The sequence below is a fragment of the Phyllostomus hastatus genome, unplaced genomic scaffold (genome assembly GCF_019186645.2).
Source record: "Phyllostomus hastatus isolate PE091 unplaced genomic scaffold, TTU_PhHast_1.1 phas_scaffold_21, whole genome shotgun sequence".
Taxonomy (NCBI): Eukaryota; Metazoa; Chordata; class Mammalia; order Chiroptera; family Phyllostomidae; genus Phyllostomus; species Phyllostomus hastatus.
The window spans coordinates 46043652-46115740 of NW_025334017.1; positions in this window are offsets into that span (position 1 = coordinate 46043652).

Here is a 72089-nt window from a genome sequence, read left to right on the forward strand (position 1 = left end):
ATTCAACGTTTATAAATGAAACACTACTGTATGGCTGCACAGCCCTGGTCTGTGGCGTCGTGAAGGTGGCGAAGCTGTATTTCTTCCCTTGAAGAGATGGCAGCCTCAGGGTGGACACAGACTCTCGGAGAGAACCCGTCAGGGTACGGTGTGGTGAGCGTTATGAAAGCAGAAGTTTCTGGGTGCTATGGGAACCTCAGGGAAGGGCCACCCGAAGGTGTGCTGGAGGGTGGTCTCACTCAGTGTCAGTCACCAGGAGGGCCAGTCCCTGGACAGGGAGCATGGGGAGCAACGGGGAGGTCAGGAGATCACGAGCAAGGACGTGAAGGAAGCGGCAGCATGGGATGCTCGAGGGGGACACAAAGGGGTCTGACGTTGCTGGAGTTAAACTCCAGGTGCAGAGAGGCAGCAAAACCAATGCTCAAAACTGAGGCAGGAAGCCCTGGCTGGCGTAGCTCAGTGGATTGAGCTCGGGCTGCGAACCAAAGTGTCGCAGGTTCGATTCCCAGTCAGGGTACATGCCTGGGTTGCAGGCCACGGCCCCCAGCAACCGCACATTGATGTTTCTATCTCTCTCTTTCTCCCTCCCTTCCCTCTCTAAAAATAAATAAATAAAAATCTTTAAAAATATATTAAAAAAAAACAAGGCTAGGAGCTGGCACTTCAGGAGCTCCTACTATGTACTTACCAGGCAACTTGCCCAGTCAGATTTAAGGAGCCATGATAGTTAACGCTTTCTGGACACTTAACATTTACAGAATTTTGTATTCAGACTTGTGCTATGCTTTATTTGGTATTACACCCATGTGCTCCCGTAGCCTGTAACGTCCCGAGGTACAATGTGGAGTGGCTACGCTATACTCCACCGGATGAAGGGGTGTTTGTTAGCATAACAACTATTTATTGAGTTCTTACCGTGTGCCAGGAAGTCGTCTACGTGATTTATCAAGGTTTGCTCCTGTAGTGCGAATAGAAGATTGGTCACTCCAGGGCTCAGCTTTCAGCTCTGGAGACTCGAGGAAGCTCGTGTCTTGAGTGACCCTCTCTCCCCTGACTGAAAATAAACTCGGCTTTGTTGTTAGATCTTCGCTTGGTTCTCTAACGGGAGAAAATACAAAAAGAAAAAGAGAGAGAAGAATGTTGCATTGTTTAATGCTTACTGCAACCATTGGGATAATTTTTACACTTAAAAATGTTGATGCACGACATATGTGCATATATGTTCAAAGCCCCACAGATTGGCGCAGGCAGCAAAGCCAGGCACAGGACTCCAGTCTTAAGATCGGGGTTTGTCAAAGGAGGGGGAGTCGCCTACGACTTTGGAATCGCCCACGCGTCTGCGGCAGTGCAGAGTGCTGGGTCCGCTGCCGGCGTACGAACTCAGGGTCCTTGGGTTTGACGTCTAGGAACCGTGTACATGTGACAAGTTCCGCCAGTGTGCCTCGTGTAGTCCAAATTTGTAAGCAATCGTTTAATCAGCTCTCAGTGTGATGTGACTTCTAGGAACTCTGGCTCCTTACCATCCACAAACTGAGCTCTCTCCTCGTATTCCTTCGATCAGATTCTGTGCTCTTCGCGCCCTGATGCACAAAGCAAGCCAAGTCACGTGGCTTTCTGGTCAAACTGGGGGTCCTGGTGCAGGGTGTCTCCTGTGGGGCTCCACTCTCGAATTTCCAGCAAGCTCCCAGGGTGCTGAGATGGACACGGAGGTGCGCTGCCCCAGTATCCCTGCACGAGAGGACCCGCTGCCCAGGTGGGAGCCATGTAGCTAACTCATAGCCCGCCATGGTCAGCTCCTTCAAGGTCTACCTCAACTGTCAAACCCAGGCCATGGTCTTCACAGAGTATGCCTCTCCTATCAATAGCCAAGCATGGTATTGGTATTGGTCTGAGGTCCAGGCCATTTCCACCCCCAGTGAGACTCTTCTAACAGTAGACGTTTGCTCTGGACCCCCTCCAGGCTGACAGGGATGTTGCCATGCACACATTTCACGAGAAGGCTCCCCACCCTTCACTGCCCTGCCTTTTCCTCTCAAAGGTGCTGCTCTTCTGCTCTGAACTGGGCAGCTGCCTTCTAGGGACCCCGGAGACACACCTGCTGTCCACACTGGGAATGACAAGGAGGCGCTGAGTCTTCCTGTCTACATCCTGGCTTCCCAACTCCGAAGCAGCTGATGACAGTCACGCTGCTCACACTGAATGCACAGTGAATTCTGCCTTGACCTCATCCCTGAATTCAGGGTGCAGACCAAGACAAACTCGGAAAACAGAGACAAGGAGGGGGCCTGATCCGCGACCACTCTCAGGGTCCCTTTGAACCTCACTCTGACCTGGGTGCGCCCCCACGTCTCAGAAACACAGCCTGTTCCTTCATGCCTTTTGCAGCGGCCTCCCATTAGCACTAAAAGCTTTTCACAGACAAAATCTCGTGATGAAACACATACACACAACAGATTCACATGCAGCGGCTTGAGCTAAAGTGAGGAGGGCAGCGGCGTCCGGCCTACCACCTACCCCCGTCCAAAACTTTGTCATCGGGCCCTCAGGTTCAATTGGGTGCCGTTTCACAACCAATTCTTTTCTCGGGCTGGCTCCCGGGATAACAGGCTGGACCAATTTTTCAGAGCCTCCTAATAGATACCTTGCTTGAAACTGCTGTTTAAGTCAAAACCACCAGTTTCCTCTCCATGAAGTGGAAGGTAATGCAGTTTTAATTTTAAGTCCAATTACATCTTGAGAGATGAACGGTGCAGAGTGAATCCTTGCTTAGGGCCAAACAGAAGCGATAAATCATTCACTTGCACGGTCAGATTGCTTCCAAGCTCCTCCGGGCCTCTCAGAAAACAGGAGAAAATAGTTACAGCCAGCCTCTTTGGTGAAAAATAAAAGGGAGGAGAAGGTCGAGGGAGACCCTGCCTGTATCAATCACGACACTTCTGTTATCCTGTGGCTAAATAAAACCTCAGCGGCACAGCGCAACAACAGCCTTGTTCCTGCTCATACTTCACGCCAGCCCAGCTCACCCAGGGGCCGGCTGTCCGTGCTCCCACTCACTGCCCAGCTGTCCAGCGTGACACGCGCCTCAGGGTCAGCACTGCGGAGGGAGGGAGATGCAGTGAGTGTGGTGCGTTCCATTTATAACTGCCGGCCAGCCCCGGTCACATGGCCAAGATGAACTTCCAGAGACAGGGAAGAACGCCGTGGTGCCTAGAGGAGAACTGGCATCCAGAGGCCAAGGTCACCGATGGCTCTAATGATTACTTCACTGTCTTTTCTTCTGTGCTTGTGGTGCACAAATAAGAATGAGGCTGAGAGCAGACGTCACGTGTATGAACTGCCCAGTGTGCCCCCCATTTTGGGTCGGTTCTTTGGGATTCAGTCTCTCGATAATGTTTTCGGGTGGGTGTGATTTCCTCTTTCACGTTTGCCGTGGCCCAGAGAAGCCCGAGGCTTTTCCCGAGACCGGACGGCGGGCGGGTGGGGTCGGGACGCTCACACGGAAATGGCACGTCCGTCTCATCACCCAGTGCCGCGCGCGCGGCTGGGAGACTCCCACACCACGTTCACACGTGCGGGCGTCAGGAGGCTGGGCCGAGAGAGCACTGGGAGAAGGGGATGGAACCGTCTCTGCAGAAAAACCGACTAGTCTAGCACGAGAGGGCCTGCCTGCAGTAACAACTGTGGCCAGTCATTGAGTTCCCACTGTGTGTCTCACTGACAAAATATGTTTTGCACGCACCATCACATATGTACACACATATATGTGTATATACACACATTTATACATATATATACACATTTTATTTTGTATCTGCCATCTGCTAGTGCTATGATCTAAGGAATTTTTATATTTTTGTTTTAAGAATGAAATGAAATGAAAATGTAAGTGGGAGGTTGTATGTGAACTGCCTTGATTGTAGTAGGTGCTAAGACAGACAGGCAGGGACCACCCTAAGGAGTAAGTAGCACCGTCTTCGGCGGTAAAACACCGGTCTTGAAATCCCAGCCTTTTCACTCGGCTGCTTCGCTTGGTAAACGGCTTAACTCCTTCTCCCTCCTGACTTAGGGCGAACTCCGTCTGTGAAATGGGAGTGATAACCTCAACGTGAAGCGACGTCGTGGGTGTTGCGTGAGGGACTGTGCGTGATTTTCCCGAAGGAATAATGGTTCTCCGTGGACGGCGCTGCCCTTCCTCCCCTTGGTGACCGTCAGGTCACACGGACTGAGAGGACGCCCCACGCGGTCCCCTGGACGTCTGTGAGAGTGGCTGCTGCCCGCCACAGGAAATGCCATTGGGCCGATCGCATCGCTCACGGCCTCCACAGTCGACATCCTGTTCCCTAGGCAAAGCTTGATCCCACCTGGCAAAACACGTGTCTCTCACTCTTGTTTCTAAGCTCAGCAACCACTTTTTAAAGCAAATTCGGTCCTGGGGTGCCTCGGGGTTGTGGCTAAGCTCTTCTCTCCTGTGAGCACTCCCCACTATGTCGCTGCTGGGTGATGGGTGGTCTTCCTGCCCTGCCCTCTGCGGGGAGGACCGTGAGAGGCAGGGTGCTCCCCTGCTCCCCAGTGCCTTTGCAACCCCAGACTGCTGCGGGGGGGAGTTCCTGGCTGGCAGCAGTCAGGAAAGGGGCAGGAAAGGCCACAGTCCAGCGCAGTGTCGGAGGGGAGAAGCAGCAGGCACGCCCTTGTTCGATCCCAGCTCCCAGAGTGAGGGCTGCGCTTTGTCGGCTCCGGAGCCCAGGATGAGCTACAGCCACTCCAGAAGAGACGGCCCTGCGGGGAGACCCTAGAGGAGGGGTTAGGGGTCAGGAAGCAGAAGTAAGGTTAAGGTGACCAGAGGAAACTCATCGCCCTGGAAACGAACTTTTGGAGATCAGAGTGGCAGACAAATATTTTTCTGCTCCCCCAAAACAGAATGACTAAAAAATGGAACAGAATATGTAGAAAAGGATGGAGAACAGGCCTTCCAGAAACCTTCCCAGTGAAGAAAGACACCTCCTTAATCTTTAATTTTTCCCAACTCCACCCACAATGCTCACCCACGGAGCTCTTCGCTCCGACGGCTCAACACGGGCTGCTAACGACCTGTGACAGCACGCTCTTCCGACCGCCACTCCCATAAATCAGCGTGGTTGTCGTGATGGACACATCTCATGGGAATAGCAAACGCCAACCCGTGGGGCTTCTACAAACCCAAAGACAGAAAACGCATCCTTGTTCTGAACTTAGAAGCTTTGGAAGTTTTTCCTGTATTGGCCCGTCCTATGGCTTCCGGTAGGACATGCCTGTTCTGAGCCTCGTGTGTTTACGTCCGATTCTTTTCCTAGATGCGTTCTTCACTGGAATAGGAGCACGACAGTGAAAGCCACGTGTGTGTGGGGTCTGCCCTTACATCCCACACCTGCACTCTGCTGCCCTTCAGAGATGCTCCGCTGGTTTTGTGGGCTGAAAGACTGGCTTACTGAACGGAAGGACGAATGCATGAATGAAAGGACGAATGCATGAGTGAATGCATGAATGCATGAATGCATGGATGAATGAGCGAGCCTAGGAGGACGGCAGGTCTGGGAGAAATAGTCTAGGATTTGTTTACTTTGTGAAACTGTGAAGACTGGCAGCCCGCTGTCTACCCTCGAAGCCCTTCGATGCGAAGTCTGATTTAGCCCTGGGAGGGCGAGCAGGGCTGTCCTCCACTCTCAGCTCCGGGAGCCCGCAGGGCTGTCTCCCCTCAGCCACCACGCTCGACTCCCTGCCTCACTGGGACAATGGTCTCTCCCCCCCAACAGCCCCGCTCACGTTAGCTGGCTCCCTTTTGGGGGCCTCTGGGTTGAACCCCAGCACAGGCTGAGCACGGACACAGCAGGACAGAGACGGGCAGGCCGGTGCTGCCTACATAATGGAGGGTCTGTGGCGATTACCCTGCCGAGGGCCCTTTTATTTCTTCCTCTGGGCCCTGGCTCTTTCCTCCCCCCGTGAAATAAAACAAGGCAATCGCCGAGTGTCCCGGGTGATTTGGAAGCCCAGGACACAGGTGCTTCCTCAGCGTGACACACGGTTTTATATCAACGTACCAGCAGCTGGAGCCTGATGGACACAGGGGCTGATTCATGCAGAGACAGAGTAATAGGCAGGGATTTTAAAGTATGATGGAGAGCTGAGGGAATCCCATAAAAGTGTGTCTGTGGAGGCAAGTGTTACTATGCGTGAATGTTTTCATAAACACCTCTGAAGAGATAATGTTATACAGGTGAGCTTCCTAAAAAAGGATTTCCCTTTTCATTCCTGCCAGTCCGGGCCGTTCACAGAATCTCCTATGAGAGCGAAACGCCGGCACTGGGGGACTGTTCTTCCTCAGTTATCTACTTCCCTCTGCAACCTTTCTGATCTTGCCCCCACTGCCTTCCAGTTTTTATTGAATTTTTGCAAGAGGAAAGAATTCTGCTCAAGAGGGTTTTACTAGAAAGAGTAAGTTAACCCGAATGAATCACTGTCAAGTGCCTGGCACGCCAACGCCTAACAAGCCACCTGCAGCTGAAGGCGCAGCATGCTAATGAACCCAGGTGACCCTGGGGAGCAAGAGAAGGTAGTAGAAAAAAAATGCTTCATAGCACAAGAAGCAGTTTCCCCGGAACTAGTCTTCCTGTACAGGGTGTTGGTGAATGCACTGGCTTTGGAGCCTAGAATGCCGAGCTTTAACTCCGACTCAGGTTCTTAGCATCTCTGTGACCCCTAACAAGCCACTTCATTCCTATGAGTCTAAACGTCATCCTTTAGGAACATGAGGTAGTTTTTCTTCCCAGCACAGGTCGAGGAACAAATTATAGGGTTACACAAACTACCACACCCAGAGCCTGGCTACAATAGTTCCCTACAAGCTCAAAATGGTCAAATTCCCTCCCTGTTTTTCAGAGCCGGAAAGGATGCCAGAAGAAAGTAGGAGGAAAGACATATTCTTTAGCTTTTATCTTGCTTTTGGACAAGAAGGCAACCATTAACGTATAAGTGAACTCAAAGCCTGCTAGAATTATGAACTTGAACTGCTTCCTTTTTATTATATGTGTCAATTGGCCCAAGAAACACAATCCAAGGAGGAGGAGTTTGCTTTCCCAGTCTTGGCCTCTGCTCAAGTCTGTACTGAGAAATGAGGGGAAGCCGCTGAGGTGGGGCAAGAGAAAGAGGAAAAGCTTAGGATGCCTGAAGGTTCTGTCTGGGACCCAGGACAAGGAGCAGAGTCTGCTGAAAGGGGAGGAGTTTCAGCTCAGCCGGGGATAGCACCCACCCTGTTTAATTCATGTGCCTTGGAGTGTCAACTTTATCTGGTGCATTGTCCGCATTGTCAAGGCCAATCCTGACCGCAGCAAAGTGGCAGCCCATGCACCTGGCTTATAAAAGCAGTCCCTGAGCTGCTATGTTGTGGGTCTGCACCTCAGTATCAGTCCTTGTGTCCATCTCACGTGTCCTTACCTTTTCAGATGATCATCTGCTTGTCCCCTAAGCTGGTGACTAAACGGTCTTTTGTTTCATCCATGAATTTATTCTCTTGACTTTGCTCCAGAGTCAATCCCTTGCATTTTGAATCAGACAGCACTTTTTCTCAGTAGATTATCTGACAACTAATTCGCTCACCAACAGCACCCTACGTCAAAGAAAAACGGCACTGCACAAGTTAAACAGAAAAGTGATGCTTGATTCAAGACTTTTGCAATAGGAGAGCGGGAATGCACTCAACTCCAGCAGGGAAAGAAGGCAGGAGTGGAAAATTATCAAGGGCGTTAGGGAGAAGCTGCTCTGTGTCATCAGACCACCTGTGTTTGCGAACGCCCTTCAAACTCCACCCTCCCACACAGACCCAAGACAGGGGTGCTGTCTCCTGCAAAGGTCACATTTAGAGGGATGGCTTTCCATCCCTTGAGAAAGATACACGATATTATGGGGGTAGTAAGATTGGCAAGACTCTAGAAGAAGATTTGCATCTCAAAAGACAAGGGATTAAATTTTCAACTGGTAGTTTTGTAGAGTAAATGCTCTAAGAAGAGCGAGGTGAGGAGCCCAGAGTCCAGAGGAACCCTGTGTGATGCTCAGTCAAGCTGAGAGGAACACGGGGGCCACCGATCTTTGTCACCCCTCCCGGCATCAGCGCTGCCTGCCTGCGTAGCCTGCAGGGCACACTCAGGAGCCCTGCACCTCCCAACACCCGGAACGGGGTCTGGATTAACGACTACAACTGAAAATGCCAATATGCGCGGGGAAACCACAGGGCAATAACAACCACTTTTCCCTTAGTGAAATGGTCCCCCTCCTCCGACATACGACTTTGTCATCCTTCCTGTCCTACTTGCCAGTCACTAGACACCTCTGATTGCCACATGCAGGAGTCGTCCCCGTCTCAGACCCCAGCCGCAACCAAAGTACTAACAGTTCAACGAGAAGGTCACATGGGAAAATATTTAGTAGAGACAATTTTTTAACATATCATGAAACTTCTTGGCCGTGAAGTTGGGGGTGGGGAGGCAATGCCCAGGAGCACTCCCAGGTATCCGTTTCGGAGCCCTGGTCAAGAGCACCCATGTGTGGCATCCTGTTGTGAGTTCAAGAACACGGGAAGCGAAATAAGTTGTAGCTGGAAAATGTATAGGTTCAGTTTTCAACGAGATGAGTTTGAACTTCCGTATAGTACATTTTTGTGTCCCTGCCCAGACAAAACGTATTGTTGTCTCCCACTTTACAATCCAACTGGAGTTGGTAAAGTCTAGGGAAGGTCCTGCTCCTTCCCCTACGCTCTTAACATTTCCCCCACACCGCTGTTCTTAAGGACACGGCGGCCCACTCCCCCCTCTAACCGTTTCTCACGGGCGAAGCCTACTTACGCGCCAAGTCTATGCTTCTCAAGATGGGTCTTCATCTCCGTCTTCCACGGACGTTTACACGGTGACCAGTAAAAGAAAACGCAATGCACTGTGAATGCTGTAGGAACTTAGATCTCCACAAAGGCATTAATTTCCCTTTAATAATTCCCGGGTCCCTTGCCAACGAATTGGAAGAGGTTTAATTTTCCTTTATGAAGTTTCCATTTAACATTGTACAATCTACTTCTGATGTTTCTGATTATCCAGTTAACGTATTATTCAGTTTCTGTCTTATACTAGTCAAAGTCACTGGAGGTTTCTCTTTATTTTATTACCAATTAGCACCTGTATCAGCTGGAAAAAACATAATATTGTTCAGTTTTACCCAATAATGTTGCTCATCAGCCACTTCAAAGAAAAGCTGCTTAGGACAAGATGGAAACTCTTCAGTAAATTGGTTTTTAATTTGTTTTCTCAACAAATACATAAGTCAAGCACTAGGGCTGCAACAGGAAGGCCCCGTTTCTTTCCTTAATAAAATTCTAATTAAGAGGTAATCCAGATTTTACTATAGGTCATTAATATACCCACTTTTCTATGAGGTTAAAAATGACAGCATTTAAATTGATAGGGGGCCTAATCTTAAAAAGGAGGTGAGGTTTAGGTGTCACTGTGTCAGCGAATCACTGGCAGGCTGCTAGTGAGTGACACCTGCATGGCACCTATAGCGGACGGTCTTCCCGTCTCTGAGGTTTCATGCCTCCCACTCGCCTGGCTTTTTGCCAGGTGACTCTGAAGTTCCTCTTCCTGGAGTTCGCCTCATCGATTCTGGGCTGGCAGAAGATTTTGATTGGAAGTTCCAAGACTAGACCTGAAGAAGCATCTAGCGTTTCTGCTCCCTGCTCCTGCACTTCTGTCACCGGGAGAACACAGGCCAGGGCAGATGCGGGCCCCAGGGGGACACGTGGAGTAGGTCTGGGCTGACCCTGGAGGTGGGCACCAAGCTGAGCAGCAAATACATGACAAAAACTCGGGAACTTCTGTTCCACGCCCTTGAGTTTGATCTATCGCATTACAGAACATCGTGATGGCAGCAACTACAGGTACTGATAACCTCCCTTCTTTTAGGGTTCATGGAGGAGTTCTGAACTCAAGAAATGGTAGCAAAGTGAAGATCAAAGAATTGCTGTACCATACAAAAGTATATGGTGCAGCTTACTGAAAAAGAAAAAAAAGACTTTTCATAAAGTCCCTGGCACAGTGGTTGCCAGATTCTGATTACATTTTACAAATGGCTTGTGTCAAGTAAGAGAAAGTAACTCTGGCTGACTAAAGGAGAAAACTAATTCAGTAGAAGGATTTCCGGGAGCTGACGGAATTATGGGAAGGAAGGTTGAAACCCAGGCTTCTCAAGCAAGAAGCAACCAGGAGAATTTTTCATCAAGAAGGACGGCCGGGGGGGGCACACCCAAGAATGGTCATTTAGGATGCTGACAGAGACACCATCTGATGTGGCCCCCAGCCCGCATGGTCCGTGTGTCGTGGCTGCGACAAACAAATTCACACGGACTGCAGAAGTCCTGTGGAGAAAAAGGGACAGCATGGCCGCTCTCTAAGTGAGAGAGAGGGCCCCGACCCCGCCTGGACAGGCTTTTATTGTTTTTCGGGGTACAGGATGGTCCTCATTTACTATGCACAGGTTTGCTTTAGGCGGTTACCTTTTACAGAAAACAAAGGAGAGGATGTTGGTAATCACGTCAAGAAGAAGAATATTTGCAAATGCAAAGGGAAAAGTGGTTGAACTGGTTACACTCCATACGTGGGAGTTTTAGCACAGACTTTAGGAAGTTACTTTAAAGATATGCAGTAAACATTTGCTGCCTCAACCCAGGGTGAGGGAGTTTTAGCAAAAGCAAGTCTCATGGCAGCCTAGGTACCACACAGGCCTGATTCCCCACGGGAAAGTCTATCTGTGGGTGTGGGTCCTGCATGCAGACCTCACTCTTGGTCAGTTTTCTGAGTCAGGGGCTGAGCTACATTCCCCACACCACGCAGAATGGTTCCTTATAACCATTGTTACTGTTTCTCTAAAGCACGGCCACCCCAGACCTGCCGCCAATCCGACGGCCACTGCTGCCCACTGCTGTGGGGCGCTCTAACCGGCCCCCTTGTCCTCAGCAGCACTGTGAGCAAGCCAGCCTTGGGCATGACGCATCTCCCTGTCCAGCCCAGATTCTGTGGCCGTGCACTGACTTGGAGGGGGTTCGTGGGGGGAGGGTATTTTTTTTTTCATTTGTCTTCCATAGTGAGGGTCACAGTTTTCTCCCACCAGACTTAAACGGTGAGGGATTCCACCCACACAAAAAATCAAACATGTTTGCCGACCCATTAAACAAAGAAAAGCAAATCCCCACTACACGGGGATGGCAAGGTTTTCGGCTACCCTGACCCGCTGCCGTGTCGGCTCTCAGGGAAGCCTTGCTCGCACCGGCCCTGACAGGGGGCTCCGCCGCCCACTTCACTGCCCCCTCACCCCGCCCTGCGGGCACGGAAGTCCCGAGACCTCAGTGTCCAGCGCCAGCCCTTCCACTCTCAGTTCCCACCGCTGAACTTTACACGCCTTAGACGCAGGAATGATCTCGGTGACTTTTTCTTCTCTTTGCAGCAAACGCCCAGTGCCAGGCTCACGGTCAGCACTGAGTATTTATCAAACTAAACTGAATATCAGCGATACAAATGACCCCTTTAGTTTATTTATTTATTTAGTTAGTTTTAATAAAAGTGTCAGAATGGACCACTGAGATGGTTTAGGTTTAGCCACCCAGTATTGCTGATATTGCCAATAATAGACTAGTCTGACCCACACCAATGGCAGTCTTCTGTGGTTCACGCATATATTTAATATTCAGAGCATAGGTCACCCTGAGAAGCTGACTCGAGAGCTTTGTTTCAATTAAAGGAAATACCGTCCAGAGGCGCTTGTGTAGTCCGCCTCTCCGGGGTTCAGCTGGCGTCCGCTGCTGGGTCTGCAGAAACGGGAGTGTTCAGGTTTAATGAAGATGGAGATTTGAGGTCTTCGCGCCTCTCCTGCAGTTTTCTGCTCTGTGTGCAGCGCGGGCAGCACCCTGAGCTTTCCGTTCTCCCATCACCTGGGGAGAGGGCATCAATATTCTGTCAGTGACACTGGCAGAGAGGAGAGCCGACGGGCCTGGTGTGGGGAGCTGGAGACGGTGTTGCCACCACACGCCAGTCCATCGTGGCCTCCCTGCGAGTGGACAGGAGTGTCAGAAGAGAAGACAGGATCGGAGGAGTGAGCCCACTCAAGACCCAACAGCTAACCCACGGAAGACCCACAGCTGGGCTGTCCCATCAGACTCCAGAGGCCAGTCGTGGCAGGTCCCGGTGAGGAGGTGCTGGCAGAGACCCCCGGCACACGCTTTACAGGGCCCGTGGCCCTTCCTGGCATCCGTGACCTTGGTGCCCCGGTGCAGGGACACTTCAGCGAAAGGTCCTGAGTGCTGAGTGGCTGTGGAAACTGTCCCGGGCCACCACTAGAGTCATCAAGAGGGAGCGGGTCTGTACGGTACCAGCTGACGTAGCAGCAGGGGTTTCCAGCCAAGTCAAACCAGCCTCAACGCGCTTCCTCCACAGGGCAGGCTGCCACTGGAGGGTCGGCCACCCCGCCTTGGCCTTGCCCAAGGTCCTGCTGCCCATTTCCCCTGGGTCACCTCAACAGTCTGCTCTGATCTCCTCACCCCACCCCGCCCAGCTCTCTGCACACACCTTGTGGCCAGTGTGATCTGACAAAGTGCAAAGCTGGGGGGCGGCATCGTTGGCTCTGTTTCTTGGAAGAGCCTTGAGTGATAGAGTATGTAGCTGTATCTACGCGGAGATAAGTCTGTCTACCTATATCTGTCCTTCCTGTCTGCATCTCTGTCTCTGTGTGGCCCTGACGTTATCCATCTATACGGACTCACAGACGGACACCTATAAAACTAGACAACCGGGTAAGTATATGCATATTAATAGAGTCCTATATCTTTGACTAGTTTTTGTATCCTTATCTCTTTCTGCATCCCTTTACTGAAAAATGCATTTGAGCAATTAATATCTCCTTTTCATGAGAAACCCATTCAATCAAAAGAGCATCTTATGGGCTATGTTTTGAAATGTTTCCATCATGGTGTTATTTTGTTACCCCCTAAAACAAAAATTGTGTCCTCTGTAAAATGTCCCTTATCTTCACACTTTAATCAAATAATATCCACATTCTGTAAAAGCAAGTTTGTCCGTCTGTAAAGGACTCTGTGTCCTTCAGCTTCCCCTTTGGGGGCAGCCTGGTCTCCAGCCCCTCCTGGCCCCTCGGCCCCTCCTGGCCCCACGCCCCCTCTGAGCATTTCGGCTCCTTTTTGTGACCACATGCCTCCCCCACCCCCCACGCAGCCCTGCCTCGCTCCCAGGACTCCCTTCCCCGGTCGCCAGCCATGCCTCCCGAATGTGGACTCCTATTCCAAGCAGCCCTCCGTGACCTCTTGCCTCCACTGGCTGTGCCTCTTCACACTCAGCGTGACCCCTTTTTATCTGACTTAGTCTGACTTTTGACTTAGGGATACACTGGTGTCTTTTCTCCACTGTGGAAACGTCTCCGCTTCCCACAGGAAGAATGGAGGCTCCTTCTCTGAGCCCACATGGCACTGTCTTTGTATTGCAAACACTAGACCATATTGCAAATGTCTGTCTATGTTTTTCCCTACCAGTTATACAGTGATGTCTTTAAAGACTGGGGCCTTATATTTTTCATATTTCAACTGCCCCCTAGGAGACGGCTTTATAGAAAGGTGGTGCTGGGTCCTGCTATTGAAAACGATTGAGAAAGTATATGCTCTAGTTCTAAACCTCTACCCCATTCTTTTCATAAGCTACCGTGTTTCCACGTAGTGTTCCTAGAGCGACCTCATCCTTAGCATCTTTTAGCATTTGATTATGGGCCTTACCTGTGGCCCACCTATTTTTCTGCTGTGTCCCCTTAGATCCGTCCTTTCCCGGTGGCCTGCTTCCCCTCCATGGGCCTTCCGCTGAGGATCCGACAGTTATAACACAATAGGAGTCGCCTGTCGTGGCGAAACGCTACGGACAAGAGGGACACGTGCCATATTCTTAACACCGATTATGGACCCGACATGCGATCTCTCGTCCTGGGAATTACAGGGGGCACCCCAGACACCCTGCTGCCTCGCACCTCTCAGATCCTTTAAGCCCTCACGGTGACCTTAATACCCTGTTCAATTTTCCACATTTGCAGTAATATCCCTGCCAGGCCCACATAATGATGTATGTCTGTGTTCCCGCGTGCTGTTTCCATTAAGCAGGGCAGCGATGTCAAAAAACCGTGCTACATTATTCAATTTTTATTGAAGAGCCAGCGTCTGTTCTGTGGCAAGGATTATTACAACTGTCAGTGTTATCATGATAATCAAATACGGGGGGTCTCTGTTTCCGCTGGGCCACTTGACAGTGCGCACGTGTCTACCCCTTTAACGTCGCTCTGGGAAGATGGCTCAGTCTGCCCCGGTACCAAGCTGGTGGGTTCGAATCGGGTGGGGGTAGCCCAGGACTAGGAGAGGCTGGGTGTCTGGAGTTGGTGAGGAAGCATGATATGCAACAAGTGGCTGCCTTTCTCTGGGCCTCCCTGTCCCCACTTTTAAAAATATGGCCTCGTTTAGCTCCACAATTTTTAATTCCACCAAGAGTTCTCAAGTAGTATGTTTAATTGGAGTTTCGTGGAGCTACACGTACCTACCTGGATGGAGCTCACCATATTTGCTTCTCCTAGAACTGCTGAGAAAATTTCAGGGTAAATACTCTTGGAAATTCTAGAGCCCTCAATCAAATGACAGAGCTAAGCCTTGGGCAAGAAAGTTTATTTGAGGACACGCACCTGGGCGTTGGCATTCTGTCTCCGTTTCCGACAACACCCTCTTCTGCGTAACGGGGAGGCAGCTGGTGCGTTGGGTCCAGCACACAGGCTCACGACGGAGACCTGGGTGAAAGTCCTCTCTCCCACTCAGCGGCCAGGGCTCCTCGGGCAAGTGGCGCTGCCTCCCTGCGCTTCAGCTTCCTTACGTCTGAAACGAGAGAACAGTCAGAGGGCCTACCGCAGAGGATTCTGGGATGAGTCAGCGTGACTGACATGAGACTTGACGTCGTGGCCAAAGTGCCGAGATCATACAAGAATAATATGAATAACCAGCAGTAACTAGTCTTTATAACTTTAAACACTTCACTTGAAGATTTTATATTGATTTATGTATTTAGTACATTTTAGTTTTCACTGAGTTAGAAAATGTAAGGTTATGAACAAAACGATAGACTCTACCACCGAGAAGCTTAATTCTAGTGAGAGAAGCAGTGCATCAGGGGGTGTATGGGGGTTTGGTACTTAGAGACAAACAATGAACCAGACGCACCAGAGGGAGCTTCCAGTGAGGAGAGGAGGGCTCGGTGGTCCATAAACCTTTAAGGTGGGGCTCCGGCCGAGATGTGAAGGGCGGTACGTCAGGGCCTTGAGCTTCTTGTTCTACAGGCAGTAAGACACTGTTCTTTCTATTTGTAAAAATAACAAAAAAAGGTTTTGTTTTTTTCATGATATGGATTTAAGTGTTAATTATGCTCTCTTTTCATAAATATTTACTTAACACACCCACACACTGCTAAGCATCGTGTTAGGTTTACAATGCTCACAAATCACCTACAGGAACTTGGCTGGCGTTCGGCGTGGCCGACGAAACCTGAGGAAGGAAGGGAGTGGCTGGGTGCAGGTTGTGCTGAGGACCAGGGAAGGGCGGACAAGAGGCCGCCGCATGCCTGGTGTGGGTGGCAAGTTGCGGTGCTAAGGGGCTGCTCGGGGTGGTTTTTATCGGGGACGTTCAGTTTAAGCTCAGCTGGGAAAACCAGAAGATGCCAAAAGAATCTAGCCCTGGCTGGTGTAACTCAGTGGGTTCAGTGCTGGGTTACCAGCCAAAGGGTTGTGGGTTCGATTCCCAGTCAGGGCACATGCCTGGACTATGGGCCAGGTCCCCAGTGGGAGCTGTGTGAGAGGCAACCACATATTGGTGTTTCTTTCCACCTTCCTCCAACCTCTGTCTAAAAAAAATAAAATAAAATCTTGCCCTGGCTGGCAGAGCTCAGTGGATTGAGCTCGGGCTGCGAACCAAAGTGTCACAAGTTCGATTCCCAGTCAGGGTACATGCCTGGGTTGCAGGTCATGACCCCCAGCAACCACACATTGATGTTTCTCTCTCTCTCTCTATCTCCCTCCCTTTCCTCTCTGAAAATAAATAAATAAATAAAATCTTTAAAAAAAAGAACCTGGAAAGCGGGAGTAGGGGTGATGAGGGACCTGCGTGGGGAGTCACGCAGGGTGTGTGTGATGGGCTGCATCTGGGGTTCCGACTTCACGTCTGTCACTTCCCAGACATCATCCGTCCCCGGGCACTCCGTCTCTGAGAACGGCGTGTGCGCATCTGTGAGATGGAGCTGCCGCCGCTGCTGACTCGAACACTCGCTGAGAACAAATAGTAAGCGGCTGAGGTCAGGGCCTGTGTCTTAGCCAGCCTAGGCTTGCGTGACAAAGTAGCGTCAAGACGGGGCGGCTGAGACAGCAGAATGTACTTCTCGCAGTTCTGGGTGCTACCGAGTCCAAGGTCAGAGTGGTGGCCGGTTCATTCCTGGTGAAGCCCTGCTTCCTATCTGCAGATGGCTGTCTTCTTCCCATTCCTGCACAGGGCGGAGAGGGGGCGCTAGTCTCTTCATCTTCTCATAAGGGCTGTAAGTCCATCGTGGGACCCTCAACCCCATGACCTCCCCTAAAGCTAATTGCCTGCTAAAGGCCCCACCTCTTAATAACAATGGGGGGTTAGAGTTTCGGAATATGAATTTGGGGCACATAAATATTCAGTCCGTAGCAACCTCTCGCCCATGAATTCTCTTTATAAAATATCTCACATTCGCCCTCTGCTCAGAAACCTCCAGTGGTCACCTGTGTTACTCAGAGGAAATGCCAATCTTCAGCAGGCCCTGCAGGGCCCTCCAGCCGGCCACAGTGGCTTCCTGGTAGATCCTTGAACTCTCTAGATCTTTGCCCTTGGTCTTCCTCTACCAGAACTGCCTGTCCCAGCTCTGACATCCTAAACTCCTCCTCTGTCACCTCCAAGTCTTTGCCTGACCCTCAGTTAGGCCGACACGGCCACCCTTGGTATTCTTACCCTGAACTGCCTAGTCATTCTACTATGGTGTGTGATCTACACACTAATTATGCTTGTCGACAATGCATTGCCCCTCCTCCCCCAGAATGCGTGTCCTAAAAGAGAAGGATCTGTGTCTGTTTGGCCCACAGATGTATCCCGAGTGCTTAGAACAGTGCCCGCTGCCCTGGGTGTCAGGGTTCATTCACCGACTAGACGAGCCAATGAGTGAGTAACACACAGCACGCTGTCCTTAGTGCTGCTGCCGTGGACTCGGGCGGATGGCGTTTGAAGGGTACCAGTGAGAGCAGAGTGTAATCTAGGACCAGATATTCCCAAGAAGTAATTAATATTATTTGGGAGCATGAGGATTTTCTCCCAGTTCCCTTTTCTTGAGGCCTTTCACCTGCCGCAACTATTTAAAGCCCAAGTGTAAACTATACATTAAAAATAATCAGTGTCATTTAACATGTGCAGCCGGGCTGAGAGGAAGATGGAGCGTAGCTGTCCAGTTGGAGAAATGGCAAAGGCGGGAAATACCGTAGGAAAGGCCCCTCCCCCAGGCCTGGCTGACGACGGCGTTTCAATGTGCTTTAATCACTCCGGTGATCGGTGGTTGGAGACAGAGCCCATGCACCGTGGGGGCTTTGAATACTGTGGTTTTCCAACGTGCAGAGAGTGTCTGTGCGGAGAGGAGAAGAAGGTTGAGTGAAGAGGATGTTTTCTGCAACTGGAAGAAGGACGGGACCCAGCTGCAGGGACGGAGGGGCGCAGGCGGAGGAACGGAATCCTCCGTGGGGTGGACCCATTGCTGCCCAATGTGGACCGAGGGAGCTGGCCTGGTCAGAATGGGGAAGGAGTCATGCAGAGGGGAAGGCACCTTCAGGATACGAAGAGGGGACAGTGAGGCATTGGGGTACAGCGTGGGTCCCCCACACAGAGAGTCTGGCTTCCAGCACTAACTCAGGTGTACATCACATGTGTGAACAAGGATGTATGATCTGATCTCTCAGAGCCGCAGTTTGCTCATCCATGTACAGGCATGTTTCAGATAGTGTTGCGGGCTTAAGTAGCAGAGCAGGTGCAGTGAGCACAGGTGACAACAAATGTTGGGGTCTGCTTTCCTTCTTTGTCAGCAAAATGACAGAACTGAGCAGTCCCTCTTCTTTTGACAAGTGTTGAAATCTAATCTTGGCCACATTTTCTAGACCATGAACTTGAGGTACTGAGAGGTACGAGGTGTATACAATCACTGAGCTGCGGCTAACACTGGTGGGACCAGCTTTGCGACCCTCTGCACTACATCACATCTCCCTCTAGTGAAACTATTCTGCTGAGATGAGTCTACTCAGATCTCCCCTCTAGTCGGTTACTGAGGAAATGACCCAATTTCCAAGGGTTCACCATCTGAAGAGGTCACAGTGATGGGTAAAGGGAACATAAGGACTTGGGTTAAGTAGGTACAACCACCCCAAATGTTCAACTTCCTGTTTCCAAGAAAACTGGCATGTAAGACGTATTAGAGAAAAACTAATTCCCATCCTTTGTTTCTAGTCGTGACCATGGGTAATCTTAAAGATAAAAGCCTAAGAAAGTCAAGAATTGGTCCTTTATACATCTACAGCGTTACTGATACAGAAATTGCTTAATTTGTGTTCTAATTTGTGCTAGCTGCCGAAAAGACATGGATTCTGGTGCTGTGATGCCTGGCACACCTCCCATCCGTTCCGCGCCTGCGTGGCTTTGAGAAGGCGCTCACCCCCTCCGCGTCACAGTCCCCTCACCCCTAAACCAGAAGTAACACTACTTACTGCGGGAATTAAGTTTGGACATTATATATACGCCTCAGTGTGGTGCCTGCATATAGTAAATACACATGAGCTATTATTTGTGTTACTATTAGCAAGAAAAACATCAGTAAAACTTTATATTTTATAAGTCAGCACTTAAAATCTTTCCCATAGTTAACCACAGCGACAGAAAAAGAAGAACGACCCCCCCGCCAGGAACGAAAGACAGGAAGCACTCTGAACTCAGATCGATCGTGAGAGTCCTGACCGTTCAGGGAAGGCCGAGAGCTGTCGTTTCTCCTACAATTGCTGTGGAAACACTGTTAAGGGAAAAGGGAATTTTCCGTGATGGGATTAAAATAGGGAGCCTGATAAACTCCACTGAATTAAACGAGGGATATTTTTCTAAGCCACAATTTGCTGCTGCTAATTAGTAATTCACTTTTGCCTGAACTTGTCCAAGAATCATTATACAGTTTTTTAAGGTTCAAAGCTTGATTTTTGTAATGTGACATGAATTACTGCGTGATGGGATGGGGGAAGTATAGAATAAGCACAAAGGTTTTGGAAAGCAACTTGGCAAAACTCATGTTATTTAATACAATTAATTTGCCAGGTAATTATTGACAATAGCAAACAAATAAAATTCCTCATGGCAGTCTTAGGAAATATATTTTATTAGCTTACTTTTATATTTCACCAACTTAAAACAGACTTACAAATTCAAAAGTTGGAACAGGATACTCTGGAGATATTAAAATGAAATGTAGAAAGTTTTTTAATTGCATTGCAAAATGTTTTAATACTAATAAGGAAATAACAAAACAGATTATGACATGAATTACACAAAAATCTCAACTAGATAAAGCTATTCATGGGGAAAAGCTATGGCAGTAGCTAATTCTGAGAACTGATTATGATGAATATTTTATATATTATTATTTTATTTTATTTCCCTTGGTTTCATTTCAACTTCCTCGAGGAGACTACATGCCATTTATAACCAGAAGATAAAATACAGTTTTAAAATAAGTCATCTCTAGAGGATGGAAAATATGAGGACGTACATCTTCTCTCTGTAGAGTTAAAGGTAACCTCGATTCCACTGGTTTAATCTAATTTTGCCAACTCGACCACTGTCACGGAAGTCGTAATTCGTGGTTCCAGCAGGGCAGCAACAGCTCTGCGTCCCTGTCTGACTCCTTCACGAGGAAAAAAACAAGCTGTTCACATCCGTCTTATCCTTCTAAAATTGTATTTTAAATTATGGCTATTTGTCAAAAACCCTTAAACTTGTCGCTGTGGATCTATGCGTTCTGTGACCTATCTCCTCTGCAAAGGGCTGATGTAATTAGAAACATCCCACTATCAATCACTCTACTAACGGCTGGTCTCTCTCTCTCTTCCTCTCCCCGCCCCTGCCCCTCTCCCTCCCTCTCCCCGTCTCTCTCTCTCATCGATTATTCCATTTTAGACAAAAGATCGGACCAACCCTGCCTCCTCTCAGCTATATGCTGTCATGTTCACTAATGGAATTTTAAATCTTTCCTTAGAAGGAAGTTTCCTGGGGAGACTTTTTTGCAACTGCCGATGAAGGGGAGGCTAATTCTTATCCTCTCCCTGAAATTAGCCCTAGATTGTAACAAGTGTGGTTAAAGGTAGCCCATTCAGAACCAAGTGCCTTTTCTGCCTTTTTTCTTTTTTCTAAATTGAATTTATTGGGGCGACACTGGTTCATAAAATCAGGTAGGTTTCAGGCGTACAACTCTATGATACATCGTGTGTGTACTGCATAGTGTGTTCGCCACCCAAGGTCAAGTCTCCTTCCGTCACCACTTACCCACCTTGCCCTCGTCTGTGTCCCACCCCCTCCTCCTCCCCCTCTGGCAGTTACCAGGCTGTTGTCTGTGTCTAGGAGGTTTCTCTTTTTTGCTTTCTCAATCCCTTCACATTTTTCACCCAGCCCCACCACCCCCTCCCCTCTGACCGCTGCAGGGGGTCTGCGGTGGATTGCGCTTCCTCGGGCTAGGAGAAGGACGAATGCATCGCGGGGTTACTTCCAAGGTGAGCTGGTCTGCGAGGGAGCTGTGCCTGCTCCCCTTACCCCACGGGGACCTCCGAATGAAACGGGCAGATTAGCTAGAGTGGCATCTTGTGTCTACCCACTTCTGTGTATTTTCTTCTGAGCTGTCCTTCACTTCCCGCCTCTAGCTGGTTGCCAGATCTCAGAGTTCTGTGTCCCTGGAGTCCCTACGAGAGAGACGCTCGGGGCTGCTCCGCCCACCTCCACAACTAGATGGCTCCTCCTCCTCCTCCTCCTCCGTCAGCTCTGCCCTCCCTCCTGCCCGTCTTCAGTGGTATCTGGCTGTGTGTGTGTCTCTCTCCTAAACTATTCTCTAAGAGTCTTTGTGGCCCAGAAAACCTCTTGTTTTCCTTTGAGTAGATGATAACATTTTGTCTTATACTGTTCAGATCCGTGAAACTTTCATTACTCTGTTTTAAATCAAATTAAATGAGCCCCTACCGACCAAAGCAGTGGTTAATTCAATCTATTACTTTATGAGGACTGCCCGTCTTTGCTGAGAACGAAGGCCACACCTCCAAACAGGAAGGGGCTGTGCTTTGCAGCCACCAGTGGGCACCGTCTGTGTGTCGGCTCCTGTGCCCACAGTGCACTGTTACAGCCCTTTGGCTCTCACGGCGCCGGTGCTGAGACCCCCAGCAGGACTCCCAGAGGCCTCCGGACTTCGTGTCAAGGTTCTGCTGCTATCTGGGAGCCTCCTGTGACTGGGGTACAGCAGGCAAGTGGGGCACACACCTCTGCAGCTGCTAAACCTGTACTGTGCCATCACCTCCCATGACCTCACCTCTCCCTCCTAGGAGAGGCCTCACCAATGAGCCTCTCTCCTCCCCACGTGATGGGGCATCACCTTCCAAAGAGCACCCCGTCCCGTGGGAGTAGGTGGTGAGGGTTCGGCCCTGGAGCGTCTGTGTTCAGGCTTGAAACACAGAAGCTTTAAGAAGCCCTCGAAGGAAAGCTTTTTCACGGAGATGGTGTTGTTTGTACTTTTCCCAACTCCGGAAGTGGGTGAAACCACCTGCGACTGACAGGTAAGGACACCGGGGGCCAGCGAGCCGAGGCGACTTGACGAATGTCCCCCGAGTGCCCCCTCCATCGCTCAGGCCTCCCCTGCCGCACACGGACTGGCCAGCTGTCCCCGTGTTTGCACAGCCGGGGCCGGGACACTCGGGTCCCCTGGACAAACAGAAAGCTGCCTGGCTCTCGTCAGCCAGGACTGTTCCCGAAATGTTAGGGGCCCAGTCAGTGCCCACGGCCCGGAGATTGTGAGCATTAGTGACAATGTCAAGTTCAGTTTGTCTGTTATGTGGCTAGATGGATTATGTGGTAGTGTTAAGGTCGGAATGATTACATTAGGTGGGCACTGAAGAAATTACATAATTGGAAAGAACGGTATGTAATTTATGCTAGGAAACTTGCTCCTTAGCGCATTTTTATTTATGTGTTTCTAAAGGATTGTAGGTTAATATAAGATCTCCGTGAAAATAATTACCTTTCATTTACTGAATACGGGCCATGTATTAACACAGGTTCATGAGTTCAATGCTCAGAACAGCCATATGATATGGAGAAAATTATTACTCACTGAGCACAAATAAGGAAATTAAGGGTCAGAGAGGCAAGTGACTTGGCTTAGCCTCAAAGACAGGAGGCAGAGGAAGGGAAATTCGAGCGCTGGCTGTCTTTCCGTAAAGGCTGAAGCTCTGCGAACACGCGGTTGTGAGAACGCGCTGGGCCCCGAGACTGCCGCACCGCCATCGGGGGCCCTCTGCCAGCCCAGACTCCACCGCACCTGTCCTTCCTGCCGCTCACGGGACACGGTTCGGGGGCAGAGAAGGCGGGGGGCAGCGCTCCCCTGAGGCCTGACCTCGCGGAACCTGAGGAATGGGGAGGGAGAGTCTGGGCCGTGCGCCACCTCAAGCTCGGGTAGGACTCCCCAGGCTGCAGAGTTCATTCCATTTCTCCAAGATGTGGACGGCCGGGATTAATTGTGATGCCCACTGCCATTTTGGAACATTCTTCTTTTTCTCTGGCTATTTTTAGTTGGCAAGGCTGCTGCGGAGGCTTTTACGCAGGTCTTGTCTTATTATGGACTGGACTTGTGTGAAACACATATGGCGGTGAGAAGGTGAGAGTTATTTGGAGGTTAGTAATTAAGTGAGTATTTTTCCATATGCATAAAAAGTTAAAATGGAGAGAGAAGGTAAACATAAATATAGAATTGACATAAGGTCTTTCTTTGGAAAAGTTATAATGTCGTTTGAAAAGTAAAACAACTGTATGTGAAACAAAGCTAATGATTTATAAAATGGCTTTGTGTTGCTAGGGCCACATTTTGCTTATATTTTTTAACCTGAGCTGAGCTAGTTCGTAGATCAAGTGGAGTTTTACCTATAAAATGTAGGAATCGAAGAGCTCCCTAAATTATCTCTAACCAGCTCTCTGACTGAGGCTTTCTGGGCTCTGCCCCAGACCCACTGAGTAAAAACTCCTGGGTCTCCTGCTTCCGGAAAGCTGGACCGCACGCACGTCCCCTGTTCCTGCCGCTGAGCACAACCCCAAACCCCAGACATTGTGTGTGTGAAGCAAACGTGAGACAAAATCGGTGTTCTCCCTACCAGGGACCACAGACGTCTCATCTCCTTACAGCACCAGGCTTAAGTTTGAGGTAGCAGCGCATCCTAAAATCAATCCTAGGACAGACGAAGGAGCAAAGGATTTTAAGTCCACGTTTAAAACCACTACAGTGAGCACAGCCCGATGGGAATCCATGTTTCCAGGGACAGAAATTTAGGGTTGAAACCACATGGGTGTTGTGTGGGTCCTCCTATCAGTAAGGGAGGTATTTCGCTGCAACAGCTCCTGGCTATGGGATGGGGGAGCTAAATATAAGACAGTGTTCATTGCAAGCAGAATTCATAGGATTTGCCAAGTTTCCAGGCCCTTTTAGCTGAGCCATTTGCATTTTTGAAAAAAAAAGTTGTTCATAGAGATGTTATTTAATATGTAAGGGAGCTATTAAATCTTTATGTCTTGGGAAAGACATTTTTTTAATCTTCAAAATAAGAATGAGATGGTTGAGGCTCTTAAAACGTCTTTGTCACCAGGGTTACCCGTCACCCACCAGCGCTCCCCCAGCCTCAGTGAAACAGGGCCACAGTGGGTGCTGGGCTGTGCGCCGGTGGCTCCACGGACCGGCCCCCCACAGAGGAAGCATCGTCTGTTGCACCAGCTGAGGTTCCCCCGACACAGGGATCTCCCGGACAGCTCTGACCGAAAAGGAAAGCCGTGACTAACCATGTCATTGTGCCATTGTTCACAGAGAAGACGTACCACAATACGCAAGCACGCTTCGATTCCTGTTGGGAATCAAACAGGATTGGGTGTTAGACTGGGCCCTGATGTAGAAGGAGCCTGGGAATGTGGGACACAGACTGTGAAACATCTGGATGTAATACATAATTAAAAGCCACAATAAATTTGCTAGCCTATTCACGGTCCGGCAAGGGAACCGGCTGGAGACCTCTTTGGACGAGGGTCCAAAACGCTCTTGGGAGAGCCCGCGGCCGATGGAGCGGGCGCAACCTCTGGGGCCAGGCTCTCCTACGGGCGACCACCCGAGGCCTCTCTGCGGGCCCCCCCGCCCCCCGTGACAGTCAGAGGGGGCGGGGAGGCCGTTCCTCAGAGGGGAGAGTGCCTTAAAGAGCTCGCGCTTCCTCTTGGGGAAGCAACACGGACGGAGAGAACGAATAACACAGTCTGAGTAAGGCACGCGGTACCTGCCTTGTCTACCGGCCGGACCCGAAGGACTCCGTCCTGGGGAGGGCACTGAAGACGGATGGCCCCTCGGGGTGACCCCGGGACTCCCAGGAGGTCAGTTATAGCTGTGTATTTGGGACTGTGCCCGTGTACATCGATGGCCCTCCTGTGACCATGAACTTCTCTTTTCTTTCTTGGAAGTCCAGTTTGGGTGATGTTACGGACTGAATGTGCTTGTCCCCCCCCTGGAGTTGAATGTCGAGGTGTGGACACCCCAAAGGGACGGCATGAGGAGGCGGGCCCTTCGGGGGGCAGTTAGAGTGGAGCCCTCGGGAGAGGGATCGGTGCCTTCATGACAAGGGACAGGTGACAACTCCCTTGGTGTCTCTGCGCTCTGCCACATGACAGTGGGAGACACAATGAAAAGAGGGCCATCACCAACAGTGGGCCCCCACCCCACCTCCGGTCGACGGTGTTTTGCGGCAGCAGCCCAGGCCGGGTCGGACGGATAATAAATGCTGTGGTCACGCTCTGAGCTGGATCTCGGGAACCATATTTCTAAATTTTGGAAGAGTTGTTTCTTTCTTTCTTCAGAGAAAGCACAAGGGCCGTGTCAGTGGCTGTGTCCAGTTCCGCCTTGGTCTTCCCAACCATTCTTGCTCTAACCCCGACGGAGAGATTCCCAGCCTGCTGGGCTGCAGCGCTCTGAAGCCAGGGGTCGCGTTCCAGCCACTTGTGCACGCACAGAACTTGCTGCTGTGCTTGTCTGAGTCGGGAATCGATCAATGGCTCTTCGGCGAATGGATGTGGCTCTTCACCCTTTCTGAGGGGACAGTGAGGTCTCGGCAATCAAATGACCGTGCTGTGTGTGGTCATTTGACCGGGACACTAACTGCGCTTCTTTGCGTCCGAACCTTCGCAGCGAGAAGGAGCACGTTTTCTCTAAGGGAGGGAGGTGGTCTTCCTGGGAAACCTGGATCCACCTTTTTATCGCTTCGCCACACAGGCGGCCCCTGCTGAGATTCCCTTTTTCATGATTTATTAATGCAGTCGCATCTGACACTCTGAGTATTTTAATTTTGCTTGATCCGAGGGCAGCTCTGACACTGTTGATTGTAACATCCTCTTAACTCACTCTGGGGACGTCAGCCTAGCCGGGTCGACTTTCAGGGGCGTCACTCACGGCTGCTCAGCAGCGATCGATCGCTGTTCCCCTACGGAGGGCCCCCTTCCTCCTCCCGGGCTGCCGCCTAGGGGCCTGGCCTCGGTGCGTGTCTGCTCGGCCTCCCCAGACGGGGCCACAGTCCTCCCATGTACAAGAAAACGGGTGGAGTGGTGGGGGAGCAATCTTTGACATCAGCTTGAGGCCTTCAAGTTCCGTCTCCATGTGACCGGTTGCTCCTTCTCAAAGCCCCCGGGTCCGTCACCTCTAAGTGGAAATGGTTCTGCCGACCTCCCCGTATGTTTGGGAGGACCCCCAGCTGTAGCCCCCCAACTCTTGTCCAAGCAGCCAGGACACTTGAGTGAAGAAAAGGAGTGACATTAAAAATCACTCCAGGACGGGGAGCCGTACACCAGCACTGTCCTGATCCAATTGGTATGGTCACCCTGCATATAAACTCTTGCCCAAAAACATTGACATAGGAAACAGTTACTAAATGACTAATAGACTAAAATTAAAAACGTACAGATCAATGCCTCGCACGTCAAGGGCAGCCTTTCCAAACCCAGACTGGTAGACCATTGATCTGTTTCTGACCTCGTGTGCGCCTGCACACCTGACTCGCATGAAGATCCCATGTCCTGAAGTAGCCACACCGGTGCGACGTCGGCTTTCTCCCTCCCGCGCAGCCCCACCCCCACTCAGGGCCGTGGGTCCTAACCCCTCCCTCCGCTCCCTTTGTCTCCCCGTCCCTGACCAGCCTCAGCCCGCTTCCGAGCAGGAACAGCAGGGAAGCTTCCCAAGGGACATTTTTACTTCTCTCCCCGCTTACCCCAAAAGTCCTCATTACTCTCATTTAATTATGATGAATTAATTAGAAATAGTATCTTAATTTAAGGTAATTGATTCAAATGTAACCATTTGGCTTCCGGAGTTTAAAAACCTTTGGTATTCCCCCACTGACTTTACTACAAATCTCAGCTGCAAAGCCGTCCCAGTGGACGACCTGACCCCCACGGGCAGGGGGCGTCCCCCAGCCGCTCGCCGCTCCCTGTGCACCGCGGCGGATCGCCCCCCCACGCTTCCCTGAACGCTGATTTCTCAAACCATCACGATCTCTTCTGTCTTCCTGGAACCTCCCTCCTGCCTTGTTTACTTGGAGAACTCCTCATTCTTATTCCTACTGCCACGCATTTGGTGTCTGCTCTGTGCAAACACCCTGCCCCCCTTAGGAGGAACTCGGAATCGCTCCCTCCCGGACTCCAAGGCACTCTTTCCGCGTCTCCGGAAGAACGGGGGCGTGTTCCGTGCCTTGGTCTGCCGGGCACGGGGGCGCTGTGCGGACAAGGCTCTGGTTGACGAACCGCTGCGTTTCCAGCTTGGAGACCCGGGTAAGCATTGAGTACACCGGTGCGGAAAAAAGGGAAATTAGGAAGATAAGGCAAGAGACAGTACAGTTCTTGGGGTTTGTGCATGTTTTCAAAACCCTGGCACTCAGAATGGTTACCATTGCTGCTGATGAATAATGTGTTGCTCTTTTTAAAGTTAGAAATAGTAGTATCGATGGGACGTGCGCAGACCCCAGGGGTCGAACGCTGACCGAGGCCCAAGCACGAGGCTAGTTCGCGTCTGTGTTCGCTGAGCGCCCTCCGTGTGCCTGCCACGCTTCTGGGGGGGGGGGGGGTAGTGACAACCACAATAATGCCATTCATGAAGAATTTCCATGTGCTCAGTATTGTTCGACATTGGGTACTTTGTAATTAATTGTTTTTTTTGTTTGTTTGTTTGTTTCCGGTTAGACAAACTTCCCAGAAGCACACAACTGTCAGGAGGTAAAAGCAGGAATCAGTGCTGGGCAGTTGGGCTCCAGCGCCTGTGTTGTTAACGATGGTCTTTTCCGGAAGCGCTGCCCACGTGCCTTTTCCCACGAAGCTGACACGCACGGGAGGGAAAAGGAAACAGATTACGCAAATACATAACACAGGCATCACAGAGAGTTTAATACTCCAGAGAGCGGAAAGGCATTGCAGGGGACAGCAGGAGGTGATCACTCAGGGGGAGACGGGCGGTGAAGGCCGGGCGCAGAGGCGAGGGCGGAGGCAGGACGGAAAGGACTCGGGCTACCACCCCCTCGCTGGAGGGAGCCGCAGGCCCGCGTGTCTCTGGGGCTCCCGAGAATATGATGGCCTTGAAGACGAGAGAGACAGCCTGTGCATCTCACACTCCGACACGCTGTGGGGGTCTCAGAACCAGGGCTGGCGCACAGGCGAGAGGATGGAGCCTTGTCTTGGTGAGTGGTTTTCACTCCAGGTGCCGTGACAAGGCCGTGGCTGGTTCAGCAGTGACCTCGTGGGCGGTTCTGAAGAGCTCCGGCCGGAGTGTGTTCTGGCCGGAGAGACCAGCCAGGGCAGCGCCGCAGAGGCCTTGCGTCACAGCGACGACGGTCTGGGCCAGGGTCGTCACAGCGCAGAAGCAGGTGAACATCTGGGTGGCACTTGGAGCTGCGCATGCGGCACCCACCACGACTCTGTGTGACAGTGCGGTGCCGCCCATGGGGGCGACGAGGAGACGGAGGCTCGGTGGTTTAATAGTTTAAGAAACATTTCCAGTCAATAGCTGTTCCACGAGCAGAGGAGGAGTTTAACCCTAGGTCACCTGTCTGGTTCCAAAGCCCACGGTTTCCGTTCTCTGACATTTCTGAGCACAGGCAGGCTTCTCCCGGGGGCTCAGAAACCCCTGAGGCCGCTGCAGCCGACGAAAGCGTGGACAGTGGCAATGTGGGGGTGCAGAGCAGCGAGCAGAGAGGGCAGGACACGGAGGCAGGGCTCTGCTGGAGAAGCACAGTGTGGACGTGGCGACTGTAGGTGGGTGGTGGCCCCAAGGATGGCCACGTGGCCAGGCCCGGTGTGGCACTTCCTGCACCCGGACTCGGGGGGAGCCGGAATGGCCTCGGCAGTGACAGACACAGGCAGGGTGCCAGGACCTGGACAAGCGCTTGACGACCCGGGCATCACACCTCCCCGAGACGGAGAGAAGGGGCCTTACAGGAGAAAGGGCTCACGGGCCGTAGCCGAGGGTACAAGAGGCTGTGGGGTCACTTTCGGAACACAGGGTGATGGCCCCGGTGGCCACCGGGGAACTCCGTGTGGTGGTCCAGGCCCTGGACTCCAGGTCTGAACACCCCCCCCACCATGTACCTGACCCCGGTTTACCAGACAGTGCCGTGGGTGTTCAGGCGGGTGGCAGCCTTCACTCTGAGTCTTAGGAGGTACGTGAGCTGGACACATTTCTCTCCACTTGAGCTTTACTTTGCTTGTCTGAAAAATGAGGCTGATGGACTACATGATGACAATTTCCCCTTTACATCCCTAATTCCTCTAAATAACAAAGCATCAGCAATTTAGAACCCAGTGATTTTACGAGTAGGTAAGACAGAGCACGGGGTGATTGAGTTTAATAAATTCATACGCAACTGTAATTAATGACATGAAGCACGCCTTCAGATAAAGTGTTTCATCTCCTCATCCCAGCGACCCAAACCTACCCTTTCTGTTACATTTCACAGCCGCAGCGTCATCCATCTGGTTGTGCAGCTCCCAGCCCTGCCAAATACCACCACGTCTGACCGATGTTCAGACCACGCGGAGCCTGTTTGCTTACGCACTGACCCCTCTACGAGAGACTGGTCATTCCTCAGTCCAGCTACTGTGGTGTCATCTCCACCTGGGGGTCTCTGCCCCTTACCTGGATCTCCCCGGTTCGCCCTCTGTATACTCGTCAGACTAATGATTTCAAACCAACGCCCAATACCGTTTCTTCTCTGCTGAAATCCTTCAATGACTCCCTACAGCTTTCTGGAAAAAATTTCCAACTCCCTATCTGAATATGAGAAGCCCTTCATAATTCGTACGATTTGTTGTCCTGCACCACACGCAGTAACACCCTCTAGCACGCTCTCCTTCACATGCGTCCTTCCGTCCGGAGGGAGTGACTCTGAATTCCCGGAGAATACCACGTGTACACATCTGTGCCTTCCAAATGATCCTTCCTGTCACATAAAATATGCGTTTTTTTTCTTCTCTTACCTTTCCATAACCAGCCCTGATGCTTCTACTCATGTATCAGGATTCTTTTTTGTGCCCTGGCCAGTGTGGCTCAGCTGGTTGGAGCGTCATGCTATATACCGAAAGGTGGCAGGTTCAATTCCCAGTCAGGGCACATGCCTAGGTTGTGGATTCAGCACCCAGGCGGGGCGTGTACAGAAGGCAGACGACCACTGTATCTCTCTCACATCGATGTTTCCCTCTCTGTGCTCACCTTCTTCTCTCTCTAAAATCAATAAATATATTTAAAAATTAAAAGAGGTTCTCTTTTTGTAAAATGTTCTCTTCCTCAATCCCCCACGCCCGGATCTCTAGACCCCTCTAGACGATGATGACATTGCTCTGTTCTTACATAAGACCACTACAACGGAAAACACCGTACATCACCGCCATGATCAGTTGACACGGCAGCCCTAGGGCAAACCTCATGAGTGCTGATGAGAACATGATTTACTCATCTCTGTCAACCTCCATGAATTACTGAATTCACGTTCTTCTCACCAGGTAAAGAAGGTCCGTGAGATGTATTCAAGCAGTAACAGTTTGCCAGTGCAGGCTGCATGAAATAGGCACGCGGAAACTCTGGTGACAGATCACGCATTATCTATACTTTTCATTCGAAATTTCCACAATTCCAACAGATGCTCTCCACAATTACATCTCGATATACAAGATAATTCTGTGCCTTGCGAGGCTGCCTTTGAGAAAGGCTTTGTATTTATGAAGCCGACATTGTTTCCATAACACAACATCATTGCCTGCAGACACAAGGAATTTAGCTTTTGGCTAGTTGTAGGATGAAAGAATGCTGTGCCCTGGCTGATGCGGCTCAGTGGATTGAGCACCGCCCTGTGAACTGAAGGGCTGTCGGTTCGATTCCTGGTCAGGGCACATGCCTGGGTTTTGGCCAGGTCCCCGGTTCAGGGCATGCAAGGGGGAACCGATCGATGTTTCTCTCACACATCATGTTTCTCTCCCTCTCTTTCTCCCTCCCTTCCTCTTCCTAAAAACAAATAAAAATTCTTAAAAAAAATGAAAAGATGTAACACTTATGCTTACCAAAATAATTTAACAAGTATAATGCAAGTCCTCCAATGATAATTACCACTCTCTTTCATGCTTTCATCATGTTCAGAAATGCTTATCTAAACACCTGGAGTATGAAAATACCACTCCTGGCTATGAAAAACACTGCCTGAATTTATTTCAGTCCTCTCATATTTCCATTTGTCCTTTAAATTATTTAAGTCATCAAGCCAATCAATGTCAACAGATTGAAAAGCTTGCTATTTAATTTCAAGAGCAATCACAACATTTTTATCCTTGCCAAGTAAGATAATAAGGCTGACGGAGCTTTGTGCCTGAGGGCCCAGAGCCGGGCTCTGTGAGTGGCAGGGAGGCCACGCCCACTCTCCGCCCCCACCTGGATCTACATGGTCCTGTGGGTGGTCCGCAGCCTTTCCGGGAGGGAGCCACCGGCCTCACTCAGGAATAAAACAGGGACATGGTTATCCATGGGTCCACTTCAAATGTCTTTGGCATGGTTTGTAACTTTTTGTAAGATATTCTCTTTACGTTCTCATTCAAGAAGAAGGAATGACAAAATTAATGGACACTTCTCTGCTAGAAGTGTTTTCATCCACACCACTCTACCAGGTTGCCACGAACATCTCTATTACTCAGATGACAAAATGCTGGCCCGAGAAGTTACCTGTGTCCCCTCTCCCTCTTGTGTATAAATTGCAAGAAGAGTAGGTACAACACTATAACATTTCCAAGTAAAAGTTTTTTGTTTGTTTTTCTCTCTAATGTACAAATGTTTATCTCTCCCGGGGCACAACAGACAGGACTGAAACGACTCGTACAGGTATTTTGGAACATGTACTGGGGGTGTCTCCCCCCTGGGGCTTTATTCTTCTAACACACATTTATTCAGGATTCCCACAGCAGGCCCTGGGCTGTACGAACACGGTGGGAAGTGTCTTCACCCTTAGAAGGAAGTCAGCACAGTGGGCGACCCACACCTGCTGGGGCGGCGGGAAGACGGAGCCCACACAGGACAGCTGCCGTGGACTGGGGAAGGTGGCCCCTTCAGTGCAGGTAGAAGACATCATGGGAAGGGACAAAGTGGATCTTAAACCTGAGATAAGCCCCACAGGGATCATACATCACCGGGTTGTCACAGGTTGGGAGCCGGGGTAGAGAAAGGTGTGTGTCTGGGGTGGGGCACAGGTGGTGGGCGAGGGGAGGGTTAGAGAGAAGTGGACAATGATGGGGCGGGTGTGGAGTGACAAGAGAGAGACTTCTGGGAGAAATACAAGTCTAGGCTCCCGAAGAAGTCCTCTGCACCACGTGAGTCCAGGAGCTTTATTTACCTGCATCAGTGCGCATGCCGTGAGATCAGAGTGGCACACACAGCGGAAGGCGCTTCTGGGAAACGGAAAGGTGGGATCTTCTGAAATTAGTGATTCATGCGACTCACAGCTTTTTATTTATTTTATGGTCATAAGTCACTAATAGTATAACAACGGTTATTCTACGTAGTGAATATTTACTATACTCCAATCTCTGTTTTCTACCAGTATTTTTTTCATCTAATCCTTCCAAGAAAGTCTCTTCAGAAGATATTCTTATGCCATCATACAGGTCAGAAAATGAGCCTTGAAACTCGTCTAAAGGGAACTTGTGTGAAGTCCTAAGGGTAGTATGTGGAAGAACCAGCATTAAAATAGTTGCTTAATGTTAATTTATTCAAGTGTGTGTGTGTGTGTGTGTGTGTGTGTGTGTGTGTGTGTGTAACCAACGGAGCTTTACCAAGATTCTCCCTTACTCCTCCAAAACAAAATCTGAGAAGTCAGTTCTCTCACCTTATAGGTGAGGAAATGGAGGCTAAGAATTATCAGACTACTTGTCTAAAATTATAAAGTGAGTAAGGATGGACATTTGATCTGAATTAATTCAGAGAATATCTGTGGAATGACGGCTATCATACACCAGGCACCGTCAGGTTCTGAGACGAGAACGTTGGACAAAGTGGACTTGGTGTCGCTCTTTCGGGTCCGAGGACCGCTCTGTGGAGAGGGGCAGGGAAAGGGCCACGCGGGTCCGAGAGCGGCGAGGTCAGTTCGTAAAGAATGTTTAGTGATACAGGGATTTGGGGTTTATCCTTAATTACATTGTAAAGACGTTGCCTTATTTTCAGCTGAGGAGTAACATGGGGCGATTCACCTTTTCACACCACACTGGCCACGGGGGGCATTCGGGTGCGAGAGACCACGCAGATGGCTCGAAGGGGACCCACACCAGGGGTGTTATCAGCTCGGGCCTGGACAGTGGTAGTGAGGGTGGGAGGGAGTGCGCCAGGCTTGGGCGTGGAATTCCCAGGCCTTACGGGGCTTCAGGTGCACACGCATCGCGAAGGGACAGGAAGGTTCCTCTGCCGTGATTTAAACAGTACCCACGGCCAGTCGGCCAAGGGATTGTTTCAAATGAGACAGACTCTCAGGGGGTCACCACTGTCTGTGGGCCCGCGGCCTTGGTTCCGCTGGGCACCACAGGGCAGGGCTGCCGCTTCGCCCCGGCCACCGCCGAAAAGGCGCTGCAGCCCCTGGAACGTGAACTCGCGGAAGATGCAGGCCCCAGAGAACTCCACGGCTCCAGGAGGAGAGTGCTGATCTGGGTTTCTGGGATGTCAGCACGTTTCATTAACTATGAAACAGTTGAGGTTTTTAAGACATCTTCATTAAGAGAAGTCAAGGTGCTAACATACCATAACGCAGATGCAAGGCTGTCTCGGGAGTCCCTAGGAGATACGGCGGCATTTGCACGGGGCGGCGATTTGGCAGGAAGCCGCGCCGCGTGTACCCGGCGCGGGCTCTGTGAGCGCTCCTTCCCGAAACCGTATTTCCTGCGCTGACTATCTGGCAGATTCCGATTGCCTCGGGCTGACGATCGGCCACTGAGCTGTTGGACCAGATGGCATTTATTTATTTATTTTATAAAGGAGAGGGAGGGGGGAAAAGCACGATGCAAATGAGAAAGTCCATTTTTAGTTATAGAACAGAAAAATAAAGGAGAAAAGAAATTGATTTTAAGCAGTTCCAGATGTTACATGATTTTTATCTGCAAAGCGACATCTAAAAGGAGAGTGCCATGACAAATAGTAAAAAAAGGAAAGGAGAAATAAAGAGCCTACTGAATAATGTTCAGTTGGATTTATCTGTAAGAGTTTGTATTTACAGTGGATAAGGCCATTTTTCTTAGGGTAGAGAAAAGACACAAAATTTTCATATGAATGATGACTTTCATACCGTGTCTACTTGAGGAGTACAGAGCTTCAGCTGCTAAAAGTTCCATAGTGTTGTGTCTTCGCCTCCAAGCCCCGGCCAGCCCACCTCGGCTGTTCCAGGAGCCAACTGTGAGGTTCCATGCGCTCTGCCTCTCTCAGTTTTCTTTCGTCCAAAGCAAGACTTTAATTAGCATCCACTAATAGCGTGCTACCGGCACCTCCCATCAGCCTTTTATTTCATGAGGTAGGTGGAGGAGAAACAAAGAGTCATCGTAATTCCTGTGATAAAGTCTCTCGTCCTGAAACTCCATGCCAAGATTTTCCACACTTTAAATTCTAACGTGTTGAGTCTCTTCAATGAGTCTCCAAAGTTTAGATTCATGAAGTCCTAAGGAATCAACACAACTCGTTGTAGCGAACCGGTTTTGGGCAGGTGTCCCGCATTGGGATTCCTGTTATCTGGGATCTGGGGTGCATGTCATGTTCCAACGGACCCACGCCATCTGGCGGACACCTCCCTGGGTTCTTGAGAGACAAGATACTAGGAACATTCCTACTCCTGCCAGAGTGGGGCTTCTGCTAAGCCACCAGATGTCGGAAAGCTAATGGTTTGCCACAACCTGAGGAACAGGCTCCAATCTATCACTAAGAGTCATTATTAGGACTGGGGTTCAAGTACACCCCAGCTGTGTGACTCTGCAGAAATCATTTCCGCTCTCCCGGTCTCTGTTTGCTTGATGGCAAACTGATGCTTGCTATGGCAGGATCCTTATGTTGATCAAATTAGAAAATCGGTACCAAAAACCTTGACAACTCAGGAACAATAATTTCGTATGCTGACTCTACTCTGCCATCTGTGATCCGTGCGACTTTGGAGGACTTCCCTAACAGACCTGAACCAGTGTTCTCTCGTGTCTAAATGTGCTTACTCTACCGGGCAGCTACGAGAATTGAATCACGCATCATAGATAAATATGTTTACCGCAGTGCCTGCAATGTGAGGGGCACCAAATGAATAATAGATTCTTCTACTATCCTGTTTTCCTTCCCTGAACAAATAGACTTTCTCCAGATCCTTGCTTAGGGAACAACACAAATGTAATTGCTTTATACAAATAGAGTTGAAAATATACTTATTCATTATTAAATGTTCTCTGTATGCTGGGCACCATTCACGGCACAGGGAAGAGGTAAGTGAATGAAGCAGACACCTGTCTGAGTGTCTGTTCTCCAAGGAGAAAAGACAAAATACGTGAATGGACAAATAACACCATTAAAAATGAGATACCTGGTCTTGTCTCCCCAAACTAAATGCTGTATCACAAAGTCTAGAAATCAGTATGGCCCAGAAAAAAGACTCACTGGATAAGAAAACGAAATGCGGAAAACAAGCTGGTCATTACTGCACGAGGCTTTGTTAGCTGGGAAATGCCAGAATTCGTGGGTGCTGCCACGTGCCAGCCCGGGCGAGGCGGAGAACAGCGGCCCTCTGCTCCCGGGAGAGTTCGTGGGGCGGAAACGGCCCCCAGTCCTCGGCGTTCCGCTCCCCACGCGCTGACGCAGAAGCACGGATCCACCGTGGGGAGGACCCAGCCCTCTTCTGCTGCTGCTGCTGCACTTGAATTCAGCCCACTCTGAACTCCGGGCCTTTTTTTGTGGTTCTTTTGTTTTTGTTTTTTGCAATTTGTGATAGTAAGAACCAGGCGGAGTCCCATGGAGAGGAGACGGTCACATGGAGTTGTCCAGCAGGAAGAACCGAAGCTCTGAGCCTGCTTACATTTCTGTTAGAAATTAAACCTCGCCCAAGGCGTGGGACGAGGTTTCAGCTGATTTCCTCCAGAGCAGAAATGACAGGAAACAAAGATGGCATATGGGTGAGCCAGAATAACTGGATAATTGCTGTTTATAATGGTGATCGTGAGGTAGCATGATAAGGTTACAAGGATGCACGGTTTATTTTATCAAGAAGACTCAAAACGACTTGATATATTTCTGGAATGCTTACATCGCAAATATTTAAAATGAGGAAAAAGAGCTGTCTTACCAAGCTCCTGACTTTTAGTCGTTAGGTAACATCCACTGAAAAAGGATGTTTTCTCTGTCGATGCCGAATCGTACTTGCAGCCTTCTGAGAGGACGTGAGCGGACACGGCCACCTGCCCCCACCCAGGAGTGCGGGGCATTTGGGGGAAGAGATGAGGAAGGCGCCGCGGGTACTGCGCTCAGGGCTGGTGCTTGAACTTCCTGATTATCCTAATGATGGTGATTATGTTTGGTTACCATGATGTTGAACTTGAAAATGTTCTGTAAAGATGTCTCCTAAATTTCCAAAGTAAAAAAAAACCGTTTGGAAAAATGTTAGCTTTATAGGTATTAAATATGTCACTGGCAAACAAGATAGCTACATGAAAAAAAAAAAACCTGATGCAGAAATCCACACAAGATTCTTTGCTATTTCTTATTTTTTTTTTGAATACATAAAATTGTCTGTAGGTTAGAAGTGTATACTAAGAGTAAAAGAGTGGGCACGTCAATGAAACAAAATAAATACCCATTAAGCTACACAGTGCATCGTTAAAAGAAATAAAGTTTTTAAGCCCTTCACTGGAGAAAAGAGAAATTGGAGCAAACGTATAGTAACGCCAGTAAGGAGACAGGGTTGCTTAATGGGGAGATTCACCAAACTGCATACACAATGCTTTTTTAAAATTAAGCTGTAAGGGAACAGAAAATAAAGCAATCTGGTTAATTAGAGAACACTAAAGATTTAGCAAAAATAGCCAAACCCAAAATTGCCGCAAGGTCATACGGTCCTTGAAAGATAAAACTACACCCAGAGGACTGTGAACAAATGGAAATAAAGGATTGCATGCAGCGACTGGGGAAGACGATAAATCTCATTGTGGGTTACTTTTAAAGGGTCACAGCCCAATCACTGTGCCGTGAAATAAAAGAATAGAAAGTTAAGTCTTCACTCAAATCTGACTGAATAAAACTTCAGCCTGGACATTTGTATTTTATTGATTTATTTGTATTGGTTTTATTGATTTTATTTTTGAGGTTCTCCCATTAACATGCTGTGTTATATTGCAAAAAATCACCTAACCTTCCTGGGACAGTTTCCACATACACAAATGGATGTGAAGTTTCCCTCGAGGTATTTGAATAACCCATTACTCCACAGAAGACCTGTGATTACTTGGAATCCCCAGAAAAGTCTTCCAAATAGTTGATTGAAAGCGTACTCATTTCAGTGCTAAAGCTCTTCATCTGGCCATGTTTTTACCATATCCATTTTAGTAGGCAGGAGACTTGAACCTGCGTCTGTTTTCTTACATAACTGATACTCCATGCAGTTCACCCTGCTTCATACAGTTAAGTGTCCCTGAGGGATTCGTGCTGTCCGATTGTCCTCCTGGACAGCAGTCCGGCTTGGGTGTCTCTTTCTGCCTTCGCTCAGCTCCCAGCTCGGACGCCAGCAGCCCGTCTGGGGGTAGTCGCCGGCCCTCTCCCCTCAAGCACTTGCTGAGCTAGTGCAGAGACGGCCCTGTGGGGGGCTGGGGAAGGGGGTGGGTAAGCAAAACACACGTTCTCATGCACGGAATCACATAACGCTGTGTGAACTCCCCCAGAAGCATATTTTTTTTTCTTTAGGGGAATGCGGATCACCATGGTGCTAGCTGAGTGACTGGATAATTTAGCTCAGATAGATCAGGCACGTTCCTGCTGTGATACAAACACAGCCTGGGAAAATGTGTCCTCTTTCTAATAGGGCCACAGCCCCACCACTAAGGAGGTGATGTTAGTTCCTGAACACTCTGCTATCCATATGTAGCACTGTTGTTAACACTTTGAAAAACCGAAGTCTTTTCTCTCCACCTTAGCTCTCTCAGATAAAGAAAAATTAAAGCGTGGTTGCTGTTAGTGTATGGCCCCTCCCCACAAGGTCTGCATCTTCAAAGAGAAGCCTGGAGAAGGAGAAATTTATAAAAATAAAAACAAAACAAAACAAAGTTAATGGAGGTGATTTTTGCAGGAGTGCTTTTAGGGTAGGGGACTTAATTCCCCAAAGATGAATGAGGTAGAAATAGAACCCAATCAAACCCATTTGAATATCCGCGAGAATGGTGGCCCCCAGAGGGGGAGGATGTAAGGAAGATTTCAGAATGAATCAGACAATAACGATCTAAATTGTGTGCTATTCAACGGTTTTGAATACACACACACCTGAACCATCAGTTCAGATACACGTCGAACCCATGGAGTGTGGACTGCAAGACCGGAGGTCCTTCCCGCACCCCTCCAGAGAGAGAGAAGCTCTGCCCCTCACGATCCCACGGAAATTGTTGGTGAAGAGGTCATCCCAAGTCTGCCTCACACCACAACGCCGTCATCCAGCCTCGCAGACCTGACTCCCCACTGGGCAGCTCCGCGTGGTGGCTGGTGCAGTTTCTGAACTCAGCATGCCCGCACGCGGACTCCTGCCTTTCCCTTCTCCTGTGGTCTTCTCCATCTAATCCTGCCAGTGGCTCAGGCCGAATGTTTTGAGGTCACGTTTCACGGTCACCTCTAATCTACCAGCAAGATCTTAAGGTCACCTTTCTCAGGGGCCCGCAATCTGACCACTTCCCAGCACCTCTCTCGTTTCCACCCTGGCCAGAGCCATCGCTGCTGTTCCTCTGGGCACGGCGGCAGCCCCCCGTCTGCCCGCCGGCTCGTGTCCTTGCACTCCCCACCGCGGACGGACACGCCGGCCTCATCTCAGGCCCGCAGCCGGGGTCCACGTGCCCCAGGTTCACACATTACCTCCCCTCACATCAACACGCTTCTGCTCCCAAGGCGCTGGCTGAGTTCCCTTCCCATTCAGAGTAAATAACCAGGAGGGCCCCGCCCTGCCTGGACCCTGTTCCCGCGGGAACCTCAGCTCCCCGCTCTTTGCTCTGGCCTGGCCCGCTCCAGCCTCTGACGTTCCAGACGCTTCCCTTTTCAGGGTATTCGCCCTTGGCCTGCCCTCTGCCCGGAAGGTCACGGCTCCAGATTCCAAAGTGGAAACTTGATTTCCTTCAGGTGTTTTCTCGATGGTCACCTTTTCTGAGAGTCTTTTCTTGACGATGATGTTTAAAAGTGTTACCCAGTAAGACTCCCTATCCCATGTCCCTTCTCCGTGGCATTTCCCTTCTGAACTGTCACAAATAAGTAAATAAATGATACGCATTGGTTTGCTTCTTCTCTCTGCCCTTGAACTCCTCTGCACTTACGTTCCATGAGGCTGGGGATGTTGACCTTCCCCGCCCCTCACTGCTTTAGACCCGGCTCTTTACTGGGGCCTGGCACACAGTGGGCAGTGAGGTTGTGCCGATGAGTTGATGAACGAGTGAGTAGTTTAACCACAGGAAATGATAAACTTAATTCTGAACTTGATGGAGGGAATTATACCTTGTGGTGTTAATAGTTTCATGCTAAGTCTGGAAATAACCTGAGCTTCTTAGACTTTTTAATCACTTATAATTTAGGAGAATTTGGCACATTAAAGTATAATATGACATTGTAGAGTATCTTACAGATTCCAATTTAAAATGTGCAACGGAAAATTTGATTTTCCTTGTCATTCTAAGTTGAATATAGTCTAAGAAAATTTTACTACTCTATGAAAAGTATCAGAGCATCTTATAATTTGACGTATTAGATTTATGGAAGTTGGTTAAGTACTTGGGAAGCTTAGCTTACTAGAGAATTGAAGTACTTAAAAATGAAAATGAACACATTAAATTTGTAAAGTTTAAAACATGTAATGGACTTTAACTGATTAAGTTGAAAGGTTGATCTAAAAATTTCGTTAGTATTTTCTGGATTTATAAATAGAAAAAAGGTAACTTATAAATTAAATTCAAAAGCACAGCATAGGATTTTGATTTTGTAATATTAATGTATTAAATATTAATTTTAAAGCTAAATGAACCTTTCCATTTTTTTTTCTGTGCATGAAATGTACTTTCAAGTACATCACAAGCACATACTGATTGCAAAAGTTCAGGCATCAGCAGGGTGATATTGCTGGAAGGAAAACATGAGTTTACTCCAACGTCAAAGACCAACCATACAAGAATACTAATAACATGACAGCTATTATATAAACAAATACATCTACTAAGTAATGCTCCCCAGTCATTCTCATTTGCTTTTCACTCTCAATCTAAGAACCAGATTTGTTCTAATACATTGAGAAATATTGGGACTCCACAGAAACCACTTTCTTGAAGTTCATCTCCTGATTAGAAATACGATCATAACAGATTTACAAACGTTTCTTTCCTTTCTGGTCATCACGCACCACCCGGGAGGAAAAGTACGAAGCCATTTAGTGTAGGGCCCGCTCATCTCTTTAGGGACGGGCAGCCCAAGGAAGGGTCTTGCGGGTCTCACTGATTCTTATTTTAATCAGCTCACAAGGGTGACGGGAAAATAACAACTGGCTCAGATGAGTCAGGTCGGCACTCTTCTAGAAGCTTTGTGTCTGTTATGTCATCTGAGAGTCAAGGACGGACATCTGGGCTAGTTTGGAGAACATGCACGACTCTCACCGTGTGTGTGTGTGTGTGAGAGACGCAAAGAGTGACGGCAGTGGGAGGCAGCCGGTGGCTCTCCGCCGGCGGACAGTGGCACTGGGTCCGGGAGGCTTGTCCGGTCGATTCCTCGCCCTTTAGAACAGGGCTGTCACACTCCTTTCCACCGGGGGCCACATCCGCCTCGCGGTGGCCTTCCAAGGGCCGACATAATTTTAGGACTGTGTACATGTAACCACCCCTTAACTGTTAAGGAGTTGAAATTACGCTCGGCCCTTTGAAGGCCACCAGGAGGCGGATGTGGCCCCCGGTGGAAATGAGTGTGACAGCCCGCTTTAAAAGATTTAATTTCAGGATGCGATAGGCTTTCACGGGCAGCATTTCACGCTATCGTGACAAACCCCAGTACCAGGTGTGACATACTCGATTGGGCAGGAACGTGTTCCAGATGTGTAGTAACCTGTCCAAGGCCGAGAACTTGAAGTCCGTGGCTTTCACTTTCCGACCGCCTCGGGGGGTCCCCTTCCTACGTCAGGCTCCCGCCGCCCCAACTTTGCTGTTCCTCATAAACACCACATGGTTTCCCCTGGGCCTCGCACAGGCCCTTCCGTTCTGAGGACGCTTTCCTCACACCCAGCAGGGTTCCTTCTCACCCGTGACTCATGTCTTTTCCGTCATTGCTTTATCTGGCATCCTCCACAGCACGGATGGAATATTCGTTTTTTTTTTTTTTTTCCTTTGGTTATGTGTGCTTTTTTTTGTGAGGACAAGAACTGTGTCCTTTTTACACCCCAGTGCCAGGAGTAGTATCTGTTGGGCGGAGTGGCTGTGTGCAGCAGCAGCAACTTCAGAACCGCCGCCTTGGACTTGCGCGGGCTGACCTGGGCTCGGCGCTCCCCCCTCCACCGCCCCGGGTCGTGGGCGACGGCTGGCCCCCCTCATCCCCCCAGCGGAACATGGTTCCTGGGCCTCAGCGTGAAGTAACTGAATTGTTCAGGCCTTGGAAGAATTTTTTTTTTTTTGAGACTCAGGCTTGCAAGATAAGCACTCCTATTAATACAGTGTAGCAGCTTTTACCACCCAAGTTCAGAGAGGCTAAGTGGTTTGAGCAAGGCCGCACGGGTTATCAGTGCGGGGCTGCTTCGGAGCAGGTGTGCCGACAGTCTGCTGTGACGAACGGCCCGTGTGGGATCGCGGCCGTGTTTCCGCCGCCCGTGGGACGCTGATTCCCTTTCAACCACAGAGCTTGGCAAGGACGCTTCCCAGTGGGGCCGCCGCAGCAACTCAGGCCATGGCACGTCCCCGATCGCGTCACCTTAATGTCACTAGCGCTCCGTATGGAGCAGAGACCACCGTGGACCGAGCAGAGGGCCAGGCCTGAGAAGATGGGAACTCCACCGAGGGACGAAGACCCTGGAACACAGCTGACCACACGAGAGAGAAAGGAGGCGGGGAGGGAGCAGTAACTACCGATGACCTCTATCTTTACCATTGGCTCCATCAGCGGGTCATCAGATTCTTTTTTTTTTTTAATTTTACTTATTTATTTTTAGAGAGGGAAGGGAGGGAGATAGAGAGAGAGAGAGAAACATCAATGTGCGGTTGCTGGGGGTCATGGCCTGCAACCCAGGCATGTACCCTGACTGGGAATCGAACCTGCGACACTTTGGTTCGCAGCCCGAGCTCAATCCACTGAGCTACGCCAGCCAGGAGATTCTTTATCACTGTGTCCGTGGGAATAGGATTCAAAGACCACCTGCGAGATTATGTTGGTGACCCCGAAACCCAGGCTTCCGTGAACGGTTGACCCGCCTCAAACTGTTTGTGCACGGGCTTGGAAATACACTCCCAGGAGTGCTCCCCTGGCTATTGTTCAAGGATGAGAAACATTGAACTCCCGCTCAGGAAGGAAGTTGGGAGAGTGACACGGTTTACCACTTTGGGAAAATAATTATGCCTTCACGTTAGAAGCGCTCTGTCCCTCTCCGGCGAGTGAAACTGCGGACTGTCCGAGCGGCGCGGTGCGGTGCGGCCCGGTCTGGCGCACGCACGGCCATCGGGCGTTGGGACCGAAAGGAGATGCGCTGTGGGTATCAAACGACACGCCGGATTGCAGAGACCGACTCTGATGAAATATTCAAATACCTGAACTGTTTACTTTTTATGGCGACCCGAAGGCAGCTGGAGGTAGCTGTTGTCCCTCTGTCCCCACGCTCCCATGGCAACCTGAAATTGCTCTTGTTTCTTTCCTCCTTCTTTCTCTTTCTCCTCCTCATTATAACTCCCACCAGCGTAGACTCGGGCCTCGTGAACGGCGGTGGCAATGTCTTTTATCTTTATGTCCCCAGAAACTGGCAGACAGTCTGGAACTTATTTACTGCTTAATAAAGTTTTTTGATTGTATCCTGGGGGACAGAAAGCCAGGATCCTTACAGATCTACTGGGCACACAGAATAATCCTCGGTGTTTTTCCCACAGAATCTCCAGTCGTGTACCGTAAAACTCTAGCGTTGGGACCATTTCATTTTGCAAACCAGAACGTGGAATCCCATAGAAGTTGCAGGCCAATGGCATCTTTATTAATTTATTATTGCTGTTGTTAGTCTGATTATGTATTTTCACCATCGGGAAAAAATGCTCAGAGTAAAGCAAGGGCTCATTTAATTTTGTCGGAGGCAGGCTGATGGGGTGAATTCGAAGTGTCAGATCCGACTTCAGATTTTCACTTGCACTATTACGGTGTGTAACGATGGACATACATCTCTGACGTCATTGTACTCATCTGTGAAATGGGAAGGATGGTGTTCCAGTCACAAGTACGTGACGGAGCTGCGCTGACATAAAAAAGGAAATAAGGCTGAGAATGCCGGCTTGAGTCGCGTTTTTTACGTGTAATGGGTCCTCCCCCTCTTCATCTTCGGGCTCACTCACTCACTCGCTCCTGTGTCCCTCCTGCCCTTCCCGTTCCCTACTCGCCAGCCTGCTCCATGCTAACGGGAAGTCATCACACGTGATGGATTGAGATCGTAAAAGGAAAATCCTGTCTAATAATCATGTCACATTCTAGTAAGTGACTCACTAAACAGATGCTGGCATTCAAGCTCAGAAAAATGTTCCGCTTCATAAACGCGAAGAAAGGCAATTCAATATTGAGATCAATAAATTCTGCTTTAGAAAACAAAAAGGTGAATAAAAATTAATTTAATCTCAGAAATATTACTTTTCAGATGTTCAAATTCTTCCTCACAGCAATTGAAGAGACATTGATTGAGAATCTTGATAAAGTAAATACGTGTAGTCAGGAAAAACGGACTCTTACTGTTGAAGAGCATCCCTCCCTCGTGAAGCACTGAAGACAGCCAGCCGTGTGTGTTTGCACGCGCACACACATGTGTTTAGTATACTCATTCTCGCTCTCCTTTTTTTGCTGTTGGCAGTGTTCAGCTATACTACACACTTTCCAAGTATTTCTAAATGACTGTAATTTCATTAACCCATTCTTTTAATTATTCTACTGAGGGCTTGTCATTTGGCTACAGTCAGCTGAATATGTTTTCATTTTTCAAGGACACATTGCTTCATCCAATTTCTTCTTTTTTTTATAGAGCAGGCCATTTACTTTGGCTCACTGTCATATATTTAAGCAAATTAACCAAAATTTTATATCAGGATATTTCCAGAAAAATTTTAGAGAAAAATGTTAAGTATCTAAGTAAATTGTGCATTCTATTGGTGATCCACAGACTTTCCTCTCCTGTGACGTTTAGCAACTCAGCAATGGGAACATTGGAAGGAGATAACGCACCAGTGATGATGGCACAATGGAGTATTGTACGACCTTTGTGGTTCCTGCTTTTGGAGAGAAGGAGGGAGGGAGGGAGGGAGGGAGGGAGGGAGGAAAAGACAAGAGGTGACCTCTAGGGGGTGGATTATGCCAGGACCTGGCACACAAAAGCTGTTTTTGCAAGGCGCTTCCACTCCTTAATTAACCATCTTCCTTTTCCCTTTGCTTTTACTCCCACGTCGCCTACGCTTAAAGGGCCCATCCAGTGAGAACTAGGAAGCTCAAGGCTGCTGCCAGATGTCACCGCTGCAAATTGGGCCACGTCTTCCGAGACTCATTCTCTCCTCTTCAGTCACACCCTTCACAGCTGCCTCTCAAGTTCCTTCTCCTTCATGATGCCTTTCTCATTCCTTTTCTAAATAGTAAAACAAATTATTGTATATCTTTCTGAAAACTCAGTAAATTTATTACAGAAAAATTTAAACACACACAAAGTATAAAGACTTAATTGCCATGTTCCTCATCCAGATTAAGCAATGATCAACCAGTAATTAACCATGTTCTGTATCTGTCTCAACCCATTCTCCATCGTATATTATTGTGAAGCAAAGAGACATAATATTTTATCCTTAAATATTTGAATAGGCATTTCTAAAAGTAATGGTTTTTATTTTCTATTTATTAGACCACTCTATCGAGTTAGGATTGTCCCCAGTGGTATAAAGAGCTGTACATATTGAATGCATATGACTCACTCAGATTTGGGGATATACACCCACAAAACTGTCACCAACATCAAGGCCATAAACAGACCCATCGCCTCTCAAGGCTGGTTAAGGGAGAGGGCACTGGGCTAAGTCAGACAAGAGGAGGGGTGGGGGGAGGAGAAAAAGAAGAATCGTCTCAACAGAAAATAGAAATTTCTCTTAGAAAAAAACTCAAAACAGGACAAATGTTTAACACCTTGTTGCAAAAGAAAATCAGAGATTAAGAAACGGATAGTATTTTGCGTGGTATGAGACCAGTTTTAATACATTTTCTCAAGCTGGCTAAAATGTTTGCTTTTTCACTGGCTTTTTAAAAAAATTGCTAACATTAGTTTGTTCATTAGCAGCTATTTTCTCCTTTTACAACGTGCAGCCAAAAAGGAGCAAAGCAGCAGGAGAACGTTGTTTTTCTGACACGGTCATCGTGCGGCCTGAAGTTCTGAGAAGCCGAGGAAACGCACACACATACTCGGACGGATCTACGGAAAGTCCGCGGTGATACAGAGGAGTGGAGTCGCTGTTCGCTCAACTTGACAGTACGCTGCTGGGCGCTTTTGCAGAGAAGCTGTTTCACTGCAGGCCAGGAGTGTGTGGGAGTGGCCATCACCCCCACCCTCACCAGCACTGAGACCAGCAGGCTTCTAGAAGTGTCAGCCTTTCTGGAAGACGCGCAGTGGTTTTTCATGATGGTTTCAATGTGCATTTCCCTGACAATCAATAATGCAAAACAGTGTTTTTCATAAAGGAGCAATGATTGTTGGCCATTAGTATATATTTTGGTGAAGTGTCTGTTTGAAAGTGTTGCTGGCCTTTTAATTGGATGATCTGTCTTCTTAATTGAGTTGAAACAGTCGTTTAGTTCTACATTATTTGTGATTATTTATGCATATCCTACTTCCAATAGGGTTGTATTTATTTGCAAGCAGTGATAGGGGCATATGAATTTTTACATAAGACACAGAAGAGCACCTGGCACATGGCACAGAATAAAGAATACGGATGTGGGTCGATGACAGAGCGGTTACACGAGTCATAATGTCTCACCCATTCCATACACGTGCTGGCAGCTCCCCTTCCGTTTTAAACCAGAATCGTTGCAAACACACAAGCTGGCCGCAGAGTTATTTAGCGCCTGACCCAAAATAAAAACACTGAGAATTCTGGTGCAAATGGGACTTCTCACAAGACTGGAGTCCAGTTTCATAGTCTCAACAGAATAACCTCAGCTCGGGACGATGAAATTCTAGAGGCTTACCAGGATGAACCTGGTTTCAAAGCCAGGCTCAGCCAATAGGAATCCGAAGAAAAGGGAAAAGGAAAGAAATGTACGTGTAATCTGCAGACTGTATCCCAACCACGCAGTTTCTGGAATAACTGACATCAAAAGCAAGACGACCAGGCAGAATGCAGCACGAAGGCCAAGAGCGTGCTACAGGGGGATGGGTCTGGTCAGTTGCATCCCACACGACAAGCTGAAACCACCTGGCCGTGGTAACTGTGGCTGGCCCGTCACGTCCAATGTCATGATAGCTCCCAGGAGTTTTTGTCAAGAGGCACGACGATGGACTGACCATTCCATAGAGTTTCAGGGTGTCCCGATCTCGTCGGGGGGGGGGGCAAACCAGCACATTGGGTCACCAGGGCTAATGGAAGAACACAAAATGTGCACTGGTTTTTTTTATACTATCAGGTTTTTTTCTGTTGTATTTTACTTTTCAGTCAATAAACATACAATTTTGTAGTTCCATGGAAATGGATTTCAATCAGCTTCTCAAAGAAGTTTTATTTTTAACCTAAGGTGGAAAAATCTCGTGAACTTAGAAGGGGTACAGAGAAACTTATTGAAAATTAGCGTTCTTTAAGTGGGATGGAATGAACATTTATTGAGTTTTTATTATGTGAACATCACTTGATTTATAGGCATCCTTTTAATCATCCAATCACTTACTCAATGCCAGTCAATAATCATTTACCAAACTCCTATTAGGAGTTGAAGAAGTAGTGAGAAATAAAAACAAAGTAGATATTAAATTTAAAAAATATTGTTTTTCTGTTTGTTTTTTTTGCAACCAAGATGGACAATGTACACCCCATAAGGATATTCACTAACTGTCCTTTTGGGTGTGTACAAAATAGCCACTGTAGTACACTGACCCTGAGACCCACACGCGCACGGGATGAGAGGAGAGGTTCCAGGAAAGCGGGATTTAGCAGAGCGAGAGGTCGGCCTGAAAAACCATCACACAACGATGGCGCCAGCAAATTCCCACGGAGCTGGGAAGCCGGGGTGCCGCTTCGGAGCAGCCCCTCTGTACTGCAGAGAAGCCAGACTTCTGTACGCCTGCGTCCCCCCGCGGTGGGCGGCCCCTCAGCTCCTCAAAGGAGGCCCGGCTGGGCACAGCAGCTCTCCTTGAGTCACGGCAGCTTCCCCGGAGGGAGTCAGATGTGAGTTGGCGCCATCCGATGCCCTGGGCGAGGGAGGGAATGAGAGTCTCAGATCTGACCCAGAGGCTGGCGTCGGGGTAGAGCGCCAGGGCATCCCCCGTGAGCACCATTCATGTCTCTGCTTTTCCCCCGAGTGCCGAGCACGCGTGAGTGCTTAATAAACAACGGTCAGGCTGTGGTCTGGGCCACGGAATCTCGCTGTTGAGAGGGAGTCGTGAACCACAGAAAGCTGAGCACTGAATGTTACCGTAAACGTAGGAGGGGGCGCCACCTCCTGTGATTCTCACTCATTCCCAAGGGGCCGGGTTGATAGGTTTACCAGTGAAAACCTAGGACACGCTCTTAAACTTGAACATCAGATAAACAGTGAGTACTTGTCAGCATAAATGTCTCATGTAATATCTGGACCTTATATATACACACACATGGGTTTATATAAGTATATACATGTATGTGGCGTATTTCATAGTATATACTCAGGAAAACTATTTATACTAAATATTATTCATTGTTTACCCAAAATTGAAATTTAATGCAGAGTTCTGTTTTTTTTTTTTTTCTGGCAAACCAAGGATAGAGGACTAAGAATCTAGGTATTATTTTTTAAAGAAACAGTAATAATAACAAAAGCTACCACTGATGCAAGGAATTCAACCAGCCTTGTTTCATCGTTGTGAGGGCTGGTCTGTGGTCCTCAGCTCCCCTTGCACCTTTCTGTGTGTTCTGAATTTTGGAGACAGGAGACCGCGAAGAGCAGGACCAATAAAATGGCGTTGGTCCGGTCAAGAGAGCACAAAGCATGTAAAACAAAGTGGAGTCACTCGTGTCAACCAAGACGGCTGCCAGCCAGCCATGACACTTTGGCTCAAGAGGGAAATTACCTAAGTCAGGGCAGACACACCTGGCAAGGAGACACGCCTAAGACACCTGCACACGTGACCAGAACAGCCAGGCCCGCAGAGCAGGACCACCCACAGATAGGCTCCTGGGGAGATTCCCCACTTGGCGTCGGGGGGCCGAGACACTGATGGAGAGGCCCAGAAGGGTGGAGCCCACCACTGTCAAGGGCATGGCTGAGGCAGCTCCAGACCACCGCTGAGACAGCCGAGCCCCACAGCCCAGAGGGCTGCTCCACGCCAGGCTGATCTCCCCTGGCACCGACCGCGGGAGGCTCTGCCCTGCTGGACTGAGGACTTTGCCTGCCCTGCGGCCCACCTGGCTCCAGAGACCCTTCCTTGCAAGACGCCGATGGTTTCCTTGCCCTCCGTGCTATCTCCCAGACCCGCAGACACGAGACTCTGGGACTCGTACATTACCCCCCCAATTCTCTCGTGTGATGTTAGTACTGATTGTTTCTGAGTGATTAGCATTGTTATCAGGTTAGTATGGATTTTAATTAAATCTGCATTAATAAGAGCTGAGTGAACCCAAATTAACAAAATCCAAGTGAGTAGGACAGTCACCTGTGCTGGCTCCCTGTCGTTTCTCGGTGCCGGTGTCACCTGCAGGACTGGCGGTTGTATGGGCGGCTCAGGACTTACAGCTGTTAAGGCCGGGACCAGGCACCCGAGCAGGGACCACCAAAGGCTGACTATGGGGAGGACTATGTCGTGAACAGACGTTCTCGACAAAGACTTTAGATATGTCTCCCAGGTTCTGCCCTTGGAAGGAACTGGCAGGGAGACAGAAGGCAGAGACGAGGGAGAGGATTTCCTGCCCCCCCCCCCCCCCACTTCTGGTTGTGCCTTTGGCGTCAGCAGCAGCAGCAACAACAGCCCAAGACGGCTCTGGGCGGTGCAGCGGCTTCGTCGGCCCCAGCGCCGTGGGTAGTGGATGTGGCGGCAGGTCCCGGGGCTCTGCTCAGGCAGGAGCGCCTCCGTGCCAGCAGCAGCAACACCGCCGGCCGAGGGGCCTGGAGGGCGGACTCGCGGATTCCAGCAGTGAGCAGCGTTCCCACGTGGGGCTCTGGGACGGGTTGTTGGGCCAGGCTGCGGATCCTGGAGTTATTTTGACGTGAGGGAAGCAGCAGAAACTGAGTGAAAGAGGAGACCTGCTGTAACCAAAAACGCACAGGAAAAAGTCGAAAACGCTACCAGCAACAATCGTTGATTGCTAGGTTCATAGGGTATTGTTTATTTACATGTTTTGTACTTTTAAAAATATTTTTGGATCTTCTTTATGAAAATGTAACATGGTATAATAAAAGTTGCTTTTATTAAAGTAAGAAAATAGTCCGTAAGGGGTCAGCAGAAAGCGAGTCCTCAGGAGAGGTCCAGGACAGCCCCCCGCAGAGAACATGTATGTCCACGACACCTCCCCGCACCGGCAGCAGCAACAGCCAGTGGGCGCCCCATCTTCCCCAGGCCCTAGGGTGGTCTGTTCTCACAGGCAGCGTGGTAGCCCGGCTCGTGCGCTGCCGCTCACACTGTTTTGGTCCTTGAGCCGATATTGTCTCCAGTATCCCCACTCCCCGGCTGCACAAGCTCCTGCCAGTTCTAAGCTCAGCCCGACTACGCGCCTCCCCACGGAGGTGCTGCTGCTTGAACGTGCCCGCTCGGACACAGGCATCCTTCAGGTTCTCTCTGAGCCCTTTGGCGTCCTTCCGAGTCGCTGGAGTCGAGCATCCTCGGGTGAGAAACGGTAACTCAGCACGACCCCACGAGAAGGACTCTGAGTTGGAAAATCTGCGCCACGCCGTCACCGTGTGATATGAGTACACTGTCAGAATCTCGACGTTCTCACTTACAGAAAAATAGGAAACCTAATAGGACTTCATTTGTTTTCCGTGAGTATCGAGTGAAAATAAATAAGTGAAAAATGTGTAGCTTAGCTCTTGGAACATAATAGCCTCATTTTTTTTTAATAATTCTTAATAAAAATTAGTCCAATCTTAGGTGACCTGATTTATTACCTCTAAGAAATGATATTAACAGTCTCACCAGTGGGGGTTGAATGTTTAATGAGATAATAAAGATAAAATTCTCTGTGAATTACCAACTAATCACGAATATTAGAGTTTATTATTGATCAGTTCACATGACTACTTCTTTTCAGATGCTTTCACTGGTTTTGTCACTTCCTATTGAACTGCCATTGTTTTAATCATATGATTTTGCCAGTTCCATTTGTCAGCCAGAAAAAAAAAAAGAGAAAAAGGAAGAGAGAACCAGGGACAAGGGAGAAAACGTGAAGACATAAACATTTCTAGAAAGCAGGAGCTCAATTTTAGCGGAAGAGAGCTGCCCGGTGGTCTGTGAGGGCAGGAGGAGGGGGCAGCAAGGAGCAGGGACGCGCTTTTGGGAGCGGTGAGGCGTGTTTCTTGTTGTGGTTGTCCTACTGCTCTACGGGACATACCTGGGTATGACCCCATCAAAGCGCACACCTTATATACGTGCAGCTCATTGCGTGTAAATTTGACCACAATAAAGCTGCTCAAAATGAACTTATGGAAATCCAAAAGAAAAAAGAAACCCTGAATCTGGGGAGTTAGATGATTCAGACCCTCACATGACGGGATTTTAAAAATGAACACCTTACTCTACAGAGGATGCCGGCCTTTGAAAGGCATGTAAGTGGGGCAGTGACGCAGTCCTATGATGACCTTGCTGAGAAGAGCACCGCGTGCCGTGGGGGCTCGGAGCTACAGGAGGTTGAATCCCGCTCCCACACGGCAGTCCACGCCCCTCTGGGCTGCTGGGACATTCGGTCCTTGTTACCAGGACTTCCCGGGAAGAAAAATGTAAAACTTCCCAGCAGACATGAGTTATGAATAGGAATTTGTGGTCCACAGGCTCGCTCTTCGCCTCCTATCTCATGAGCAGATCAAGGCTCCTGCAGGGGGGGGCGGGGGCGCTGGTGCAGGAGGAGGGCGGCCCCACTCCAGCTCCTCGCCCAGGTAAACGCGTCTCTCACCGCATCTGGGGCCCGGGTCTGCCGCACCATCTCTCGCTTCATAAAACTATTGATTCAAGTCTTGGGAAAAATACATTACATATTCAACTTTGCAGAAACGGTCTTAGGAAACTGGCTAGTTTCTGATATATTAGGGTCAATTATTTAAGTTAAATTTTTCAAAGTTCACATTGAAAATTTCTGCTTCATGGACTAATCTTAGTTCTTTCTAATCTTCCCTGATGGAAACTACATTTTATCCTTTTTCAAATCCACACGTGAGCTCTTACTTTTTTACCTGCTCTAGTCTTTTCCAGAAACGCCTTTTCACTCCTTAACCTATGTTTCTTCCTAAAACTTCCCCTTGATTACCGTAAGCAGCAAGACGAACGTGTCTTTACTTTCTACCATTAATAACATTGCACATCCGTCTATTACCAACTTAACAAACATTTATCAGGCATCTGCTACTTGTTTAATACTCTTCCAGACACCACGGGAAAGAGAATAAAGGAAGAGAAAAATATTCCTTCCTTCGCAGCGCTTACCATTCTTTTCGGGAGGGCGTGAAAGCACTGAGAAGCTGCACGTGGAGTGCTTGGACACGGGGACACGCGCCTGCAGACGGAAGGGGGCGGAAGCGTGGAACCGCTGATCCCCAGAAAAGAACCGTCAGGGGCCAGATTAGACAACAGCAGGGGCCATGGTGGAAAATGGCCTGCAGCCAAATGCTGCACCTACAGGTGAGGAAAGGGCTCCCTTTCTCGAGCCATGTGATTTAGGCAAGTCATCCTCCTTCTTTTTATTCTATTTTCCTCAGCAATACAGTGTCAACATTTCAATCTGTGGATAATAAAAGTAGTGAAAACAGATAACATTGCTGAGCCCTAATTTTGTACATCAGGCATACACAGGGCGGGGCAAAAGTAGGTCTACAGTTGTTCATAGGAAAACTCGTACAATAAATAGTACTATGAAAATAAACTGAATCGTGTACTCACAGCTGCAAACCTACTTTTGCCCCACCCTGTGTAATCCTCAAACAACAGGTGCACGCCATTTTACTCACCCCTTTCTCGGATCAGGGGATTACGGCTCAAAAAGATTTAAATGTCTTTCCTTAGGGCATGCGGTCAGCAAGTGGGAGTTGGTTTTATAGATTTGAATGTCTTTGTGGGTTGCAACCTACTCAACTAGCAGGAAGAGTTAGAACTGTGGCTGAAATTCTGGGGGCAGGCATTGAGATTTTGCAATTGCCGCGGGGGGCAAAAACAAAGTTTTGGTCAAAGCCCAAAGGAGCTCGGTGCTTTGGAAACAAAAGAGGGGGAGAGCCCATCAATCACCCCTCCTCACCACAGGGAGACCCCGTTCTGAATGCCGACAGAGCACGGATCTGTGAACACTGCCTGTGTGTTTTTAATTGCTTTGCTAATTAGCAGGCAAACTCAAATGAGAGGCAGCTTCATTTTTTCCCTTTTAACATTTTTCACTTTTATTTCTTTATTTTTGCATTTTTTAAAGATTTATTTATTTTTAGAGAGGGAAGGGAGGGAGAGAGAGAAGAGAGAGAGAGAGAGAGAGAGAGAGAGAGAGAGAAACAGAAAGAAACATCAATGTGCAGTTTCTGGGGGCCATGGCCTGCAACCCAGGCATGTGCCGTGGCTGGGAATTGAACCTGTGATGCTTTGGTTTGCAGCCTGAGCTCAATCCACTGAGCTATGCCAGCCAGGGTTGTTTTTTTTAATTTTTTTTTTTTTTTTGCATTTTAATAGCACCCTGCCACTGCCCAACATGCCCCACGTGGAACCAGTAGTCCAGGACTGTAGGGCGGGCTGGTTTGGAGGACCCTGCAGGCTGGAGGTGCACAAAGATGAGTCCGAGACTGAGAGATGAGCAGAGACGCTGAGCATGTAAGGACACGGGGAAGCAGAGGAAGTGGATGTTGTTTGAAAGTACACCGCTCCTTCTGCATTCACATCTATTGAGCACCTTACTCTGCCGTACACCACTGAAATTGCCACGAATTTCTTTAACTCTTACAACAACCCTATGAGCAAGATGTTAGTAGGATGCCCAGCTTTCTGGTGAAGAAACAAATGAGAAGAGTAGCTTGCCCAACTTTCCTTAATATTTACGCTTGTAAAATTATGGCATAGAGTCAGTTCTGGAGAATCCACTGCTGGGGCTCATGACCTTCCCTGTATCACGCAGTAGTCAGGTGCGTGGTCCTCGGAGGAGGAAACAAGGTTCGAGGTCCCATATGTTGCTCATAGTTACTCAGGTATTAATCAGGTCAGGCTGCTATGACAGAATCCCAAAGATGGGGTGGTTTAAATGACTGAAATTTCTTTCTCACAATTCCGGTGGTGAGAAGTCCAAGATCAAGGCTCTGTGAAGGTTTTATTCTGAGCCCCCTTCCCTGGGCTTGCTGGCAGCTGACATCTAGCTATGCACTCACGTGACCTCTTCTCTGTGAGGTCACGTGAGTGCAGGGAGATTTCAAGAGCAAGCTCTTTGGTGTCTCTTCTTAGAAGGGCACTAATCCCATCCTGAGGTCCCCACCCTCATGGCCTCGTCTAACCCTGATTATCTCCCAGAGGCCCCGTCTCCAAAATACCACTCCACTGGTAAGAGAGGCTGCTGAGGGCTTGTATATATGAACTTGGAGAAGATGCAAACACCAAGTCCATAACATTCTGCAGCTGACACCCCAAAATTCATGTCTTTCTCACTTGCAAAATCCGTTCATTCCACCCCGACAGCCTCCAAAGTCTTAACTCATTTCATCCTCAACTGTAAAGTCCAAAGTTCAAAGTCTTATCTCAATATGTTATGGGGTACACTTAAGGTACGATTTAATCCTTGTACCTGATCTTAGTGGGAGAGCTTTATTGTTAGATAGTCTTGATCAGGCAGAGGAAGTTCCCCTTCTATTTTCAGTTTACTGAGCTTTTATCAAGAATGGATGTTGGATTTTGTCAAATTCTTCTTTTACATGTATTGATATGATCGTGTGATTTTTCTTTTTTAGCCTATTAGTGTGATGAATTACATTAATTTTTGAATGTTGAATAGTCCTTGTGCATGTCCCACTTTGTTGTGGTGTACACTCTTCTCACATATTGTGGGATTCCACTTGCTGATATTTTAATTGAGAATTTCTGTATCTATGTTAATCTACGTAATTTTATTTTCTTATAACATCTCTGTCTCGTTTGGACAAAGCTGGCCACATGGTAATGCTGGCCATACTGAATGAGTTGGCCATGTATATTTTTGCCATGTATATTGTGCACATTTTTGCCCAAATTTTTGAGGGAAAAATAAGGATGCACATTATATATGGGTAGTACTAATTCCTTATCAATACAAATATTTTTAATTCTTTTATTTATGCTTATGTGCTAAAAGTATAAGTCTAGAAAGCACATGATACCTGTATGCAAAATGCCAGGACGAGGAAAGTGATTCTTCAGAAGACACCAGTGATATAGAAATTGAAGGAGATGATGCTTCTGATACTGACAATGATGAAGAGTTCTTGGCCTTCTCTGATGGGTACATATGGTAAATTTGTTACCAGCACATAACATTCCTTATACCTTGTATCTGTTCTTGTATTTTGTAATTATTTGTTATGTAAAATTTCTTGTGCTATAACATGTTTAAAAATAAATGCTAAAATTCCTTTATAATTCAAAAAACAACTATCTACACATAAATAAATTAAACATTGAATTAAAAAATTAAAATGAAAGATATTTTCCCTCAAAGTTTGGCCAAAAACGTGGGTGCACACTATACACAGCAAAATATCTTATTTCCTCTGCTTCTACCCTTTGAAAGGGAGTATAGAGTATTGGTATAATTTCTTCATTAAATGTTAGAATTCATCAGTAAACCCAGTTGGGCACGGTGCCTTCTGCTTTAGAAGGTCATTAATTGTTGCCTCAATTTCTTTAACAGATGTAAACCTGTTCAGACAGTCTGTTTCAGCTTGCGTGAGTTTTGGCAGATTATGTCTTTCGAGGAACTAGTCCGTTTCACTGAGGTTACCACATTTATAGGCATAGGGCTGGTCACAGTTTCATTCTATTATCCTTTCACTTTCCATGGGGTTTGCAGTGATATTCCCTCTCTCATTTCCGATCCTGATGTGTTTCCTCTCTCTGCTTTTCTCAGTCTAATTAATTTTACTGACCTTTTCAAATGTTTCCATTGATTTCTCTCTATTGATTTCCTGTTTTCAATTTCTTGGATTTTTGCTTTAATTTTTATTTATTTTATCCTGCTTACAATGGATTTGTTCTTTTTCTAGTGTCTTATGGTAGGAACGTAGATGAATGATTTTGGATCTTTTGTGTTTCATTCATGTATGTGTGTGTGTATATATATATATATATATATATATATCCATAAATTTCTCCTCAGCACTGCTCTTACTGAATTCTATAGTTTTCGATAAGTTTCCACTTTCATATCATTTAAAATATTAATTTCTCTTGAGGTTTCTTTTTTGACCAGTGTGTTATTTAGAAGTGTGCTATTTAAACAATCTCCTGGTACTGGGAGATTTTCCAGTTATCTCTCCATTACTGATTTCTAGTTTAATTCCACTGTGTCTGAGGGCAATCATTAAGTAATTTTAATACAGTATATGGTTTGGATAGCTAACATGCATTTACAATGTCTGACTGTGTATTATATTAATATGTGAACTGAGCTTATAAATTTCTTCTCATGCATTTTCCTCATTTGGTTTTGAATCAGATAAAAATGCCTTAACTAAATAAAATGCCAACTGTTCTTCCTTCTATTTTATTGAATAATTTAACTCCTACTTGTAAGTTTGGCATATTGTGAACATTTGATAATATTATCTGAAATTTAGGGTAGGATAAATCATTGACCATTATTTCAATTTATTTATTACATATTATATCTAGGAAATTACATATTCCCTCTATTTCTAAAATTTCTTAGTGAAAAATGGCTTGTAATATTATATTTTAGCCTCAGGTATATATCCTTGCCCTAATAATATTCCCAGACCAGATCTAACTTTTCAAAGTAATATCTCTTAATTTTTGTCAATGTGTGATAATATCTTTGTTGCTTTGCTCTCTGTTTCATTTGTTCCTATTACTTCTGTCTTTCTTCCTTTGTGTTCAGCTAGTTGGTTCTTTCCCAATATTTAGAGTTTAATGAGCAATTTATTTATGTTTTTGATGCATGTATTTGAAGATATATATAAAGATATGTAAAGATATATATATATATATATATATATATATATTCTTTAGCTGTGTCTGTTTTTGTACCTAATGTAAGTCTTCATGTATCAACATATACTTCGTAAATGCAATTTTTATGCCTATAACATATTCCACATTAATATTCTTAGACATATACGTTGCTTCTGGCATGTTACTATTAAAAATTATGTTAAAACAAACATATTTTTATTTACGATTTTTTAGGTTTTACTTCAGTTTGATTTACTTCCAACTCATGTCCGTTCACTCTGAAATCTTATAGCTGAGATTACTGAGTTGAAGGAATGAGTGTTTTTTAAGTTCTTTTCACACCCTGAATTAATTCTGTGAAGGTATTATACCAATATTATTATCATTAGCAATATGAGATGGGGAATTTTGCCAAAATTATTACTTTGTATAATTTAAGAGAATACACTTCTGGGAAAACAGACAAATCTGAAGATTCTTTGCCTAAACCCCTTAACATTTTAACAATGGGCAAAATGTTAAATCCTTTTGGTCCTCAATTTTAAATCTATTAGATAAAAAGTAGCCACTCGTATCAATATATCCCTTTGTGTTTTACTCTTGGTTTTAATTATCCATCATTGTTTATTTATTTAGAGGGAAAAAGGAAGAAGTCATATTTTTTGAGTTGTAGTTATTTGTTTTATAGAATGATATTCCTGAAGTATTTTCATCTTAAGATTCTTCTATTAAATGCTCAAGAGAGAGTATGCCTATATGGGTTACCCATAATAATAATTAGCATATTATGTAATTTAAATTAAGAAATAATTAGATTGTACTTGTTTTAATAAAACAGATATATTATTTATTCATTCCCTGTTCATTAGTTACTTATTTTAAAATAACTATATTAATCACATAACAGGTTAACAAATAGAATGCTTTTACTTGTTCATGTTTTTCAAAATGTGCTTTATATTTAGTTTGTATTTTTCAAAAACAAAAATATTGAGAGAGATTAGTAGCATTACTTTACATTTTTTTGGAAAAACATGTAATGCTTGGCTTAATAATAGCTTGATTCACATTGATCTTGCTGCATTCAATCTATTGTGAGCTTTTATTTTTTTAATTTTATTTTATTTTTAAGTACTATAAAGATTGAGCACCAGCCTGTGAACCAAAGGGCTGCTGGTTTGATTCCCAGTGAGGGCACATGCCTGGGTTGTGGGCCAGGTCCCCAGTAGGGGGCGCACAAGAGGCAACCACACATTGATGTTTCTCTCTCTTTCTCGCTCCCTTTCCATCTGTCTAAAAATAAATAAATAAGATCTTTAAAAAAAAAGTGTATCTGGCCTCACACAGATAAGTGGTTGGAGAAGAAAAGTATATACTTCAATAATCTTTTTGGAAAATTGTGGCTGTGGCTATTTTCTTTTGACACTAAACCAAATTTGGTTAGTGCTAGATTTCTTAAAGATGAATTGCCGTGTGGGAACTGGAGCCCACACCAGGCTCATTGGGCTGGGTTACATAAACATCCATCGGTCTGTTGTGGCTCTGAGCTGGTCTTTGTCCGTGTATGAGATTTTGTAACATTATGCACTAATCACACAGAAATATTAATTCACTGGTTTATACAGATCTTCCAATTGTCGGCATATTTAATTATAAAACATTAACAAGTAACTTGGTAACATTGTTGATATTTTTATTTGAAAAGTCTCTAAGTTTTGAGAAACAACCAATCTCATAGTGGGAGATACAATTTTTCCGAAATTCTATTTTCATTTGGGTAACTCAACCATTCTCACTGGCAACACATGATGTCACCTGCTTTATTATACATTCACTTTCCTCCTAAGGTGATACCTGTCACTCCCCAGTCTGAATACAGACAGTTTGTCTCTCGGTCATTTTTTAGAGTACAAGCAGCTAGCTCTGCTTGCAATTTGCACGTAGGTTTTTGAAGCAACCATTGTACGCGCATCAGAAAAATCTTTCTACGTACTTTCCATTTCATTACTGAGAATGTTACAAAGAGAAGTACTCAAGTGTCAACATTGGATACAATTAATATTTGTATTTCTTCATCAATGACATTTTAAAGTGAGCAGGCTTTTCTCTTCTGTGGGTGAGCACTTGGCAACGAACAGGCGCATGTTCATCGGTACAGACGGCCCCACAGCCCTGGCTGTGTCACGGTGCCAACGGTTTCAGCCTCCGCTTTTTCGCATCATTAGTGCACATGTCCACAGACCACTGTGCCTGACTATCGCTTGCCTCCCCTCTAGACCCAGACCACGCAGCGACCAAAGCCAGAGTCTTAGGCAAAAGAACAGGAAACGTTCAGAATGGTGGTGTGTGTAGTACCTTCTTGATAAATGTATCAACAATGCCTGACAAGCGACAAGCCAGCCGACATAGCTCCTGTTCCTCAGATTCGTACGCAGTAGAAAGGGGGAGCTGTTAGTCATTATGTCCGGACAAGGAGTGCAAGCCAGGATACACCAAGTGACACGGAACATGTGCTCTTCTCATACAAGACGAGGGCAGACCCGGTTGCCCCGTGCCCCTCTGTGGAGCTGGCGGGAAGGAATCCCACGCTGCTAAGGGATGTGCCCCGTGTGGGTAACTTGCCGTTCTCAGCTCATTACGAGTCTTATCATTTGTAGCATTGCCGGGCTGGGACACATTGTTTTTGGATAGAAACTTGAAACAATCCTAAGAGGTCACTGTAAACAGCCACCATAGAAGTTAAGAATGTGGTTTAATGGGGTCCAGATTAGGTCACCCCAAAACATCCCACAGGGTTATGTTGATTATGTCAAGTAAAATCATGTGAGCAGCAGCAGGATGAAATTTGTTGCCAAAAAATAGCAAGTTTATAGGAAACTGAATACATTTTGTGGGCTAGACTACTTTTGGCTTTATTTTTCTACCGTAATGTTTTTCTTAATCTGTTCAGTTATGTTTAAGACTTCTGTTAAAAAATACAAGCATCGTCTTATTTGTTAATTTTGTTTGGTTCTTTTGGTCAGACACTCGAAAACATTTAAAATGATGATAAAGCAATGTGATGGTGATGAACTAAATAAAGAGGAAACATTTTTATCTCCAAAAAGTCTTTTCATTACTCAAATAATGAGAACTTGCATTTTCTATTCTGAATAAAGGTGGGCAGTAAGAAAGGACTTTCAACAAAATGTGTATGGAATACAAAATTCTCTCTTACACTTTTATGTGTTGTTTTCTGTGCAGTGAGTCTGGGACTTCCACATGCCAAGTGTTTGTAAGTGAGAAGTGAATGAGTCACTATCTGTTGAGTAACAGTGCAGAAATTAAGTGAGCACACAGTGGAATGAGACACTCAGCTCACGACTACTTTGGGACACAGAGGCTAAAACACACTCGACCACAGTAAATTGACATAATTTCCCCCTAACCGATGCGGTGAACTCGCTCGTCAGTACTGATAGCTGTGCAGATCTGAGAGGCTGGACACGCCTGCTCTATACCCGTCAGTGCCCTGTTCTCCAGAACGCAGGCGTGCTCTGGACAAACCCCGCCACCCGCCTGCTCCCTGGGCTGCGCGTGAGGGCGGGGCGAGCAGGCTGGGTGCTCACACGGACCGAAACTTCAGGGCTGAAAGATGCCAGTTTCTGTGACTTGAAAGATTCATTTCTCTGAGCTTTCGTTTTCTCACTGAGAAGCTAACAAATGCACTAAACTCATCATCGTCAGTTTTTAGACGTCAACTGGGTCAGTGGGCGATGAACGTTTGCAAGGAGAGGGCAGAGGGGGGCAGATTTCCTGCTGCTTGATCGTTAGTTAGTTAGTTACACGCCGTTTCCCACCGTCGGTGAAAGATGGTGGGCCGCAGGGCTGTGGCTGCCTGTCCGAAAACTGTCTGTCCTGGCGGCGGCCACAGTGAAGGGCCACCCGGGTGAGAAAGCTAGGAGACTTGGAAAGTCGTCGGAGAAACCTCGGTCTAAGTGCTTCCATTTGCTTCCATTAGCGGGCGGGTTGATGCAGAAAAGCACGGTAGCCGATCACTCCTCCCCTTTCACTCCATCTTTCTGTACTTTGCTGAGATGGGAGGTATAGATTTTATATATGTACACCTCTGTAAGACTGCCCCAAATCTGACACACAATAAAAGCTCTCACATAATGACCCCTTGCGGGCGATGAAGCCCACGTCACCGGGTAGACCGTTCCTGACCTCCAGCACCCAGGCTGGTTGCGCATGCACCTGAAATCCACGCAAGTAACATCATACACTTGTTCCTTTTTGTGCCTGACGTTTTTCATTCAACATCATGTTGTCCACGGTCACGCGTGTGGTTGCTTATTTCAGCAGCTCCTTCCTTTCTGTCGTGAATGACACGCCACCCCGTGAATACGCCCCCGTTCGCTCGCTCCTTTCTGCGTTGGGGGGCGTTTGCTCGTCTGCGAGCTGCTGGCCGCATTAACATCGCTGCTCGCAATATTCTTGCACGAGTGTTCTGGTGCATGTTTTCGTTCATCTGGAGTAAATATTTGTAACTCTGCCTTAGTCCACACACAAAAAAATTAACTCAAAATGAACCATAACTTACATGTGAAAGCTAGAACCAAAAAGACTGTGGATGAGAACATGGAAGAAATATCTTTGTAAGTCTGGGGTGGAAACACTATCTTAGAATACGTTTAAAAATTTCCGCACTAAAATATATAAATTTGCCTTCATTAAAATAAACTTTTTTGTTTATCAAAAATCACTATTTAAAATGGATAGAGAGACACAAACTGAGGGATTATACATAAAGTAGATGTGAAGTACTTCTATAATTTAGTCATAAAAATAGTAAAGACTGGTGCCACATTCCTGGAGCGGAACTGGACCTGGGGGACAGTAAGGAGGCCCTGCAGCATCTTAAGAACAAGGTAGACGTGGGAACATGTGTCCTCCTGCTCTCCAAGAACGAGCCCGCATTCCGCCGCCCCCCGTGCTGGTGTGGGGGGCTCCCGGCTCGGGGAGACCCTGACTGTCGGCGCCAGGGTCCCCTGTGCCCGGCAGGGCTGGCCGAGATGCGCGGTCACTCGGTCTGCCCTTCAGCAAACACACGTGTGCAGCAAATCCGTGTCCGTTTAACTTCTGGAGCTTACTCTCCCAGACAAGGAGGCGAAACCAAACATAAAATAGTTGACTTATTTTAAAAGCCCAGAATTGTTCCCATGGCTATACTTTCGTTTCAGCTTGTCTTTTCAAATAGAATTTTAAATATATATATAAAACCCAGTGTGTGGAAACATCTGACAGTATGGATTTTCACGTGAAACACGCCTCATTTGAACCCTGGGCCCAAAATGATTTCACTGATGTATAACCGATTCTAACTCGGCCTCTCCACACCCTGGTTCCCTCATTTGCTACATAGTAACATGATTGTGAGGGTGTGGCCCAGAACGCACTGAGAGCATGGAGCGCACTTGAGGCACATAATAAATACCCACGGTGTTAGCCATGATCAATATTTTCTTGCCAGCTGGACTCTTGACCCCTTATCCTAATTGTTCTTCTTATCCGCAGTATATCTCTCTGCATTTGAAACCCCTAGACCGCTGGTAGTTATCCTTCTAAAATAGCCGCAGTAACCATCCTTCCTGCTCTCCAAAGGGAGTTCTAGCTCTGGTTGGCATAGCTCAGTGGATTGAGCTCAGGCTGTGAACCAAAGTGTCGCAGGTTCGATTCCCAGTCAGGGTACATGCCTGGGTTGCAGGCCATGACCCCCAGCAACCGCACATTGATGTTTCTCTCTCTCTCTCGCCCTCCCTTCCCTCTCTAAAAAATAAAATAAATAAAATCTAAAAAAAAGGGAGTTCTGTTTACCTGTGGAATAAACACCATCACCTTCGATTTCAAACCATCGTCTTTCCCATTATTCTGTACTGGACACTCCGTTAAAAAATAAACTATTGTCAAAGGCCCATGCCAAGATTCCTTAACCCCTTGTTCTGTTCAAGCTGGTCTTTCTGCTTGAAACGCTCCCCATGTTGTTCCTTGAGATTCCGTCCTGGTATTTCCGTGCCCTTCTCCCTCAGCCAATGCTCGTCCCTCCTCCTGAGCTACCCCAGCATCGTGTGTATCTATGGCCACCCCAGGACGTTTGTTACATATACAACAAATATATGTATTCCTGGATTATCGCTGTCATGAGTTCGTGTTATTTCGATTAATGATGATGATAAGGCGGACTATTTTTAAGTATCTACAGTATGCCACACGTTTTGAAAAGTTCATAACCCACAATATATCTAACTTTTATAACACCTCCGAGTAAGTATTACGGGCTGCATTTCCTTGACCACGAGGTGCAGAGGTTTTAGGCCACATGCTAAGATCACACCGGAAGTGGAAAAAGCAGGTTTGAAGCCCACGTTTGACTGTAAAGCTCATGCCATTGTACCAGCGTGTTTCAAACACATCTCCTCCTCCTGCTAGGCTGTAAATTCTTGGACACCAGGGGGAATGTCGTACGCAGCTCTGTGTGACCTCCAAACCCTAGCCTGGAGTCTATTTTTCAACACAGAGCTACGCATCGTGTTGTGAAATTTTACACATTGTTCCAAACACGGTTGGCGACAACTCTCCGAGACGGGCCTTACCGTCCTTGACATTTGAACTCAGAGGCGGGGCCTGAGACGAATGGCAATTAGGTAACCTCTTCCAGATCACGTCGCAAGTCAGCGGCAGAGGCCGCGCAGGAAGCAAACTGGGAAATGCAGGGAGCTGGGCCCCCAGTTAGGCTTGGTGGACTCTCAGGGGCAGCCCTAAGCCCTGACAGCGAGGCGCCGGGCCGGGAGCAGGGAAGCCATGCGAGGCGTGCTCTAAACGCCGTTTCTAAGGACAGAAAGACGGCGTGGGCTCCGACCGGCAAATCCCCCGTCTTAGTGACGGCCGCTTCGGCTCAGGCCCCTGCTTTTTCGACAGTTGCTCTCCGTGGTATCCAGTTCTCCGAAGTTTGACATGTGCAAGATGGCTCAGGGGGATGTTATGAAAAATGCCTATTTTTACATTTAATTTGCACTTACCGAGCCGAGAATTTTTAGGAGACCGAGCTCTGCCGTATGGAAAATCCTCTCTGCGTCGTTTTAGGCCTTTTATTCTTAGGAGCCATCTGGCGGGAAACCTGGGGTCTCAGTCAGAAACTGTAAGTGCATCTTGTTTCTTTTCTTCACGTCTTGTTTCCTCCTCTCCTCCCTGTCCTTTCTCACGGTCCTGGAAGTCTCACTTGCCTTCCTCATTTCCTTTATCTGCCCAGCAACGACGCTTCCCTCTTTCTCGGCGTGCGGGCTCCAGCGATTGCTCGCCTCTCGGGAAAAGCATTCCTCGCGTGGGTTGCCTTCCGCCTCCGAGCCTCGTCCATCACTAGGGATACGATGAACTCATGGCAGTGTCTGGTTCACAGTAAGTGTTTCATAAAATGGTCACTGTTACCACTGTTACGGCTATTGAGCTGTGTGCATTGGTAACAGTAAACCAGGGGCAGTTTGGAGACATACTCAAAATCTAGAAGTGAGAGAGAGATCAATGGACTTGCCAAAAGTCAAGAAAATACTAAAAAGAAGAAGTGAAAGAAAAATTGACTATTGGTCGAGTCACCAGTGTACACCAGGTATGGGCACGTTTACCTTCACACACACGCACGCCTGTCTGTGAATGCTGCCGTCTGCCCTGTCCCTGACGCCACGTTCTCGGGCCAATCCTGCTTGTGCAGACTGGCCCTGGGGCTTCTGAGAGGGGGGTGGGTGGGGAGGAGCGTCAGAGCGGCGGGGGGCAGTAGGCAGGGCACAGATTCCGGGGCTGAGAGGTGAGGGCGGTCAGTGCTACCTGGAAAAGGGGTTCTCAGAAATGTGGAGGAAACTATGCATTCCTTTCATGGGGGTTGAAAAATATATATATGTCGCCCTGGCTGGCGTAGCTCAGTGGATTGAGCGCGGGCTGCGAACCAAAGCATCGCAGGTTCGATTCCCAGTCAGGGCACATGCCTGGGTTGCAGGCCACGGCCCCCAGCAACCTCACATTGATGTTTCTCTCTCTCTCTTTTTCTCCCTCCCTTCCCTCTCTAAAAATAAATAAATAAAAATCTTTAAAATATATATATATGGAAAAGGAAGTTAAGGACTGAGGTTATCTGGAATTTACCTTTATCCACATGGATTACGTTTTATTCACCAGAACACCTCTCCGGGAAGACTGCATGTGATGGCTCTACATTCCACGTGCATCACCACCATTCCTCACAGCAGTCACGTGTGGAGGACAGATGCTTGTGCCACGTTTTCTGTCCGACAACATTCAAGTCGAGAGATGCCGCAATTCCACCTGCGGCCGTGTTGCGCACCACTCTCAGGCCCGGGCGGAAGCCAGATCTCCGGAAGGCAGGTTCCTCCCAGTGTCCAGCCCGTGTCTGCTCAGGGCTCGCTCTCTGATCCCTCCCTCCAGTGACCCCTGCTCATGGACGGCCACGGGGGCTTCAAACAAAGCCAGCGGCAGCCTGTGCCACTGCAGGCAAAGTCCCACTGTCTCCTTCTTCTGTCCATTCTGAACTTGCTCACACACCGGCTGCATGTGGTGCCCAGCATGCTTAGATTTCTAGCCCAGCGAGGTCTCCTTTGGTTATTGTTTAGACTTGGTAATCGGCCCTCAGACAGGCTTAGAACAGGGTCCTTCTCCTCCACGGAGGGTGGGGGGAGGGAGGAAGCCTAGCTCTTAACTGTTCACTTCGTGCATCAAACACTGTTGTGTTCTACCACGGTTTGCTAATCCAGTCCTGCAAGTCCCATCCTTCCCACTTCATTGAAATAATCACCGTCGTCAGTACTGATTTTAGTGTGACACTCTTCATTTTGTAAACTGCTTTCACAAGCATTAGCTATTCTATGTCTCACACACACTCTGTGATACATAGTGCCACAGGAAATTTGGAAAACAGGTGTATAAAAAGCTAATCAGTAGTTGCTACCCAAATACAACAGTGAAAATAAGAAATTCCTAAGGTTTCCACTCTCTGTTTTTATTCTATGGATTTGTTTTTATTCAACACTGTATAATGGAATTCCTTTTGGGTACTACATAAACTTGATTTTAATTATGATTCTAGTTATAATAAAAGGTACAATTTCTCAGCCAACTATATGCACTGCGCTTGGTATTTTATACATATTATCAATTCACTCTTGCTTAAAAAATATTAAACAGGTAACATTTTTCTTGTTATACCAATCAGAAAATAAGGTTTCGGAGACAGAATAGCTTGCCCAAGATAACTTGATAATTTGGTACAGTAAAATAAACCATTTCCTCCTGACGTTAAATTTCACATGCTCTTCACTGTTTACTGCTATGTGGAACCCTGAAATAATTCTCATTTATTGGGTTATTTTTCCTTCTTTCATATTATTTCCTTAGGTTAGCTTACAAAAATCAATGCTACTAAATCAATATATATATAAATTGTGCTTATTAAATCTATTGAGATAGGCTTAAAAATAAAATGCTCCAAAGTGGACTAGCAATAATTCCCTCTCATACCAGCTATTCATTTCACAGAACAATCGCTAGACCCTGCTGAAACATGGCGCCTCATTACTGTTTTAATTTTCACCCCTGTGATCACGTTTTCTCTGTTGGCAACTGAGCATTTGTATTTGCTCTTGTCTGAATTAGTCCTTTACCACTTGCCTATCCTGGTCCTGCTGTTTTCCTTGAGCACATACAGAGACTTTGTCATTGTATTCACACTCTAAGAGTTGTGTGTACGTGTGTGCATGTGCGTGAACACGTGTGCACACGCATGTGTGTGCGCCCATGTAAAAGATGCCGTAGGTCAATGATCCCCGTCAGAGCATGCACTTGCCTGCCCAGCGCCCATCCCTCCCACTTTCGGTTGCAGCACCTTGGTTGTCTTGAGGAACCATAGTCATACCATACCAGGTCCCCGTGGTTTATTTAGGGGCCACCACCATGGACTTCTGCGTGCTCCTGCGTCCTTCTAACTCGAGCAGTGGGCTAAGATCTGGGAACCAAATTCGAGAGCGAGGCGATCTTGCCGCAAGTTTGGCTGGGGCTCTTGGGAATTAGCTCCTCCCCTTCCTCTGCAACTCCTAAGCCAGTGAAACACCACCCTGTAACTCGTGGTGCTGTCATTTTTCTCAGGGAAAGATTTCCCGGGAATGAAGTCACCACCGAAGAAAGCAGAATGAAAACAGAGAGCGAGACATCACTGGAGTGTTTCTGTTCCAAGAGAGGAACAAATCCCAGATGGGTCCTTCCGGTCATGTGAGGCTCTAGTCTGAGCCGGACAGGCGGCGTGGCACTGGCCAGCAAACACTGTCTGGTACCTTTGGGTCTGCCTGCCAGCCTCCTACTCACTGCCCTCCCCGGTTCTGATGGGGCCACTTTCCTGAGCCAGGCTTCTCACCGGGTTCCACCCACCTCCCGCTACTCTTCCCACTTCCTCTGTCGAGGGTCCCCCGGCGGTCACAAGCCCACCCTGACTGTCTTCAAACCAGGGCTCCCAGGGAACCACCACCCTGGCCCTTGCTGATTTCTCGATGTTGGTTCCGACTCCATCCTCTTTGACCTGAGTCTTCTCATTCTTCTTAGAAATTCTCATAAGTGGCGCCTGCACGTCAACCTTCCACGCTCTTTAAACCCCCTCACTGTGCACCCTGGCCAGTCTCCCTGGAGCCACGGCTGCTTGCCCGCTGCAGTTGCGTCCTAGGTGTGGAGTGCCCTGTAAGTGGTCGGGACACAAGTTCAGTGTCACTGACAGCTTTCTCTTCTAAGCATGAGAAGGAACCCCAGATGTCTTACTCACTGAAGGATTGCATAAATTAACTTTACCCATATTGTGGCATATTTCAATCATCCCCGAAAAGGAAAACATCTATTTTTACTTAGATTTGACACATTCAAATGATACTACACAAAGAACACCAGGTGTCTTTGGTGCTAAACTTTATTGATGTGGATTTTATTAAAATGCATTATTCATTGCCTATGTTCACGACTTGTACAGCTAGAGCTATTGCTGAAATTTAAGCTTCCTAATACACAAGATTCGTATTATAAGGTCACAAGTGATCATGACAACCAGAAAATTGCAAACAAATAAATGATTCCATCTAATTACGGCCCCGAGCATGCGAAAGGCGAATCACTAAGAAACTGAAGAAAATGTATCATCCCTTAAAATCGTCCTTTGGCCCTGGCTGGTGTAGCTCAGTGGATTGAGCTCGGGCTGCGAACCAAAGTGTCGCAGGTTCGATTCCCAGTCAGGGTACATGCCTGGGTTGCAGGCCATGACTCCCAGCAACCGCACATTGATGTTTCTCTCTCTCTCTCTTTCTCCCTCCCTTCCCTCTCTAAAAATAAATAAATAAAATTTTTAAAAAAACTTCTACAAAGAAAAAAATCATCCTTTGGGTTGAGCGGATGTTGGCTTTGGAGTGGAAGTGTCCTTCTGGCCAAACCCGACGGAGAATCAAGCACAGTCGGGAGTTAACCTGAGGTTGTCTGCGCTTTAGCCACCTTGTGCTCCTTTGATGCCAATCTCTGGCTCTCCCAGGGGACAGAGCTGTGATTCCTGTTCAACCCTCTTTGTCTGTAGACTTTGGTGTTTCAGCGTTAGTTCATCAACCGTAGGATGGCGTTTTCATAAAAGGAGAAAAACTTCCTCCTCTATTTCCTTCATCAATGTTTCTGGCAAGCACCTTGAAACTCAGATCACTTCGTATTCAGCCTCACTGCCCCTTCTCTCTTCCCTTTTGCTGAGCCTTCAAACCCCTCCCTCATCTTTTAACCAAGGTTGACTTCTTGGTCACACGGACAACTGCTGACCAATCATTCTCCTTACAAATACTTTCATTCCTATTTTCCAGTGGTGTTGTCACAGGAATGCACCATTTGAATCTGAAAATTTGGATTGAAATTCAGGCTCAATTTTTGATTAATTGACTTACTAGCCTCTAAATATTTCTTTGTCTGGGAAAACGTTTTCCAATAATACTTAAAGTATATAATGATGTCATTTCTATCTTCCAAATAGATTATGAATGTTATTCATCCAGAGGCTGTGTCTTATTTGCATGTCTGGTGCTTATGTCTTGCTTGTTCCGTGGTGACGAGTAATGCATGTATATTTGTTACTGCCATTTTGCAAGTATCGTTATTGCTGTGTTTAACATAAAGATGTGGAAAGTCAATGAACAGGTTTTATCTAATTTCACTTATTCTTTAATAGCACTGAAAATAATTTGCACAGGACATCCACATGATCTCTTTATTTTTTAATTGAAAGGCTGTGTTTTTTTCAGACTGCCTCCGTTCACTCATTCACACACTCACACGTGTACACACCTGGCCTGTAAGTGCATTATAATTGCAGACTACGGACCAATTACAGTGTTATTTATGCCTGAAGATACCATACTAGTTCTATGTGAAGTTACTATGAGAAACCTGGCATAGGCTATGTGGGCAATTGCTATAGAGTCATAAGTGGATGCTGTTTAATTTTATGATTATTTGTACCCCATGAAATAGCAAGTTGCCAAAACTCAAACCCTCAGGGCACTGCGCGTCTGGTACCCCTGTCCGTTCAGTGGCGCTGAACCTTAGAAATGCCGACAGCAGGCTCGCTCCGGGTTCCGGGACAGCGGCCGCGGGGGCAGAGCTGAAGGCCGGCCGCCACCTGCACCCCGGGAAGCCGCTGCTGTGGCGGGGGGTGTCGCCGGTGCCTAGCTTGGAGCTCAGAGATAAAGGGCGAGCAGGGAGTTAAGGGGAACCCTGAGTTCCTCAAAAAATCTTCCGCTTTACAATAATTATGCACGTATAAACAAATATGTAGATACGAAACGATAGCATAGGAGAAGTGTGCTTGTGTGCTTGTGGTGTTACTGAGCAGTTGTCATGCCTTTACCCGTCACCTCATCACGTGGGCACATCCTTCAAAGCACAGTGTCTCCCCTGTAGAGGTGGGGGACCGTGAGACCGAGGGACCTTGAGCCTTGTGGCACGCACCAACCATGAGGCAGAGAAGGGGCTCCCACCTGCGAAGTCTGCCTCCAGGACTCAGGCCCTCTGCTAACCCTTGTCGGAGACGAGGGCTACCCACCGCCCATCCCCCATCAGCTCCTCCCCCCTTGGCCCACACGCGCATCTTTCCTTCTTGTCGTCTGGTCTCTGGAAGGGGAGCCGCTTCGCCTGCTGAAGTTTTGAACAGGTTCGTCCTCTGCTCCTTAGAGACCTTGCTTCCTTCTTCTTCCCTTTACATCCCACTGCCTGCCCCCGCCACCCCCCCCCCCCACATACACACACTCCTTTGGTTGCATGCCCTGGTTTGCAAATACAAGACTTGGCTCACGTTGCAAAACGCCTTTCATATCGCCTTTCCATAAGCCCACTCGCCTGTCGTGTTTGCGGTCAACATCGACATCGTGTAAGAGCGCCCCTGTCCACTTCCTCCGCGTCACCGTCACGCGTCAGCTCACGAGGACGCCTCGGAGTCGCTCCCGGTGGCATCTCCGCGGTCCACTCGCCCATCCTCCTTGGGCTCGCTGCGCTGCGCTGCGATGCCGTTCCCCGCGGCACGCACACCCGCGTCCTTGAAAGGACCGCTCTCCTCACGCACAGGACACACCTGTGTCCCGCTGTCCCTCCGTCTCCCTAACGGCTGTGGGTCTGCCCTGCTGGACGTGACCCTTTCTCAGCCTTTCATTCCTAGGGCCGGCTGCACTTCCTGGCAGACAACCCTAACATTTACGAGAGACCCGAACCTGGACGGGAGCGGGGAGGGCCCCTGGGAGGAGCTGGAGCCGTCACACAGGTGTCCTCCCGGGAGCCCCGAGGGGGGGGGGCTCTGCAGATGCAACCCCTCACGTCTCCTCCGCTTTGCAAAGCACTCCCCCCACCGAGTCCTGGCAGTCCATGCACGCGGCTCACCGCATCTGCACGTGCCAGCCTGCCAGACTTTCCCTTTCCCGAGTACACCCTTGTGGTGATGGAACATGGTAGCTGATTTTTATTTATGGTGAACAGTAAGTGCTCGACGGTAGTTGAACAAATTAAGAGTGGAGTGAAAAAACTCACTCCAAAGGTCATTCCCTTTCCTTCTCCTTGTCCACGCTCCGAAATACTGGTATGCCGACTTCTTTACCTCCTGAGACTAGAACACATCCTCTGTGAGAAGAGAAATGTCTCACTCGTTGACACTTTTTCTCTCGGTGTCCAGCACGATGCCTGCCGGGCCCTGGGCGCTGGACAGACGGACAGCGTGTGTCCCACGAATGCACGAGTGAGCACGCGCAGCCCGCGGCGAGTGAAACCAAACACAACGTCAAGACCGGTGTGTCGGCACGAGAAGGCCGCCGAGGAGCAGTGGGCAAAGCGGTAAAAGGGACCGAAGTGTAACGAGGGCGGAGTGGGGTCCTCTGCCGAAGAGCCGCGTGCGGCCTTGGTGCTGGGCTGTGGGTGCGAGTGTAATCTGCAGGCACGTGCTAGACTGTGTGTGTGTGTGAGGCGACTCTCACGTGTCAGCCTCTGCGTGTTTCTATCTGTGTCGGGACACCAAAATGAGTGCAACACAGTTGCTGCCCTCCAGCTGCGGGGAGAGGCAGGCAGAGGGAAGTCCTGTGCTTTTGTCTCTGCCAACTGCAAGCAGCAACAGCAGGGGACACGCATCAATGTCTGGTTGCATTTGACATCCGTGTTCTAAAGTTTGCATTCATTTTTTGTCTTGGACATTTTGGGGGGCGCCGGTAGACATAGCCCAATAAATCACAGGTTCATGCACTGTCAACATGTGATATAGTCTAAAGGGTCATCTCCAGAGTTTTGGACTCTTGACCAGCCGAAGGCACTGGCGAAACAGACGTGAATCGTTGTCAGCGGGAGCCGTTCCAGCCTGCTCAGTACCTGTCACGGGAGGGCGGCGACGGGAGAGACACAGGCCTGCCAGCGCGTCCCACGGGCCTCCGTGAGCAGCGCTGAGACAGTGCTGCACTTTGCTGCTGACGTACACGCAGGTCAGTGATGACACCCTTGGACTTCTCAGGGAGAGGGCGAAGGGCCAGAGGTGTGACAGGAAG